Source organism: Manis javanica, chromosome 10 (genome assembly GCF_040802235.1).
Source record: "Manis javanica isolate MJ-LG chromosome 10, MJ_LKY, whole genome shotgun sequence".
In the NCBI taxonomy this organism is placed as follows: Eukaryota; Metazoa; Chordata; class Mammalia; order Pholidota; family Manidae; genus Manis; species Manis javanica.
In genome coordinates, this window is record NC_133165.1 from 32,960,839 (window position 1) to 33,022,491 (window position 61,653).

The 61,653-nt window shown below is 46.4% G+C and overlaps 3 protein-coding genes and 2 long non-coding RNA genes across 12 annotated transcripts; 2 read left to right on the top strand and 3 right to left on the bottom strand.

The window, feature by feature from the left end:
- Nucleotides 1–1,158: 1,158 nt before the first annotated feature.
- On the bottom strand, nt 1,159–20,868 carry LOC140844048 (uncharacterized). Of its 3 annotated transcripts, XR_012122178.1 has the most exons (4): nt 20,232–20,868; nt 6,894–7,164; nt 4,582–4,667; nt 1,159–3,061 (listed from the first exon to the last, which is right to left on the bottom strand). It is a non-coding gene; the product is annotated as an uncharacterized lncRNA (long non-coding RNA). The 3 variants fall into 3 exon arrangements; XR_012122177.1 differs by lacking the exon at nt 4,582–4,667 and having other exon boundaries at nt 20,232–20,852; XR_012122176.1 differs by lacking the exon at nt 4,582–4,667 and having other exon boundaries at nt 1,159–2,534; nt 20,232–20,835.
- On the top strand, nt 7,412–11,222 carry LOC140844049 (uncharacterized). Its single transcript, XR_012122179.1, has 2 exons — nt 7,412–7,543; nt 9,817–11,222. It is a non-coding gene; the product is annotated as an uncharacterized lncRNA (long non-coding RNA).
- Nucleotides 20,869–22,565: 1,697 nt separating the features above from the next.
- On the bottom strand, nt 22,566–45,910 carry ZCWPW1 (zinc finger CW-type and PWWP domain containing 1). Of its 5 annotated transcripts, none has more exons than XM_073215118.1 (17): nt 45,426–45,910; nt 40,819–40,875; nt 39,842–40,092; nt 39,362–39,440; nt 38,435–38,525; nt 37,877–38,034; nt 37,561–37,680; nt 34,086–34,202; nt 33,237–33,357; nt 32,577–32,652; nt 32,067–32,171; nt 31,023–31,106; nt 30,365–30,431; nt 29,878–29,969; nt 24,515–24,575; nt 23,933–24,064; nt 22,566–23,055 (listed from the first exon to the last, which is right to left on the bottom strand). In XM_073215118.1, the coding sequence occupies exons 2-17, from the start codon at nt 40,844–40,846 to the stop codon at nt 22,736–22,738; spliced, it is 1,902 nt and encodes a 633-aa protein (XP_073071219.1). In that variant the 5' UTR covers nt 40,847–40,875; nt 45,426–45,910; the 3' UTR covers nt 22,566–22,735. The 5 variants fall into 5 exon arrangements, with proteins under 5 accessions (XP_073071219.1, XP_073071218.1, XP_073071221.1 ...); XM_073215117.1 differs by lacking the exon at nt 45,426–45,910 and adding an exon at nt 45,211–45,403; XM_073215120.1 differs by lacking the exon at nt 45,426–45,910 and adding an exon at nt 44,757–45,144 and having other exon boundaries at nt 22,566–22,917.
- A 185-nt stretch (nt 45,911–46,095) lies between these two features.
- Nucleotides 46,096–50,717, top strand: MEPCE (methylphosphate capping enzyme). Its single transcript, XM_017644218.3, has 4 exons — nt 46,096–48,318; nt 49,509–49,727; nt 49,902–50,028; nt 50,136–50,717. Exons 1-4 carry the CDS (start codon nt 46,660–46,662, stop codon nt 50,186–50,188), a joined length of 2,058 nt encoding a protein of 685 aa, XP_017499707.1. The 5' UTR covers nt 46,096–46,659; the 3' UTR covers nt 50,189–50,717.
- Nucleotides 50,718–51,511: 794 nt separating this feature from the next.
- Nucleotides 51,512–52,773, bottom strand: PPP1R35 (protein phosphatase 1 regulatory subunit 35). Of its 2 annotated transcripts, XM_017644225.3 has the most exons (4): nt 52,424–52,773; nt 52,103–52,346; nt 51,885–52,021; nt 51,512–51,764 (listed from the first exon to the last, which is right to left on the bottom strand). In XM_017644225.3, exons 1-4 carry the CDS (start codon nt 52,658–52,660, stop codon nt 51,591–51,593), a joined length of 792 nt encoding a protein of 263 aa, XP_017499714.1. In that variant the 5' UTR covers nt 52,661–52,773; the 3' UTR covers nt 51,512–51,590. The 2 variants fall into 2 exon arrangements, with proteins under 2 accessions (XP_017499714.1, XP_017499713.3); XM_017644224.3 differs by having other exon boundaries at nt 51,512–52,021.
- Between the last annotated feature and the right edge of the window lie 8,880 nt (nt 52,774–61,653).

Below are 61,653 nucleotides of genomic sequence, written 5' to 3' on the forward strand. Positions count from 1 at the left end.
TCTCCCATACTGTAGGGTACCTTTTTGTTCTATTGATGGTGTCCTTTGCTGATCAGAAGCTCTTCAGCTTGATATAGTCCCACTGGTTCATTTTTGCTTTTGTTTCCCTTGCCTGGGGAGACATGTTCATGAAGAAGTCACTCATGTTTATGTCCAAGAGATTTTTGCCTATGTTTTTTTTCTAAGAGTTTTATGGTTTCATGACTTACATTCAGGTCTTTGATCCATTTTGAATTTACTTTTGTGTATGGGGTTAGACAGTGATCCAGTTTCATTCTCTTACATGTAGCTGTCCAGTTTTGCCAGCACCATCTGTTGAAGAGACTGTCATTTCCCCATTGTATGTCCATGGCTCCTTTATCATATATTAATTGACCATATATGTTTGGGTTAATGTCTGGAGTCTCTATTCTGTTCCACTGGTCTGTGGCTCTGTTCTTGTGCCAGTACCAAATTGTCTTGATTACTGTGGCTTTGTAGTAGAGCCTGAAGTTGGGGAGCAAGATCCCCCCCCCACTTTATTCTTCCTTCTCAGGATTGCTTTGGCTATTCAGGGTCTTTGGTGTTTTCATATGAATTTTTGAACTATTTGTTCCAGTTCATTGAAGAATGTTGTTGGTAATTTGATAGGGATTGCATCAAATCTGTATATTGCTTTGGGCAGGATGGCCATTTGATGATATTACTTCTTCCTAGCCAAGAGCATGGGATTTCTCTTCAGGTTTTTATGTGAGCCTGTTCTCATTTCTCCTGGGTAAATACCTAGCAATGGATTTGCTGGGTTGTACAGTATGCTTAACTTTGTAAAAAGCTTCCCCAAATCAACAGAGACATCATTAGTTGTTGCCAGGGGGCTGAGAGTTGGGGGAAATGAGGAGTTAACCACTGAAACAGGGTTTCTTTTTGGGGTGATAAAAATTTTCTGAAATTAGACAGTGGTGACAGTTGCATAACCTTGTGAATATATGAAAAACCACTTAACATTTAAAATAGTGAATTATGGTATGATTATGTCAATAAAAGTTGACGGTGCCTGCCATCGAAGTCGAACAGTCTGAAGGGGAGGCATGGAGCTGATTATATGTACAACTCACTCTGAGAGGACGCCCCACGTTTGGGCGCCTGATGAGAGAACAAAAAACACAGACAACACAGATAGACAGACAATGGCTGCAGCCCTGATGTGGCACAGCACCTTTATTTTTATACTGCCTTTCTCGGACCTCAGCCAAGTGCTATACTCATCTTTCCCTTCTCAGGGGGGTAGGCTAGAAGCAGGGGCAGTGTTTTCACACATCCTCAAGGTCTCCCTATTTTCAGAGTGAGGAGTCTTGGCTTGTCTTCAAGGACAAGATATGTTTTTGTGGGCAGATGACTTCCAAGGACTACACCGGTTGCTCTCAAGCTTGTGCTTTCCCATGCTGCGTTCAGACATGGGGGAAGGTGCTTTCCCATTCTGCCTGCAAACATGTGAGAAGACAAAGGCCGTCCCCAACATTTCCCCCTTTTTTCTTTAATAAAACAACCAGCCCAACTCAGACTGGGTCAAGGTATGTGCCTGTCTTAGGTTGTATGGTTGAAGTAAATCCTTACACATCAAGGGGCTATAGTCCTGTCGACCACTCCCTGTCTTAGGTTGGTATTTACAATTCAACCATATCTTACCCGTCATTGGCTACCATACTTGACTTTAGAACTTATGATTTACAAGTGGGTGGGGGGCTTCTTCAATTTCAAATGATGCAGGTCTCTTAAGGCTTGTTGGATGAGTTTCCACATGCTGCGAAGGACACAAGGCCCTAGTAACAGCAATAGAAGACATAAAATGCTTAGGGTTAAGAGAGGTGTGACTGTGCCAGAGACTATTCAGGGGTTCTTTGAACATGTCTTTTATCTGATTTAATATATCAGATGCAGTTTTGGCTGCAAATAAGATATGATTTAAATGGTTCTGGGGTGACCGGGGATATACGTTCCACAATGCCTTGGCCTTGTGGATTATATGGTATCCCAGTTTTGTGGGAAATATGCATTACATGGCTGAGATCGAACATGTCGAAAGACAAACATAACTTGAATATATATATAGGTTTTAACAAACTACTAGTTAAATTGCATACACACATTAACAGAATAGGAATACAGATACATAACAAGGCAGACTTACAATTACTAGTTATAGCTAATGAAATTAAGAAAACTAGTTAGATAGCTTAGGCATTTGTAAAAACTTATTGACAATATGAGGGATATCATCTAATTGATTTTGGGTAGTTTGAGAAATTGAAACAGCACATTCTTGGAAACTGATCACATCTTACATGCTCTTTTAACATCAGTCCACAGCAGCGCGATTCTGAAGCACTGCAGCTCGCAATTCTCTTAGTTTTTGGTTGAGTTCAGATAATATAGAAGCAGTCAAGTTTGTTTTGCTATACGCACACAGGCTAGCTTAGATACCTCCTTTAGCATTCCAATGACAAGTCCAGGAACTGGCAGGGGGAATGCAGCTGTAACTGCAACAGTGGCAGGATCTGAAAGTTTCAAGTTTTCATGACAATCAGATGGCAGAGCTTGGAGAAGCCTCTTGCGCTTATATCCAGGTGGTCTATTAGAGCAGGAAGAATGCGTCCCACCCCACAAACACCTCGATAGTGTGGAGAAAGGGCTTGATATCTTTTCTCATTACATAAAAATACCCAACCATTTGGAAGTCTATATCCAGAAGGCCATTTTACATTGATTGTAAAATTACAGTAAGAGGGTACATGAGTACAATTAATACATACACAGTAATTATAATAGTACTTGAAAGGAAAGGAGCGACACATAGCAGCAATTCACCGGAGAGTTCCGCTTTATTAGGGAAAGGTGCTGGATTATATAGGAAGGGGCATGAATTGATTGAGGTGTCACTTCTACGGGGCTGGTGGCTGTTGGCTAGGTGCTGGGATTGGGAGGGGGGCGAGAGGTGATTGGGCTTCAGGTGGCGCCGGCGGGAACTGAGGACCCCGAAGAGAAGCCGGAAGTTTGCCATCTTACTGGTGGGGACCCTTCAGTACTAACAGGTAAATTTAATTGGGCATCAAGAGTAAGCACTTTAGGGGGAAGAGTGATATTTATGTAACATGAAACATTCAATAATAAAGTTTAGCATTATTCCTTTCGACAGTGCTTTCCAGGTAAATATATATCGGGTAAATAAGCCAAATTAGTCAAATATTTTTCCTGATGAAGAGAAGAAATTCTACTGATATGTTCCAGGGGCCCTCTGGAAAATATCAGAGTTAACTGAGAGGCAAAAATACTTTTTAAATTTGGTCTTGGTAAGTTGTCAAAAGTTTTTAAGGCACTTGCCTAAATAGAATTATAGTTATTAAATGACACTTATTATTTAACCAGAATGATAATAAGAAAGTTTAAAAGCAAATGCAGAAGGTTACATAGTTGTTAACAACACTTAGCTTGCAGTCCTTTTCATATTAAAATCTCATTTTCTTAAATATTCAGACAATTCATTGAGACTTTAAGCATAAGAAACTGTTTTGATAAAACAATTAGAGAACCCTTTGCAGTCTTTCAATATTAAGAGCAGACTAACGGTTAAAGAAAACTTTGTCTTTTTAACTGAAAACAAAATTTTAATTTTGCTGTATACTCGGTATCAAGACTCACTCACTTTAATTTCACATAGCATGACTATATCAACTTTTCCACAAGCTTTCTACAACTTTCTTTTTACGAGTGTTCTCCCCCTTTAAATAAATAGCTGTACTTTAGAACAATTACCTTCTTTTACTCTCAACAAAACGAATTTCCATTCTTTATACTTTCTCTTATTAAAACACACCTCTTTAGCATACCAAAATATTTTCCTTATTATATTAAGTAGTTTTCATTAGAACTTAAAACCATTTGATATTTTAACTTTCAGAGAACACTGAAAACTAGGCCACTGTAAACTGTTACACTAGCATTCTTCAGATTGATACATTTATGAACATTTTATCATTTTTGGCAACTGTCTTACAGCACAATTTCTCATTAAACACAAAATATGTCTATATAACTTAGCAAACTTTAAGAATTTTGGTTACCACAAAAATTCTCAGGCTGTTTGCAGATATATACACTGTTATACATTAATACAGTATTCGTATTAAAAACCTTATTTGCTGCACTTGTTTACTTATTTTTAGCAACCATGCTAGATCATTACAAAACTTTCACTACACATCAAAGTCAAGCTTTTCTTTAAGCATCTTCTTGAAATATTTAATAGGTAACATCAACTTAAATGACTTTAAGTAAACTTTGGCAGCTGATAACTATAAGGACATGTCCATTTCAGTTAAGCTTAAATTAGCATTAATGCTTAATATTTTTTATTAGATTTTCTGGAAGTTTTAGAATGCTCAATTTTCACAAGCGCTTGTTTTTAAATCAATTTTTATTAATACCATCCGGAGGTAGAAAATATTTATTAGTTACACACTTAGACACACAAACATACAGACCAAGACGTAATGACTACAGTTAGCAACACTTTTCATATAAAAACATATACACAGACAAACTTACATGAAGATTTGAGTTTCTAATGTTCAATTGTCTTCTTTCTTCTTAGTTTATTTGATTAAAAGTACTTCAGTTTTCAAGAATACACTCTAAGGGCAAGCAGTTTACATTACTGGGTCAAGGCTTATACAGCCCCAGTCCAGGGGGCTGGAAATAAAATGCATGTGCAATTCTAGCACGAGTTATTTAAAGCCAGGCTGTATTGTAAAAGATAAATTTCTTCTATCTCAGGGACTCTGGTTTAAAATTTCCCAATTTTCAAAGATAATGATGAACCTAGTAAGTGGAATAGATTTTCACTGAAAGAATTTAGAAAACTAGTTCTGTATTGTAGTAGTTCACGGGACTTTTGACTATTTTTCTTGTGGCAAATATATTTAGCTGCATAACATTATATTGCATATCTCTTTCAGGGGCTAAGCCTCTCTAATCAGGGAGTTTGTATTGAGGCCAGGTTTGTGTGCAGAAGACAAGACACTTCTTTTTTAGAGTTGAGGGATTGAATTAGTTCCAGTTAGTTTTCCTAGTTTTTTCTGCCTGAGCTTTAGTCATTCCTTGAGAGGCTCCTGACTGTCTGATAAGTGCAGGAACTGTTTGACTTTTCGCTGCTAGAGCCTTGATTCGGGTTACAAGCTTGTTTCGCTTTCTTGGGGCTGCAGACAAGGATGACTGCCTCTAAGGAAAGGAGTTAATAGAATAGAGCTATTTACATGTTGATATGAGGGTGTAGCTTGATTATTTTGCAGGTTCTATTTACATCGTGTCAGCTGCAGGACTACCTCCTAAACTGTGAAAAACAGCATCTTTTAAATGAGATACCTTCTTCGGGGAACCAAGGACATACTTGTTCTATAAATTCTAAAAATTCTGTTAGTTGTTGTCCTACTTTTGAGTCACGTGTCCGCAGCATATACTTAAGTATCTGTGCAAATAGAACTCAGCTGTTTCTGGCTCCCATGTTACTCTACACCCTTTTCCCAGCAGATTAGTGAATTGCTGGATCTACTCCTGGGAGGCAATGACTTGAGCTTTTAAGGACTCAATTAAATCCTCTCACCGATCAAAGGGCGGCGGAGGGCAAAATCTGAGAGGTGTATCTAGGAGGAGGCATATGAAGGGTCCCCACCAGTAAGATGGCAAACTTCCAGCTTCTCTTCGGGGGTCCTCAGTTCCCACCGGCGCCACCTGAAGCCCAATCACCTCTCGCCCCCCTCCCAATCCCAGCACCTAGCCAACAGCCACCAGCCCCGTAGAAGTAACACCACAATCACCCTATGCCCCTTCCTATATAACCCAGCACCTTTCCCCAATAAAGCGGAATTCTCCGGTGAACTGCTGCTGTGTGTCGCTCCTTTCCTTTCAGCATATTCTCCATGGGCCTTTCCTGAAATGATCTTTTCATAGGTTCATCACTATTTCTGAGCTTTTCCTTGCTTACTTTCACTTCTCCCCGACTAGTTCTCTCAGGCCCTTCTGCATTATCGGAGCTTCCTGTGTCTGAGTCTGATGACTCAGAAAAGGCGGCCCCTTGCTGCCTTTTCTGTCTGTGATGAAGTCTCTACTAAATCGTCTCCAGACTGTGATTCTCTTTCTTGAATTTCCCCTGTCTTAGCACAATCTTGTATGTGCTCTTGAATCACAACTTTGGGGGAGGAGAGGCAATCTTTAACTAAGGCCCAAAGGGAAAGGACATTAGGAGGGACTGAATCTTCTCCATTTTTCCCTCATATATTTAGTAACGTCCAATTGGTACCTCTCCCAGTCTTCTTTGTCAAAACTTCCCACTGTCAGTAACCAAGGACTTATCTCTCTAAGGCATTGATATACTTCTTTGCTGTTTCATCTTTTATTCCAGTTCCTGCTGCTTTAAGCAGCTGTTTGAAGCTGTTTTTGGCCTGATGTTTAGACAGATCTGATCCCATTTTGTAACTTATGAAAAATAGAAAGCAGCTTAGCAATAATATATGACAAGGACAATTAGCAGAACAATAAGGCAAAGAAAGCCTGCTAGGATGAAAATTCTCTCAGAGCTTGCACAGATATAAATTGTCTGCGCACTGCCTCTTCTGAGGGCGAGTTTCCCCAACAGCCCATGAATTTTGTGAGGCCTTTCTCAGAGCTTGAGTTCTACTATTTTTCCTCCCAATTTAATGGGCGACTCTTTCCCAGTTTAGTGGGTAATTCCTTCCCAGTTTAGTGGGTAATTCTCTCCCAGTTTAGTGGGTAATTCCTTCCCAGTTTAGTGGGTAATTCTCTCCCAGTTTAGTGGGTAATTCTCTCCCAGTTTAGTGGGTAACTCTGTTTTCCCCTCTTACCTTTCACTTCAGCCGAAGCTTTTTCTCCCGGGGGTCCTCAGCTGATCCACCGTTTTTGTCCTCAACGAAGGAGCGTCCTCCCAGTACGGGCCACCACTGCTTCATGCACACTGTTATCTCGCGGTGGCTCTCACGTTCTCCTCCATACTTCAAGTCCCTGTTCGGGCACCACTTGACGGTGCCTGCCGTCGAAGTCGAACAGTCTGAAGGGGAGGCGTGGAGCTGATTCTATGTACAACTCACTCTGAGAGGACGCCCCACGTTTGGGCGCCTGATGAGAGAACAAAAAACACAGACAACACAGATAGACAGACAATGGCTGCAGCCCCGATGTGGCACAGCACCTTTATTTTTATACTGCCTTTCTCGGACCTCAGCCAAGTGCTATACTCATCTTTCCCTTCTCAGGGGGGCAGGCCAGAAGCAGGGGCAGTGTTTTCACACATCCTCAAGGTCTCCCTATTTTCAGAGTGAGGAGTCTTGGCTTGTCTTCAAGGACAAGATATGTTTTTGTGGGCAGATGATTTCCAAGGACTGCACCGGTTGCTCTCAAGCTTGTGCTTTCCCATGCTGCGTTCAGACATGGGGGAAGGTGCTTTCCCATTCTGCCTGCAAACATGTGAGAAGACAAAGGCCGTCCCCAACAAAAAGTAAGTAAATAAAAATGGCCAATCTGTATTCCTTAAATGGCCATACCACTTTACACTCCCACCAGCCACCTATGAGAGTCCCAGCCCTGGCCAGTTTTAAAGGTTAGCCCGCCCACAGCTCATTCTGGGGTGGAGGTAGGGAGAAGCAAAGGCCCTGAGGCAGCATTGAGTGAGCCCTGGGCTACAGGTCTCTGGGGCTGAGTGGAAAAATGGCCTCTGCATGGGGAGGGGAATCTGGGTGGCATGGGAGGTGACTGATACTGCTGTCCACAAAGTAGGGTCCCCCAAGCCCCAGAGCAGGGGGCATCTGATGGGCAATGGAGACTCTGAGCTGCAGCAGAATCAGGTGCCCATGATCTAAGTCCCTACCCTACCTGTTGAGGGCTCCACATCCTTCTTCTTGCTCCTGGAGAAGTGAAGATGCCACAGTGGTTTGGGTCATGAGGGGAAAAGAAGGGCAATGCTCACCCTCTAGCAGTCCCAGCCCCCTTCTTCCCTCATAGGCCAGGAAGCTGACACCTCACTTCCTGGTTCCCTGCCATTAGGGAATACTGTATGATATAGGCCTGACCTGTCTGACACTGGAGAAGTCCCTGAGGAGACTGTTCATGAAGGCAAGGCTTTGAGAGTAGATGTTAGTACCCTAACTCCTTCTCTCCATTTGGACCATGGGTGTAAGGGCTGGAGGGGATGTAGCCACCTTGTGACCATGAGGTATAGCATGAAGACAAAATCCAGTAAGCTAAATCAAGATCATATGAGATAATGCTTCACCTATAGCCTACAAGGATGGCTATAACAGAAAGGATGGATGATACCAAGTGCTGACAAAGATGTGGGAAAACCAGAATCCTCACCCCACTGCTGGTGGGAATATAAAACAGTGCATCCACTTTGGAAAGCAGTCTGAAAGTTCCTCAAAATGTTAAACATCGAATTGCCATTATGACACAGCAATCCCACTCCTAGGTAATTTAGCCAAGAGAACTGCTAACATAGTTCACACAAAAACTTGTAGATAGCAGCATTATTCAGTAGCCCAGAAGTAGAAACAAACCAAATTTCCACTAACTCATGAAAAAATTAACAAAATGTGGTATATCCCTAAAATGGAATATAGTTCGGTCACAAAAAGGAATAAAATTCTGACCTACACAACAAGAGATGACCCTTAAAAACAATGCTAAGTCAAAGAAACCAGACACAAAAGCCAGGTTATGTGATTCCATTTGCATGAAATGTCCAGAATAGGCAAATCAGTAGACAGAAAGTAAAACTGTGCTTGCCAGGGGATTGGGGGAGGTGGGAATGTGGTATGTGACTACTTCATGGGGTGATTTTCTTTTTGAAATGCTCTGAAACTAGATAGTGGTGAATATTGCACAATTTTTTTTAACATATGAAAGTACACTTTAAAGAAAATAATTTTAAAAATAAACTTAAGAGGCGGAGCCAAGATGGCGGCGTGAGTAGAGCAGTGGAAATCTCCTCCCAAAAACACATAGAGCTATGAAATTATAACAAACAAAACTCTTCCTAAAATAGAGACCAGAGGACACAGGACAACATCCAGACCACATCCACACATGCAAGAACCCAGCACCTTGCGAAGGGAGTAAGATACAAGCCCCGGCCCGGCGGGTGGAAAGAAGCCAGGGCAGTTTTTTTTTTTGGCGAGTGCTTTTTGGAAGCCTTAAAGGGACAGGGACCCCGTTGCTAGGGAGGCAGGGCGGCGGGACCGGGTGAGCGGTGCCTGGGACCGGCGCCTGAGGACAAAGATCGCGCGTTTTTCCCTACGGGACTGGTGGGCGGATGCCTGAGACCGGCGCCTGAGGATGGAGGAAATCGCGTGCTTCTCCCCTTTTTTTTTTTCTCATTTTGCTAAGCTGATGGACAGTAACCGTAATGTGGTTGTTAGGGGGGACCTGATATAGGGGAGAGCATAGTAAACATAGTACTCTTCATGTAAGTGTAGATTAAAGATTAAAAAAAAAAAAGAAAGAAAGAAAGAAAAGGGGGATTACTCCTTGATAGGATAAAACTATTGGTAAATCAAAGATCAACGCATGCTTTAAATATCCTTAATGTTGATCACTTAAAGGGTGTCAGATGATCAGCTATGGAGGTACTCTTTTCTGATAATATTCCTTTCTCTTAATAAAAAAAAAAAAAAAAAAAAAGCAGTCCCTGTGTGCTGACCTCCAATGAGTTCTGCACACTGGTATAGAGGGCATGTCAAAGTGTGGGCAAAGGGTCTGTTTGTTTCTATGCAGAAGATCAAGGCCTAACTTGGATACCCAGAAAATGAACTAAGATACGATATGAGGAGGAGCTTCCGGCATCAGCACTCTCTGGAGGACTCGTGCTGGGGGATGATCATCAAAAAGTCTCCACAGGGATCCGGGCGATGCTGCGGTCGTGGCTGCGTCCACCCCACCGTTTCCTGGACTTGCCATTGGAATGAGGAGGGAGATGTCTAGGCTGGCATGTGCATACAGTGAGACAACGAATTTGACCGGATCTGTACTGTTGGAACTCAACCAGGAGTTGGGAGGGGTGCAAGGTGTAACACTCCAAAATCTTATGACTATAGACTATCTACGGTTAAAAGGACATATGGGAGGTGAACAGATCCCAGAAATGGGCTGCTTTAATCTGTCTGATTTCTCTCAGACGGTTCAAGTACAGTTGGACAATATCCATCATATCATAGACAAATTTTCACAAGTGCCTAGGGTGCCTAAATGGTTTTCTTGGCTTCACTGGAGATGGATGGTAATTATAGATTTGCTTTGTTTATGTCACCGTATTCCTATTATGTTAATATGTGTGTACAAATTAGTTAGTAGTTTAAAACCTATACATACTTAAGATACTCTACAAGAAGATATGTCAAAGAAATAATCAATCCTCCCATGTTTTCTTCCATATGCTACCTCTATAGCTTTTCTTCTTCCTTCCTAATTACAACCCTTAAATAGAATTCATGCCTCATATCGAAGTTACCAAGTATCATAATTCCTCCAGGTGGTAAAGATACCTCGAGACAAGTGCTGGGCATAGAAGCCACAGGGCATAAATCTGCAAAGAAGTAAAAAGCTAACCTTTTCAAACAATATGGCTTCTCTCTCACTTACCAACTTTACATTTCCCTGTATGGCCCCGGAAGATGACTGGTTAGCCAGAGACGGGTAAGATTCCTCAAGGGAGGAACAACCTAAGACAGGCACAGTCGCAGGGGGGCCATCAGGTGAGAAATTGGGGATCAACAGAGGTGAGACTCAGAACCTCATCCCCCCTGCTTTGAGAGAAATCTTCTGCATCCGTGGATGGTTTATTGCCCTTGTCTAGCTTGGATTAACACATAGTCTACAGGCACACACCTGATCATCTACAATTGCTCTCCTACAACACTAAACTATGTTTTCTACCTTTATCTTGCATCTACCTACCACTTCAGCATTTTATTAAAAATAAAAATAATAGTAATAATAAAGGGAGAAATGTGGGATCAACATATAAATCAAGTATAAAAATCAAATGAATATTCATATTTAACCTGATTGTTTATAGTTCATAATGCGTGATCAAAACCGAAAGTTTCTGTGATGAATGCCCTTGTACTGTTCAAAAAAAAAAAAAAAAAAGCTTGTAAAAAAAAAAAATAAATAAATAAAAATAAACTTAAAAGAAAACATAACCAGGGAGGGAAAGAGCCAAGTCCCTAAAGGCATTGCTGAGCCCCCATCCCAGCTTCCAGCTGCCTACCCACAGGCTTTTTCTTGTAGGAATAAATAAAACCCTCTTTGCGTAAGTCTCTGTGGTCAGGTGTCTATTACCTGGAGCCAAACGCACACCTAACAGAGGACTATGCTTTGCTATCTACTGGGGCTGGGGGGCTCTGTACACTGGGCAGTACTCATCCCAGGCTGGTGGTCAAGACTCAGCTCAATGTGATGTTCTTTGACACAGTCACACTGGTGGCCTCTGGAATGCCACACATAACATGCATGCACACATGCACACACATGCACACACACAAAAGTGTGTGTCTAAATAGCCCAACGGATTAACTGTTCTGAGGCTCCACACTTGTGCACTCTCCACGCACACCAGCTGCCCTTCACCGAGGGGAAACCCCCAAAGTGGGGCTGCACCCAACCCAGGGAGACACATGCCCACCCCCACCATCATCCACCACCCTCTGGGTATCTCTCAGCCACAGCCAGACCAGCAGACGCAGCAACAGGGGAGGATGGGGGTGGCCCCATGAGAGCTGGTACCCAAGAGCAGAGAAAGCTCCCCACCTTCCAGGCCCAATTTCAAAGGTCCCGACACCCAACTTGCTTCCATTCACTCGGCGAGTTTGTATCAGACACTCCCTGTGCCAGGCAGGGTGCCGGGGGTAGGGAGTGGAGGGACAGGCAGCATGGCCCTGACCCACTGGGGGGTGACGGACAAGTACCAGGACATGGAACACAGTATGTGACGAGGGCTATCTGGGAAAGTTCTGGGTTGGTAGGAACAGAAGGGCACCGAACACAGCCTCGGGAGAGAGCATCAGGGAAGGCTTCCCGAGAGAAGTGACATGCATGGTGAGATGTGCAAGTAACAATCAGTCCCATGAAATTAAAGGGAACATTAAAAACTGTTCAAAGGAGAAGCAACAGCACATGGGAGGCAAGATGAAGCACAGTATGTTCCAGAAACTGAGAGAAGCTCATGGTGGCTGGCAGAGAAACAAGCAGGGCCTGGCCATGCCCAGTCTGAGATGGAGGCAATCCATTAAAAGTCTTCATCTGGACCCATCACAATGGCCCAAGCTGGCCCCCATGGAACTCCTTGTCACTGCTAGAGTGTCGTGTTCGCTGGGCCACGTGCACATTGTCATTTCCTATCTCTGGACCCTTACTCACATGGCTGTCCATCCATCCGTTCCCCCACCATGACCACTGAATGCCCACCCAGCCCAGTTCTGGAACCCCTGGGTCTGAAACCCACTCACCCTCCAGGGCCCAGGGAAAGGTCCCCTCCTGCAGGCTGCCCTCAGGGACATCTCACCTTCCTCCCCTATGGAGAGGGCAGGCTCTCTAAAAACCAGCCCCAGGGCCTAGAGCCCTGGGTAACCCAGCCCCAAGGCAGGGCCTGGCATCTGTGATGCCTGATCATGCACTACGAGGGGCTGAGCAGTGATGGGCCAAAGCGACTAACCAGTTGTACCCTTGGGGTTTTCCCAGCTTGCAGAAACAGAAACTGAGGAATGGTAAGAGTAGAGCAGAGAATGATGGCATCCAGTTCCTCTCTGGGCAGGACTGGGGCTCCCAGAGCTGGGAATCCCCCCAGCCCCAAAAACAGAGGGTCAGCCTCTGGGATATCATGTGACAAGTCGAGGAAAGAATCTTAACTGGGGTGATGACCAGCTTCCTGCAGTTGAATGTGCTGAACCCCACAAGGACCCTGCAAAGTAGGAATAACCATCCTTGTTTGTTCAGACAAAGTTCAGAGAGGTAAAGCCACTTGCCTAAAGTTGCACAGCAAGTCAGTGGTAGAACTGAGACTTGAACTCATGTCTATCTGGCTTCAAGGGCCCTGATGGTTCCACAGCACCCCTCTGGGAAGCTGGGAAGCCCTGAGCAGCCCCCAGGAAGGGGTACTGGCCTCCGACCCAGGGAACCAAGAGATCTCTCCCTTGGATATGCTGAGAACAGTGTCTCAGGGAGCAGCTAGCCCTAGGCTGGCAGGCAGGCTGGCAAGTGATGGACCAGGATCAGAGGGAGGATGTGGTTAGCCTACCTGCCCAGGGGGCTGCGCCACCAGCTGGAAGCCATGGTGCACACAGAACAGGGGCAACCACCTCCTTCCCAAAGGCCCTGCCTCCCCCAGCCTGGGCCTCTCTGCTGAAAGCCGTCACACCTGAAAAACCAGCTCCTGGATAAACATGAGAGAGACACCAGACTGGGCCAGTCACAAGACCCCCTGGGAGCCCACCAGGACCACCCTGGCACTGGACGGGAGGGCGGGCAAGGGTCCTGCCCACTCCAGGGAGCCACCTAGGAGCCCCCCAGTGCCCTTCTGCATGAGGCTCTCCTACCACAGTCCTTCTAGGCTTCCCACCAAGTACAGCCAGGGGCGGACCTAGGGGTCCTGCCTTTGAGGACACTGTGTGTGTAGGGGACGGGTGCTGGGGGCAGCCCAGCTCACTGGGAAAAGGAAATGCCTTCCTCACAAAAAAACAAAGTTAAAACCCCCAGATCTCTCAAGATACCCACACAGGCCATGTCATCACCGCGGAAGCGCTCCTGAGGAGCCCACGGGCCCTGGGAGAGCGACAAGCCCTTGCTGGGCCTCCGCGCAGGGCAGCCCTGGCAGCCCCACATGGTACTGCTGCCTCCACTGTCTAGATGGTCAAACTGAGGCTCAGTTGGCCAGGCAGGTGGCAGGGCTGCAGCAGGTCTGACTAGAAGCTTCCGTGACCAGCTGAAAGCTCAGTGCTGCCGACACAAACAATCAGAAGGGCTGCTGCTCTTGTGGAACCAGCTACAGGCAAAGGGGGATCGCAAATGTTCTCTTCAGCCAGCATTGTATTTAGAGCCCAAAGAGGTAACTCAGGTAAAAGTCGCCCAAACTGGCTCACAGTGGGTACAGGTGCCTGGAGACCCACATGTCCCCACCTCCCCCTTAACAGGCCCATGCCCCCCAGGGCTTCGTCGAAGCCCACCGTCTGTGTAACCCCGGCCGAGTCTCACACTGGCCCTGCGCACAGATGCTCTGTTGTCCTGCTCAGATGAACAGACCAAAGCTCAGAGGCATGAAATCAGCGTCCCGAGGTCACGTGGCCCCATCCTGTTTGACCCTAAACTATGCTCCTGACTGCAATGCCGGCCCCACTGCCCTCCTTCCCTTCTCCCAGAGGAAGCCCTGCCCTTGTTTCAGGAGAACACAGAATTTCTACCCCCAGGCTAGAAAGCTGCATGCGTGGAGACCAGGGACCCGACTCCCAGGGGAGTCACACAGAGAGGAGCAAGGGGCACAGGACACAGCAGCTCCCAGGCCTGGGCCACCCCGAGCTGAGCGGGTCCTAGAGCATGGTTGCTCTGGAGCCCAGCTGCACGACAGTGACTGCAGCCCCAGGGCAGCCACAGGCAGGTGTAACTTCATCGGGGACTCGCTGCGTGTGTGAGTTACCAGAAACAGAGGATGAAATTCCAGCTCTGTGGACAGAGGTGTGCAGCTCTCCTGGCTTGGGGTCAGCTCTCAATGGGGGTGGCAGCGGCGGGGGGAGGCAGTGCCTTTGTGAAAATGAGAAAAATGTACCCTCCTCAGGGTGGCTGGCAAGGACAGTGGGCTTGATCTCCACCCCCAGGAGAGTGGGGGCAACTCTGTGATGCACCCATACAATGGAATACTACTCAGCCACCCAAAGGAACGAGCTCCTGATACACCAAGGTGGAGAGATGTGTTATGCCCAGTATAGGAAGCCGGACTCAGGCTGCACACTGTGTGAGCACATTTGTGTGACACTCCAGCAGATGCAAAACTAGAGACACAAAACTGACTGGTGGTTGCCAGAGGCCAAGGAGAGGAGGGGGCTGGCTGCAAACAGGTTGAGGGGACTTTTGGGGGTCGTAGAATGTCTGATGTCTTGCGGGGTCAGGCTATGTGAAATGCGTGCACTTGTCAAGCTCCTTGGCCAGCATACTGAAGACCTGGGCATTTCATTACAGATCCCTCATCCCTTCACAACACATCTAATATCTTGTTGGGTGAGCCCCTCCTATGTGCCAGCCTAGGGCTGGCTGCCAGGACCTGAGACCCTGCAGACAGGGTACCGCTGTACGTTTTTCACTGGCTGGTGGAATGACAGACAGATACAGACCCCCCATGTGGTAGTTCTGCCAGAAAATGAACCTTCATACCCCACTAGACCCCAACCAGCAAACAGGCCTGGCTCTGCCCAAGCTCCCAGGAGAGCAGCAGTATGAAGGGTCTCCTCTGGAAGTGGGCCCAGAAGGGACAAGGTCCCAGCTGCGCCCAGCTCACAGTGGGCCCTCCTTCCCCAACTACACAGCCCAGCTGGGCATCTGCAAGCTGCCTAGGACCCCAAGCCCTCAAGCCAGGACCTCCTACCTCAGGTTTCCAACCCTGTCTCCACCCCGGACCTGAACTGGGGTGACCCAAATACCCACGCTGTGGAGTAACCCCCCAGGAACCACAGTGCCACCCCAGAGCTCGAGGATGACAAGGGGTAGCATCTCCATTTTACATATAAGCATATAAGCACGTGGCCCAGACTGGGGGGAGAGGGAACGTGGATAACAAGACCCTGCCCCTGCCTGGCCCACAGCCCCCCTACATTCGAGGGGCCTCAGCACCGCACAGAGGCCAGGGGCTCCTGCCTCAGATGGCAGGGTGGCAGAGGGGCAGCTATTTCCAGAAACCATGGTGTCACTCACCTAATGCCCCTCCAAGGGAACAGCCCCTCAAAATGTGACCCAGACCAGTGAGGACCCTCCCTTACTAGGGGCCCCATAGGCAGCATCTCTGAGCCTTGAAGGGGGTAATCAGAGGAATGGCCTCCCAGGACTCAAGCCTGGCTCTGCAAATTTTAACTACAAATCCCAATCTGGTTCCTGAAAAGATGCCCCTGGCGACTTACCCCCTCTTCCTTGTCCCAACACTTCTGAATACACCATATTCTCCACAATAGCACAGAAGACCCTGAAAACCTGGGCTACCCAAGTTGGGGATCCCTGAGCCCCCCACACCACCCAGGCCTATAGGAAATCTGGACCCTTCCACCATAAACTAGAGAAAGCCTGACCAAGGAAATCAGAATCAGCACTGATCTGAACTCACTTCAGGGCACCCCAGGAACCTCAGTTTGAGCCCCCAAGCCCAACTCCAGGCTCCAACCACAGCCTGAGCCCCCAACAGCCATAGGGTTGCCAAATAAAATACAAGACCCTGATTCAGTCTGAACTTCAGATAAACAGAAAAGTTTTTAGTGTAAGTTATGTCCCCAATCCTGCATTATTCCTTGCTTATCTGAAATACAAAGTTAACTGGGTAGCCCTATTTTTATTAGCCAAATCTGCCAACCCAAAGCAGGTGGTCCTGAAGGAGGGAGACAGGTGGGCACACAAATAGCTCTGGTCGGCCAGGCCTAGCTCCAAACCAAGAGGGTGTTTGGAATGAGAGTTCTGCTCACTGCCTGAGACACCCCCCAACCCCCTCCCGGTCACCCCAGGCCTGTGTATGGACAGAGTACAGCCTCACCCAGCTCCTTCAGCAAATCTAACTCGCCCCAGAGGGAACAAGGGCTCAGGCTCTTGCACTGCCCTCTCGCTGGCTGTGGCCCCTCTGCTGTCATCAGCCGTCACCCAGAGCACTGAGACTGAAGTATTTCCCTGGGTGAACATTAGGATTGCAAAGGGTCCCAGCCAGATACTGCTGCAAATGAGGGACTGGAGATCCCAGTAAGGGCGCTGGCTCCCCTGGACACCACCTGTTACACTGCCACCAAAGGGGGGGGACATCTGTCTTCAGGTTTGTCCCCTACAGGGCTCCCACATAACCCAATCCTTTCCACCACTCTGTCCTGCTTATGAATTCCCGCCAGGAATTCCCTTCCAGTCTCCTCCAGGGTTCACGTCTCCTGGGTCCCATGTCCTCCCAGAAGGTCCCTAGCCCTGGGTCCTGGGTCCTGGGTCCTGCTCTGCTCCTCAGAGTTTGTCAATCAACCCTGCAGGTCTTGCTTCTGGGGGCCCCTTGAGGCTTCTGCAGACCCATGGAGCTGGGCGCACGTGACTGGCTTGTCCCAGAGAACTTGGCTGTGATATGAGTTATGCCTCCAAATGGCCAAGAGTCCGAGGGCTGAAGGAAGCAGGACAGGTGACATTCAGGGAGCAAAACCCCTGGCTCAGATGTGGGGGAAGACACGGTCTGGGGTGATGGGGAGAGGAAGCCCCAGGGAAATGGAGAGCAGGAAGCTCAGGGAAAAACCCTGGGATTCCTATCATTGTGGGGGACATGCCCCAGAGATGGGACTTGAGGAATAGCGGAGAGTTTGCTTAGCAATGTGGGCCAGGGTTCTGAAGCAGGACTTCATTTATTCATTCCTTCACTGAAGTAGCCATTCGGTGAGTACTGGGTACCAGCCCTGGGGCACCAGGGATTCAAAAGCAAGGCTCTGCTCCTGCCCTGTCCCTTGTGTACCTGGGAAGAGAGACATGTAAATTCTGAGGGAGTTCAATGTTGGGACAATGGAAGGACAGGATGTCATGGGGACACAGAGCTAGCGTGTTGGCCACCCTGAGGATGGAGAAGGCTTCCAGCCCAAGGATAAGACAGCCAGCTAGGTCCTGAAGGAGGAGAGCAAAGAGGCAGGTTCTTCAACCCCTACCCCCACCCCAGCCAGGCAGAGCCATTAAAGGAAGCCCCTCATCCCCCGCAGGGGAAGGGTGGGAAGAACCTTCCAGGTAAGGGGAACAGCATGTGCAAAGGCCTTCCAGGAAAACTGCAGCCTTCCAGGATTGATTGAGGAAGCAGATGAGAGCCAGAGGAAATGAACCAGAAACCAGAATGAGGATGGACCAGGAGATGTGGTCTGTGGTTCCAAGGTCACGCTTAGTACATGAATGCCCCAAGCCATCACCCACCACGTCACCCTGAGACCTTCGCCTGGGGTGTCAGACAACCGGGCCACCACCAGATTGTAGACACCCTTGCTGCTGGAGACAGGCAGGCTGCAAGAACAGCCGCCTCTGAGACCCCTACAATTAGTCTGCCTTTCAGAGCATCTAACACTGACAACCGTCACCGTGTCAGGCTAGCCTGGCTCTGGAAGACTGCCTTATAGGAACATATAAAAAGTATTTGTGATCAGCACATTGCAAATAAACGACCCTTCCTCGAGCTCTAAGAGCAGTCCCCTTAAGTAGGTTAATCATGCCCCCACAAGGCTGTCTTCAAGACCCAGTTTTGCAGCCTTTGGCCCCAAGCTCCCATGTTTTAAATGAGCGGGCCATGAGTGGCTGCATATTTCCAATCCTTGATTGTTTCCTCCACTGGGGTCCTCTGAGTCATATCGCGACTTTCTAGGTCACCCTCAGGGCAGGCTGCAGAATGGGGTGCGGTCTTAAGCCCTGCACATCCCAAAAACAGGTTGGGGGTTCCAACACCTGTCATCTTGGGCCCAAGCATGTCTCTTGGTCCAACAGTCCCTGTTCAGAAGAGGTCAGAGTCCACCTCACACCCTCCTGAGCCCCACACTAGGTGGCTCATCCTGACTCCCCCATCCTTGATGGCCCTGCGCCCAGCCCCTCCCCACCAGCAGCCAGCAGCCTCCCAGCCACAGCCACCTCCTGTTCCAAATAAATAAATCGATGGAAGTGCCCTTTCCCCTTGGGAATGATGCTGCTGAAATAAACGGGCTGTTCCGAGGTACCTCCCAAGCCCTGAGGCACTGGGCCAGGGCAGAGGAGCGAGAAGTCACTAGCCACGAGTAGTCACTAGCCACGGGGCAACCAAACACTCAGAAGGAGATGATGGCCAGAGAGGGTCACAGCCACATCCAGCCACCCCTTCCTCCTGCTGTAAGCAGTAAGAGAAAGCCCCACAAATGCCACTCCTCCAAAAGCTGTACGGGTCTGCCCCTCACCCTGCTACCAGGTCCAGGGCAATCGCAGGGCAGCCCTACACCCCACATCACAGGTACCACCCATCTGAGGCCAGGGTCCCCCAGGAGCCAGGCAGGGAGTCGCTGACATGCTGAGCTGCTTCACTTGGGCTACGATGAGGACACAGGAGCCTCCCACCCCAGGTTTCCTCCCGGGAGGCTGGGTCACAGAGCTGGACATGCACAGCTCAAGCCCACTCCATTAGCCGCATGGTCCCCCCTGCCCTGGGCCCAGGCCAGGGCATCATCCCTCTCCTTGGCTGCAGGCCAGGCTTGGAGCCCAGGAGAGGCATCAAGCCCTTCATTCCGACGGACTCAGGCTGGGGGTTGGGCATCAAGCACCCTGTGGCCCCTCCACCGGCCTCCCACCCAACTGCAGGAATTCAGAGACCACCCACAGATGGGGCACCCCCAACTTGCTCCTCTTGTCGCTTTGTGTTCCTCACTGCCATCCTTTGAGCCTCCTCCCCACAACCAGGGATTCAGCTGCCACTGCTTGGGTCAACCCTGTCCTGAGGGCTCTAACAGGAACCACTGTGCTGGGGCAGTACTCCTGTGTTGGACTCTGCCTGTGCGCGTGGGGAGGCGGTGGGGAGGGAGCCCGGGTCAGGAGGTGGCCCAGCCCGAGGGAGGCACAGATGGGGGGGCGGAGACCCGCGGCCTTCCCAGCCCCCTCTGCTCCCACACTGGCGCCCGCCGCCACGGGCTGCAGAACTGACCTCATTCGCCAACTGCAGCAGCCTGCGGGCGCCCGCTGCCCGCCCAGGACACCCCCCACCTCCGGAAGGCCAGGGGTGACAGCTCCCGGGTCCTAGCACCCCCTGGCAGGTGGGGGCGGCTGTCCCTCCCCTCTCCCGGGCCCGAATTATAATCCCAGTCACGTGCCTCCCAATGAACCCAAAAACCGAACCCAGATTCTGTAACACCTTGAGGGGGCGGCGGGGGCCACGGGGGTCGGAGGAGAAAGCGAGAAGGGCCTCGCGCCCACTCCCCTGCAACAGTTTCTCCTACCTTGGAGGATCCCCAAGCGCTCCTGCCAGCGGCGCCCCCGCCGGGCCCGAGGTTAGGACAGCCTCCAGCCGCTGCCTCCTTAATTACTCCGGGTGAATGAGGGATGGAGAGGCAGAGGGAGGCGGCGGAGGGGCGGGCGGGGGAGCACGGGAAGCGGGGCGCGGGGCGGGGAGGGGCCGCGGCGGGGGCTCTCGGGCCGGCCGGGGGGCTGGCGCTCGGCGGCGGAGGGCGGGGCGCGGAGACGAGAGCGGGAGCGCAGCGAGGTTCTTTGTTTTGTAATTCCAGTAAGATTGCCAGCCATTCGCCGCGGCCCTAATCCCAGCCCCGCGCACCACCACCCTCCATTGGGGGTCATTTACACACGGAATTAGCCCGCCCGGCTGGCCTCTCGCCCCGGCCTGGGCCACGTGGCGCCCGCGCCACCCCAGCGCCCGCCGCCAGGGCGGCCTGCGGGAGGGGCGCCAGCGGCCTGAGCGCCCGCTGGCTGCCTGGCGACTCCCCTCCGCCCCGCCAGCGCCTTCCCTTCTGGATTGGAGAGCCAGCTCAGACCGGGGCGCGGGGCCCGAGGCGGAGGGTCAAGGTCACCCAGCGGGCGCGGGGAGGATCCCAGGAGGAGAGTCCAGGGCCCTGCGCGTTGGCTGGGGAAACTGAAGTCCGCTCGCTGGTCACTCCCACCTTGCCTGGGTTGTCTTCCGGTGGCCCGTCCTAGGTGCCTCTTTCAGCCTTTTTCCCCTGGGATGGGAAGGAAGGCAGTGACATGCCCAAGGTCACAGCTGACCCAGGTGCTCCTTCTGATACCCGGACTCAGGCTTTCCTCCCCTGCCCCACATCCAGCCGACCTAGGGAATCTGGTAGCACTTCTCCCATCCTTTCCAAAGTCATACGTCCTCATCCAGCCCAAGGAGTCCCCTGAGCCTGGCCCTAGGCCCCTGCCACACTGGACACTGCTGAGAGGGACACACGCCAAGCAGTCCCCAACCCCACGGAACTCCTTCCCTCTGTTATATCTGCATTGGCTCTGAGGTATTGGGGGTAAGGCATGGCCTCAGAGGGCCCAGCTAAGGGAAGGTGGTCCGAGGAAGGGCTGGCTGGCTGGCTGGCCTTTTGGTTTATGAGCAGAATGCTTCCTGCACCCCCTAGTCGTGGCAGAGTGCCAGAAGAGCTGATCCTGGTAGTGTAGTACTGGGATGTGTGCTCACACTGCCCTCTGCAGGCGGAATCCAGAGCAGCAATAATACAGGTGGAGGGCTGGGGATGAAGGCTGCTATCCAGCCTTTGGGCTGCTCTGCCAATCCAGAACAGCCAGTCTGACCCCAGCCTCGCCCAGGCAAAGACTGAGGACAATGCGGTCCAACAAAAGGCCTTGGCCTCGCATGTCCAGGCCCTACTCAGCTGGGTATGAACGGCGCATGATGCCTGGCATCACGTTTACTGGCTGTGTGTGCTAGGCCAAGTGGATTGGCCTCCCTGGATCTCAGCTTCCTCATCTGTAAAATGGAGCCAAGATAGTCCTTTCTTCATAAGACTGCTGTGAGGATTCAGTGACACTGATACAGGAAAAATGCTTAGTGTAGTACCTGGCATATAATATAGATGCTTGATAAGAGGTAGGTCTGAATTTATTGGCTTCATCTAGGGGCCAAGTCAGATTCAGAGTCTGCTTGAACTGCTCTTCCTGATGAGGTGGAAATTCTAAAGACAAGGTCATAGGCATTCCATTTTTGTCAAGTTCAATTCATTCTGAGAAGGGCAGCAGCGGCTCCCTCAGCTGAGAGGGGAGTTGGGTTGAGAAGTCCTTGCCAGTGGCCGCTTCCCACCTACAGGAACCTCTCCAGGCTCTATGAAACACATCTGCACTGGCCCTGCTTCATCCACCCCGGGGCCTGGCTGGAAACTGAGGCTCCATTACCAGTAAATCCCCAAACACTGGCAGCTGTCCAGAACCCAAGGTCTGCCCCGTAATCTAACCATTCTACTTCCCTTACTGTAATAGCTAAATGTACTGTGTTAAATACTTTATGTGCATCACCTCATTTAGGCATCGTCAACAACCCTATATGGTACTGGATGTGCTCATTTAAAGCATGAAAAGAAGAACCGGAATGGTTACAGTGCTTTTCCCAAGGCCATGCAAGTAGTAAGTAGCTGGCTGAAGTAGGATTTGAACCCCGATCTGGCCTTCTCAATGTCCTTCTCCCAGGACTCAGGTGGCACTGCCCTCCCAGATTCTTATATTGTGCAGACTCCCACCAGAAACAACAATGTGCCACAGTGACATGGAGCTGAGGGGGCGCAGTCAAAGGGAAGCATGTGGTTAGAGTGGAACCAAACCAATTAACCAGTAACTGTTTTATTAAAACACAATCTGCAAAGCTCTGATTTTAGCCATTAGCCTCAAAGCCAACAAACACCCCAAACTTATCAGCTTCTCAGGGACCCTCTAAGAGGCTCTCCTGCTCCCAAGGCAGGGGCTTGGAGAGTGGGAAGGAAGCAGGAGCACACAGCTATTCCTCGAAGAAGGCCATGGTGAACTCCTCTGCATCATCCCTGAGCTGTGGCTCTTCTTTCTGTTCCAGGTCTTTTCCAACTTCTTCAAGGAGTTGCTCCAGGTCCAGGTCACTGGAGTCTTCATCATCAGGGTGGAAACTTATAGCCTCCTGAGATGGTAGCTCCTGGGGTCCAGGCCCTTCTTTCCCCACCACAGGACAGGCCCCACAATGAACTGTGGGGGTCATGTCCTTTGGCACCATTCTAGATTCTTTTTCCTCAGACAAGTTGGTTAAGGAGGCCTTGATTTGGGGAGCTTTAAATTTTTTTGTAGGGCCTAAGTGACAGTGACACAAGTGAGAATCCTATTAGGTTATCTATCCTTACCTTTTACAAGTCAAACTCCTAAATTCTTTTTTGGGGGAAGTATGTATGTATGTATGTATGTATGTATTTTGGTATTAATATAAAAATCACATGAGCAACACTGTGGTTACTAGACTCCCATTATCAAGTCCCCCCACATACCCCATTACAGTCACTGTCCATCAATGTAGTAAGATGCTATAGAGTCACTACTTGTCTTCTCTGTGCTGTACTGCCCTCCCCGTGCCCCCCTCTACATTATGTGTGCTAATCATAATGCCCCTTATTCCCTTCTCCCTTCCTTTCCACCCACCCTCCCAGTCCCTTTCCCTTTGGTAACCAAACTCCTAAATTCTTATTTCCAAAAAATCTCTGGAAAAGATGACCTTTCTCAGAAGAATGAAAATAGGCTTCAGAGTCAAAAGGACCTGCATTCAAGCCATGGGCCAGCCATATGGTAGACATGGGTCTTGAGCAAATGTTAAATCCTTTGGGCCTCATTCTCCTTACCTTTGAAATGGCACACACCCAGTCACAGAGATATTAAAAGAATTAAAGGGAACAAGCCTGACAGTTTGTATACTGTCAGCTCACACCAATGCTCAAAAAATGCTAGTTCCTACCTCCTCACCATTCTCCCGTCCCTGGATCAAATCAGATCAGTAACCATTATATTTCTATAGTGTGTGCTGCTGTGATCTACAATCTGAGGGGTGTCTTTTTGGCCTAATTTTTGTTCTTTAATTTAAAGTAATGAAAAGCTATAGAATTGTTAGGAAATGATCCAGGGAGGGAAAATGAAGATATGAACCTCATTTCTCATGGTTTTCCCAAGTCTTGAGCCTTACCTGGCTGGTCAGGATCTGAATTCCCATGTCCTTTCCTTCCTATTATGGGTACAGGAAGAGCTGCAGATTCATTTCCCAGAGATCTCTTCACTGTCTTCCTTTGAGGGGTTCCATCTTGTCCATTTGCTATACCTGTATCACCCCCACCCACAACCAGGAAAGACATTTGTCAATTTCTCTCTAAATGACAGCTTGGCAAAGGTCCAGGGACTCCCCACATTCTGTCTCTGTCCTCATTCTCAATCTAGTGAGTTTTCTTGGTTCCTTTTTCCCAATCATTTCTCTTTTTTCCCCCTGGATCATCATCTCTTTATGTTTCTCTGCATAGCCTGCATTTTCTAGGAAGTCATCCTTGGCTAAGAATTTAAAACATCCATTCCACCTATAACCTAAGATTTTATAATTCACTACCTAGAAGTGAGGAGGCCACAGCTTCCTGGATACACTAGCAATAGTCTTGGCCTTTTCTCAGGTTCTGGAGCTGAGACAGTAAAGTTCTGCTACCTGCAGACCCCTCTTACTCTCTGCTTCTGCTCTGCCTTAACTGGAGCACATGTCCTGTTTCCAGGCTGACTTGCTTACCTCTTGCCTTGGATTTTTTGGACTGAATTTTGGCTGGCTTGGGACTGGGCAAAGTTGGGTCCTGAGAATGGGAGAGAAAAATAAGAAAATATAAATTAAGTCACATAATTGTGTTTTTAATAAGAGTGGGATACTACAGAGTGATGGGTAGGGTTAGGGGAGTCATACTAGTTTCTGTGAGCCTAATACTGTTTAAATAAATGACAACAAAGAAAAAAAGCACTCATCAGTCCCACTCTGTTTGACACTAGTCAATGCAAGGCTTTGTGCACAGAGAAGGAAATAAAGCTAGGCCACAAACATGATAAAAATTGGTAAATTAAAAATTAAACTGGTAACTAGACTTTTTATGGTGATCACTTTGTAGTGCATACAGATATCAAATTACAATGTTGTACACCTAAAACTTATGTAATGTTATGTACTAATTTCACTTCAATAAAAAAATTTGGAAGAGAAAGTGAAAAATCTGTATTTTCTAGTGCTACACATAATGGGCTTGGAAATTGCCACTCTGTTCTAACAAAGTAGAATATCCAGGGATTGTGGGACAACTACAAAATGTGTAACATATGCATAATGAGAACACCAGAAGAAGAAGAAAAAGAGAAAGGAACCAAAGAAATAATGAAAAATATAGTGATGACGGAGAATTTCCCCAAATTAATGTCAGGTCCCAAACCACGATCCCAGAAGCTCAAAACCCCAAGAAGGATAAACAACTGCACTTAGAGATATCATTTTCAAACTAGATAAAATCAAAGATAAAAAGTTCTGAAAGATGTCACAGAAAAAAATACCTTACCCAAAGGCAACATATAGAAAATAGTAACAAATATTGTAGCTATGAATCCAGCTATATCAGTAGTTACTTTGAATGTCAACAGTCCAAAGGCACCAATTAAAAGACAGATTGTTAGTTGATCAAAAAACAAGATCCAACTATATGCTGTCTACAAGAAACCCAGTTTAAATATAAAGACATATACAGGTTATGGAAGTAAATGGATGGAGGAAAATATACCACAGTAACACTAATCAAACAAAAAAGTAGGAGTAGCTATATTAGTTTCAGACAAAGCAGTCTTCCAAGCAAGCAAAGTTATTGGGAATAAAGAAGGACATTATGTCATGATAAAGGGGTCGATTCTCCAAGAACACATAACACCCATTAAAGTGTATGTAACCAACAACACAGCACAAAATTACATGATACAAAATGTGACAGAACTGCAAAGAGAATTAGATGAATCCATTATCATAGTTAGAGACTCCAATACCCCTCTATCAGAAATTACTATCCATCAGGCAGAAAATCAGTAAGAAGATAGTTGAACTCAACAACACCATCAGTCAACTGGACATAACGGACATCTACAGGCTATTTCATCCAACAATGGCAGCATATATACATTCTTTTAAAGCTTATGTGGAACAATCATCAAGATTGAACACATTCTGATCCATTAAACACAACAAATTTAAAAGAACAGGAATCATACACTATGCTCTCAGACCACAATGGAATTAAACCAGAAGTCAGTAACAGAAAGCTAACTGGAAAAGTCCATAATACCTGAGATTAAACAATACATTTCTAAACCACAGATGAGTCAAATAAGATATCTAAAGGGAAACTTAAAAATATATACTGAGCTAAATGAAAATGCAAATACAACTTTTCAAAATTTATGGGATGCAGTGGAAGCAATGCTTAGAGGGTAATCTAGGACACTGAATGCATATATTAGAAAAGAAGAAAGATCTAAAATCAATAATCTAAAAGCTTAAATCTTAGGAAACTAGAAAAAGAAAAACAAGTTAAATCTAAAGCAAAAAGAAAATAAATAATAAGAATTGGAATGGAAATCAATGAAACTGAAAACAGGAAATCAGTAGAGAAAGTCAGTGAAACAACAAACTGGTTCTTTGAAAGGATGAACAAAATTTATAAGCAAGGCTAACTATAAGAGAAAAAAAGAGGAAACAAATTACTAATATCAAAAATTAAAAAGAGGATATCTTTACAGATACCATGGACATTAAAAGGATAATAAAGGAAAACCAGGAACAATTCTGTATCTACAAATTTGATAATGAAGATAAAACAGACCAATTCCTTAAAAGGCACAATCTGCCAAAATTCAGACAATCTGAATAGGCCTATATCTCTTAAGAAAATTGAATGAATAATTAATAATCTACCCAAACAGAAAACACCAGGCCCATATGGGTTCACTGGTGAATTCTACCAAACATTTAGGAAAGAAATTATGCCAATTCTCTAGATTCTCTTTCAGAGGGTAGAAGAAGAGAGAATACTTTATTTTTTTAATGAGGCCTGCATTACCCTGATTCCAAAAGCAGACAAAAACATTTCAAAAGAAAACTACAGACCAATCTCTCTTATGAACAGAGATGCAAAAATCCTCAACAAAATATTAGCAAATCCAACAATGTATAAAAAAAGAATTGTACACCATGAACAAGTAGGATTTATCTAAGACATATAAGGTAGATTCAACATTTGAAAATCAATTAATATAACCTATCACATCAAAAGGCTAAAAGAGAAAAATCACAATTATATCAGTAGATGCAGAAAAAGCATCTGACAAAATCCATTCCCATTCATGGAAAAAACTCAGTAAACTAGGAATAGAGAGGAACTTCCTCAACTTGATAAAAAAAAAAAGCTACAAAAAGCCTACAACTAACATCATACTTAATGGTGAGAAACTAGCTTTCCCACTAAGATCAGGAACAAGGCAAGGATGTCCCCTCTCACCATTCCTTTTTAACATCACATTGGAAGTATTAGCTAATGTAATAAGACAGATGGAAATAAAAGATAAAGAGATTGGGAAAGAAAAAACAATATGGTCTTTGTTTGCAGGTGACATGATCATCTATGTAGAAAATTCAAGAGAATAAACAAAAGACTCTAGAAACTAGTAAGTGATTATAGCAAGCTTGCAGGATACAAGCTTAAAAGCTTAATATACGAAAGTCACCTTCCTATATACCAACAGTGAACAAGTGAATTTGATATTAACAGCACAATACCATTTATATTAGTACCCCCAAAATTAAATAACTTATATATAAATCTAAGAAAATATGTACCAGATCTATAAAAAGAAACCTATAAAACTCTGATAGAATGAAATCAAAGAACTAAATAAATGGAGAGATGTTTCATTTTCATGTATAGGAAGACTCAATTTTGTCAAGATGTTAGTTTTTCCCAGCTTGATCTAGAATCAATGCAATTCCAATCAAAATCTCAGCAAGTTATTTTATGACTATCAACAAACTGATTCTAAAGTTATATGGAAAAGCAAAAGACCCAGAATAGTCAATACAATAGTGAAGGAGAAGTGAAAAGTTGGGCACTGACTCTAGGCAACATCAAGACTACTATAAAACTACAATAATCAAGACAGTGTAGTAGTGGAAAAAGAGTAGACAAATAGGTCAAGGGAACAGAATAGAGAGCACAGAAATAGACCTACATAAATCTAGTTAGCTGATCTTTGACAAAGGAGCAAAGATAAGATAATGGAGCAAAGACAGTCTTTCCAACAAATAGTGCTAGAACAAATGGACATCCACATGCAAAAAAATGAACACAGACACAGACCTTATACCCCTCACAAAAATTAACTCAAAATGTATTATAGATCTAAGTATAAACTGTAAAATTATAAAACTCCTAGCAGATAACATAGAAGAAAATCTGGATGACACTGGGTATGACAATTACTTTTTATATACAACACCAAAGGCACAGTCCAAGATAGGAATAACTGATCGGCTGACTTCATTAAAATTAAAAACTTCTGCTCTGTGAAAGACAGTGTCATAAGAATGAGAAGACAAGTCACAGACTCAGAGAAAATATTTATAAAAGACACATCTGATGAAGGACTGTTATCTAAAATAGACAAAGAACTCATAACACACAACATTAAGAAAATTAACAATACAATTAAAAAAATGGACCAAGCACCTTAACAGACATCTCACTGAAGATATCGAGATGACCAATAGGAATATGAAAAGATGCTCCGCATCATATGTCATCATGGATATGCAAATTAAAGTGATGAGATACCACTACACTCGTATGAGAATGGCCAAAATCCAGAACACTGATAACACCAAATGTCAGCAAGCATGCAGAGGAACAGGAACTCTAATTGCTGGTGGGAATGAAAAATGGAGTAACCACTTTGGAAGACAATTTGGTGTCTTGTTAAAAAACTAAACATACTCTTACCATACGCTCCAGCAATAGGGCTGGTTTATTCCCAAAGGAGCTAAACACTTATGTTCCCACAAAAACCTGTACACAGATGTTTATAGCAGCTTTATTCATAACTGCCCAAAATTGGAAGCAACCAAGATATCCTTCAATAAGTACATGGATAAACTGTGGCAAATCCAGAAAATTGAATGCTATTCATCAGGAAAAAAAAGAAATGAGTTATCAAGTCATGAAAAGACTTGGAGAAAACTTAAAATACACATTTCTCAGTGAAATAAGCCAGCCTAAAAAAGCCACATATTGTATGACTACATATGACATTCTGGAGAAAGCAAAAACTATGGAGGCAACAGAAAGATCAGTTGTTGTCAGGGATTCCAGGGGTGCAGGAGAGGAATGAATAAGTAGAGCACACAGGTTTTCAGGGCAGTGAAAATACTCTGTATGATACTGTAATGATGGATACATGTTATTACACATTGGTTGAAACCCATAGAATGCACAATTCCTCGTGAACCCTAATGTAAACTATGGACATTGGATAATTATAATGTGTCCATGTAGATACATCAATTGTAACCAAATGCACCACTCTGGCAGGGGGATGTTGATGGTGGGGGAGGCTATGCATGTGTGGGGGCAGGAGGTATATGGAAACTCTACTTTCCTCTCAATTTTGCTGTGAATCTAAAACCACTCTTAAAAACTACCCTTAAATATGAAAAAATCTGTATTTCATATGCCTGAAAAAAGACTAAGGAAACAAGTGAATGAGAATCCTAAGTTTCCACACAGAGAAGAAGGGAGAATAAAGAGAGGCAACCTGCTATTCTCTGAAATTGTTCCAGTAAGAACCAAAGAGCTACAGTGGGAACTGAGATGATAATCAAGAAAAAGGTTCCTAGAGATGTAAGGTAATAGAAAAACTGAGGAAAGAGGAGGATCTGCTTCCCTGGAGACCCTTAAGAGATAACATCAGCCAGTCAGGGCTACCCTGGGGCAAGGACAGGACTGTTCCTTAGTAAATAGAAATACATGCTAACCAGGTGTCCTACAGGAATCTCCTAAAAGGAATCCCCAAGATCAATCTTACTTTTTTCTCTTCCTCCTCCTCCTCCAACTCTGACTCTTCCTCTTCTTTCTCCAAGCAGGAATCTGGGCTGTTAGGCCCAGAGAGCATTAAGTCTAGAACAGAAATAGGAAAGAAGGCTAAATAATTTTTCCAAGAAAATAGGTGATCCCAGAGAATCATTCTTCTAACTCTGCCTCTCATGCCTAAGTGGTATTTTCTCCATAAAACATGATCCTAGGGTATAATGGTTCCACCTGTTTCAAAACCCATCACTGCTCAACATGCATCCTCCACCCCCTCCTCTGTTTTCCATTCCTCTCTCCACTCATGCTTCCATCCAGCAATCCCACACACTTGGTCAATGGCATTCTGGAAAGCCTCCTATTATAAAATCCAGAACTAGGCTGATGACATTGGATATAAAAATAAGGAAAAGCTTCAGTTGCTGGCCTCATGAAGGAATTCCTCACCTCCTTCTCTATCCTTACCCTCTTCCTATTTATCCTACCTTTTCCTTCCCCACTATCGTCAGATCCATTGAATCGGTTCCGGAAACCAAACAAGTTAACCCGCTCCTAAAGGAACCAAGAAACAAAAGCATCATCCACTACTCTCTGAAGGGTGATGTTTACCTTCTGTCTTCAAGATTTTAGTTATGGAATTTGTTATTTCTATTCCATGCTATTTTCATTTGAAAATTTACATTATGTTTATCTCAATTTTTATGATTAACTATTGTAATATTATAACATTATTATAATCTTTTCCCACTTTATTTATAATTCTGTAAGTAACTGGGAATGGGACATTCACTGTCATTCTCCACTCCACTCCCAAAGGCAGCATTTGAGGGTAAAAACTGCCTTTGCATAAGAGAGGTTAAGGTTCAAGAGACTTAAAGTTCAATACGGAGGTAGGATAGCCCCTACCACAAACTGCCTCTGCCTGGGCTAAGAGAAGATCCCATTTGTCCAAGAGTAGGGAAAAGAATGGGTGGTTTAAGGAGTCAAGGGAATCTTGCCTGGGCAGGAAAGACTAGTTCTAAGGCTAAGAGTGTGTAATGTAAACAGACAAACCAGTTTTTTGTAGTACAGAGTGTATGTATGGATAGATTTGTTTTCCAAGTCCCAAAGAGAAGCAGGTATGTGGTCTGAACACTGTCCCACCTGAATACTGATCTGTTCTGCCTCTCGAGCCATCATCAGGGCTGCCCCTAGTTTCTGGCTGCAGTCCTTGTTCCTGCAGTTTTTCTGAAATGGAAAAAATTAGAGTTAATGATAAATATTAGAGAAGTGACCCCAACATACTGACGCTCATCATACACTATCTTTAACTGCATTTATTTCCAGTACCTGGTATTGATATGATACTCCTATTCTTAATCTTTTGAGCTCAATGACGCAATCCCATTAATCCTCCCAAAACCTTTCACGTGTTCCAAACCATATTTTCAGCCAACATTTTGGTATCCTTTCCAAACTAAATCGCATGGATATTTGAAAAGGTAAGATTAAAGGAGTTCGGGGGATTCCACTTTTAAGATCTTGACAAGTTTCTTTAGATCCAGCTGCTTGATTTAACACTCACTGCCTGATTTTCTAAGGTCCCTGAACTATTATTGGGCCTCTGCTCATTGGTAAGGCTGGTTAAGCCCGAAGTGATTATAATGAGGATATATTATTTAGTTAACTCAGCAATTCCCAACCAGGGGAGATTTTCCCCCCCACAAGATATTTGGCAATGTCCAGAGGCAATTTTTTGGTTGTCACAACTAGGGGCAATAGCTACTACTGGCCTGATGCCAGTAGAGCCCAAGGCTGCTACTAAATAGCCAACAACACATAGGACAGCCCTCCACAACAAAGCAATATCCAGTCCAAAATGTCAACAGTGCCAAGACTGAGAAACCCTGAGTTAATCTGGGGCCACATTTTCTGCCACACCTGCTTTGGCTAAACTCGAAAACTGCAGTCTTCAGAAAGGCCCCCTATCTGCAGGAGGAAATAGACTAAGAAAGACTAAGAAAAATCATTATCCTGCTACAATCCTGGTAGAAAGAAGAGTCCCTCATGACTAACCTCACCTTTTCACACTTGGTCAGACATGAACTTTCTCCTGACACAGCTTCCATTGAGAGAAAATCAGATTTAATAAAGGTGACTTAGTTTTCAAATTCCCTTAATCATAACTGACCCCTGAGGGCTGCTTACCACTCCAGTTAGCTCTAGGGACAGCTCCTGGAAGTTCTTTAGCATGTTGACTGGGATCCAAGCACGAGAGACTCTTTCTCCAAAAAATGTCACATGGTACTTGGACTGAAATAATAAAAGAGGTTCAGCCATGGTCTCTTATCCTTCTTCTTGCTATGGCCCTCTAGCCATAAAAGGCAGAGGAAGAGCTGAGGGTTCACAAGGACAGAGGTGCTGGGCCTCGTGTACTCCCTTAAACCTGACCCACCTACCTGACCTCACACCATTGTTCTCCCATCCTGACCTCAAGAATCCTAACCAAAGCATATTTATCAGAATCATAAGTGTCTTAAGTAATGAATAAATATTTAATTAGATGCTAGTTTATTTCTGAGTTTGTCACTCCAGCTAGGTGTCTGTTCCTGCTCATGTCTGCTGGCTCTATCAATGTTTTTTACTCTGCACCTGTTAGAATGCATGTGTCATTACTTTGGCTTGAGTGCTTCCCCACCCTGAGCCAGGAAAACTCACCGGCAGGGAATCAAGATGAGAAGCAAAAAGAAAATATTCCCCCAGGTCAGGATCGGATTCTACCATGCCTGGCCACCTGTAGAAGACAGATGGGTAGAAGGGACAGAAGAGAAGAAGTTACATGAAGAGAACACAAACTCATCAGTATCCACAGAAAGGGGCACTATGTTTTGCAAACACAGGATCCCAAAGACCTCCCTGTCAGCAGTCACTACCAAATGACTGAAGTGACTTCCACCAATGTACAAAGCTCAGACTTTTCCTAGTAAAAGTATCTTATCCTTATAGCCCTTCCAACAACCCTGATAAAATCTTCTAAGGACATTTCCAAGAAGAAACTATCCTACCCTTCCTTGTTCTTTACTTTGTATATCCTCATATGTCAATGTTTAAAAAATATGTCTCTACCCACTCAGAGCAGAATCACCAGACCCCTTTTTTCCAGAAAGATACAACCTCTACTGTGAAACCCCTAGGAAGCATGTTCTTTCAAAGCCTCCAAGCTCAGCACTTTATCTTTTCCCTCATCCCATGCTCTTGTGCTCTTTCTAAGGCAGGTACCATTTCCATTAACAATGTTTTCCATTTTCTTTCCTCCCTGATTGAGTCTACCACTTGTGAGTTCATGAAGGATTCTCTGACTATGCCATGGTGCCCTACCAGGGGTAACCATATTGCTTGGCCCAGATGATGGATCCTGGGATGTAGGAGGCATAGGCCACGTCACTCTCACGCCCTGTCCAGGTCTCCTCAGGGATATCACAGCAATTATACTCCAAGTCTGCCAAAAGAAGGAATGAAGAGAAGGAAGAGTCACATAAGTTGAAAATCTACATGAGGGTGGGGAAGAGGACAAAAAGAAACTGGTATTTGCCACAGGTGGGATCAAAAGGGCATATGAAAGACAGTTATGGAGGAAGAAGAACAAGGACCTGTGGAGGAAATACAGCTAGAGCCAGGGGGGGTAGGAGTGCTGCCTCCTTACACTCTATAAAAAGAGATTCCAACCTTCTGCTTCTGTCCCTCACTGTCTGACCCTGCTTCCATCTGTGTAATATCATGATAGTAATTTCTCTGAGACTCTGTTATCTCATCTGTAAAGTGACTGGGCTGAACTTGATTGTCATAAGCTCTTCCAAGTAGTTTCACTCTAAGTCACTGGATCTCTTTTATCTGACATTCACCCATATGGCTCATATCCCTTCCTATCCACCAGTCCAGTGCCAACAACCTAAGCAGGACTGACAGGATCAGACCAGTGCTGAAGAAGATGGAATTCACTCAGAATATATGTTTAGATTCCAGGCCCCTCCCCACAACATTACTTTTCAGGGTCTTCTAGCCCCTTATACTACATTCATCCTGATCTGACAGGAAGATCCCTTCCTGTCTCCCAAACACTACAAGGACCCCTGGAAGCTAAAATTGCACCTATTATGTAATTAATTAAATGATATATTCAGGGAGGAATAATAAAAACTGAAAAAAAAACACATTTCCATTCCATACCTGTATTCTGGTCACAGGACCAATTAACTGGAAGGACAGAGGGGTCAATGTTCCCACAAAGCCGCCTCCATTTCTCACAGTTTGGAGAGGAACACTGGACCCAGACTTGACATTGACCTGTGAAAGGAAAAAAACTGAAATAAGAGACTTAAAAATATGCTGTTCTTTCCTCAAGCCAACTAAAATCAATATATAACTCTATTAGCATAATATTAGCCTTGAAGATCAACAAGTCCAATCTTTGACTTATAAATGGGAAAACTAAGCTCAGAGAAGATAACTGACCTACTGAAGATCAGTCTAAATTGGTGGCAGAGCTGAACTCAGAACCCAGGTTCTATCTTTTTCCTATACCACGCTGTATCTTTCCTCCCACCAGCGCAGAAGTGTTTCCTGTACTGACAGTTCTTAAAAAGGTGGCCTAGCTTTTTTCTGGCTAGTACCTCGTTTTCTGCTACTTTGTCACTACTGAAAAATTCTTCTGAAGGGCTAACTAGCATCTCTTTTGTACACAACATCCAGAGCTCCTATCTGAATCTCAGCTGATTTACCAAATCTCCTTTGGGACCAACAGCCCTGAGTTTGCCCTCCTCCAACAGGTCTAAATCTATTGTTTCTCAATCAGCTGTGTACTTCAGGCCCTGCTCAAAGGCCACACATTCCCTTTATCCACTACTTCCCAAACCCTCATTCCCACCTTCTCTATCCCTTTCTCTAATGTCTTCTAAATTGACCCAGTGCCCCACTCAGTCTCAAACCCTTTCACTATGTTCCTTGGAATTCTAGACAAGAGCAACAAAAGTCCACACATCCTCAACCTCTTCTCTAAACCTCCCTCTCCTTTTTGAAACCTGGTAATGCACTAATGACACTGCCCCTACACAACCCCACACCCTCCCTGTAAGTGGAGTCTGCTCCTTCTCACACACCCCAGGCTAGAAAGGGGTGTCAGCATCATCCTTATTCCCTATTTTCCCTTCCAGACTATTATTATTTCTTTCTAAAAACCCTTCCTCCCTTGAAGCCCATGGGATGGGACTATACCACCCTCTCATGTCCCTTGTAAACATGCTGGCATCTGATTCAGCCTTCTCCTCCTCTCCATCTCCTGCCCTCATTCCTGATCCACTATTTCCACAGGGATAACTCACCCCATTCAGAGTTCCTTGACCTTTTCCTCCACGCCACTTCAGTAACCCACTCCCACTCCTGCATGTCCCACCCAGTCATCTGCTAGGACCACACACTCCCCTAAACTGCTTATCCAAATATCCCTCTTTGATAAAAATGCCCCATCCTTCCACCTTACTTGCTCAAGACCCCCAAAGCAACTTTCACTTTATCTAGATCTCCAATCCACAGGCCTCTACCTTCCTCTCAATCTACTAGCAACCTCCATTCTTCACTCTGTTCTTACTCAGTTTGATTCCTTAGATTATCTCAGACATCTTCAACACCCTTTCCCTCCACCCTTCTTCCCATTCAGCTGACAAAACGCAACCCTGAAGAAATCCAGTCTACCTTTTCTGTACCTACACTCACTCAACTCAGTGTTGCCAGAGAAAAATCACATAACCAGGTAAATAGGTATGCTATATATTCATAATTAACAATATCAACTGATAAATTCCTCTAGTAAATTCACTCTCCCACTCTTAAATTTTACCTTAAATGCCTGAACATAATGAATGCATTCTGTTCCACCAAAATCATCCCTCAGAAAAGCAGCTGATTTACATTTGGGACCTTTCAAAATATCTCATACTGTGGGAGAAGAATGGCTTATTTATAGCAAGAAGCTTACACATTCACTACAATCACAATTCAACTCATAAGGAGTGAACTTCCATCCAGTCTAAAATCCAATCCTTGCCCTAATACTGAAAGGTACTGGACATGAAAAACTGCCCAGACCACCTGACTGCCCAGATTGGATGTACACCTCCAGCTCTACATGTTACCAGGTCATTTTAACATGAGGAAAAGTTTTTTGCCTTACACTACCTTGTTGGGTGCCTACATAGTCTTTCTAGAATTTTGTTTCAAGTATGTATTGTGAAATTTGATAAAGGGAAGCCTCAGGAGTGGAAGTGGGAAGCCTGCACTGGGAGCTCCCATGCCCCATTACTCCTAGTCAAGTGCAGACCCCACAGGAAGGAAGAGACAGACACTTTACAACCCATACTATTTTGGCTTCTCTATCACCCAGTAGAAGAGAGAGGTTTCTGCCTCCTCTAGCAATAATCCTGCAACAGCCCAGCCAATGTGAGACTGTTACAACTTGGTCAGTGAACAGTCATAACTTCTCTTGTCCCTGGCCTCTATGATACCACACTCTCCTGGTCTTCCTTCTACATGAATTTTCTCTTAGCTTCTTAGTTTTCTGCCTGGAAAGCAGTTCCTCTGCTCAAACCTAAAGATTAGGTTCCCTCAGGGTTTTTATTCATTTCTCTTCTCTTTTCACTCCACAGCCTCTTGGAAAATTTCATCCATTCTTACTGATGCAAATGATTCCCAAATCTGTATTTCCAGCCCATATCGCTTTATTAAACTCTAAATCTCATCACAGATCCCCTAACTTCTCCAAAGCTGAATTTGTCACCTGAAACTTGCTTTATCTTCTAGATTCTCCATTTCAGATCATGTTCTTTGAGCCACTCAAGAAAACACAATCATCTTAGAGGTCTCGCCCTTCCTTAGCTCTCATATCCAACCGGCAACCATATTGTGTTGATCCTGCCTCCTAAAGATCTCAAATTTGTTTCTTACTCTTCAATGCTACAGTCTACCTTCCTTGCTAGATCTCTATTTCTATGGGCTAGTCTTGCTCCTGCCAATCCATCTTCTATGCTTGTGCAGAATGAGCTTCTAAAATGCATCTTAACAAGTTTTCCCTACTTAATGTCAATGGTTCCTCTTTACCTTTGAAATGAAACCCAAATTCCTTAGCTTGATACATAAGGCACTTTCTGATCTTGCCCTTGCATTTCTCTAGCCTTACCTCCGCCTACAACCTCTTATCCCCCACCCCAACACACCCAAAAACTACAACAATTAGCCCTCCTCCCTAACTCTGCTAGTAATTATCACCCTGACCCCTAGCCCCACCTTAGTTCCCCTGAGAAATTACACTTCAAGATCTGGCTCAAGCTGGACACTTTTCCAGGTCTACTCCCAACTCAGCTTTCTGGTCTGCCTTCCTCACAAGTCTGTCTCCCTTGTAGCAGGCTTATATTCATATCCTCTGTATTTACTCAGCACTTCTTAAAATGCCTGCTCTATAGTAGGCACCGAACAACTATGGGTTATATGACTGGATAAGGAAATGCATGAACTCTTTCTGTCATCCTTGGCAGCATAACCTTAACAAACAATTGTGAGAGAGAAATTATAGTCTTTGCGGAATTCCCAGTAACAACCTTACTCTTTCCAATTTCAATCCCAAGTAGATTTTCTAAACCATGAATGAACTCACCAAAACCACTTTCTTCTCCTTTTTGCTGTTCCCTGATGTGAGAATGATCCCGAACTATTTTCTTTGGTTGGTCTTTTTGCTTATGCTCATGTCCACTTTGGGTTTTCTCCACTTTATCTTCTGTATAAAGTGAAACATTATAGGGCATGGAGATAAAGAGAATATTTGTAGATACTAAAGGCTAGTGAAAGAAGAATCAGAGCCTAATAGTTTCCAGCCTTTGGCTGAAAATTCTCAGCCTGCCCACTGTCCCATTCACTACTTTTGTGGAGTAAGTACCAAAGCCAGATGTCAACGTATAAGAGACTATACTTACGAGCTTCCTTCTTTCTTTTGCTTAAGGAAAGTCTACTGAATTTCTTCTCAGAGGATACAGGATCTGGCTGGCCTGTCTTAGATGTCTTTATCTCAGGGATTACTCCATCTTCCTGAGAGGCTGAAAGCTCTAGAATGTCAGGTCCTGTTATCCTCCCTCTGAAAATAAGATATTTTTTTAATTAAAAGGTAAAAGGGAACAATTTGTAGTACACTTCTTTTGAAAAATCTCAAGGATAAAAGTTAAAAGGACAGAAGAATCTGAGGGGGCATGAGTAGAGCAGCGGAAATCTCCTCCCAAAACCACATATATTTTTGAAAATACAACACATACAACTCTTCCTAAAAGGATAGAAGAATCCTAGAAGATCTCTAAGGCCTCTTGAAGTCATTTTATACATCTACTTGCCTACTTGAATTTTTCCCAATTCAAACAAGGTATCTTTCCTGGGTTGAGAGAAATCTAGAGATATGAAAAATGACTGGTAGAGAGATAGATAACCATTTACCAATGCTAAGTCCACCCTGTGATCAACTCATCTCACTTGGATACACTTACCCATTAGCATGAGCATTATCAGTAGTAGGAGGAGCAATTCCTGGTTCCTTGTCTAACTGGGTAGATCTTATGGGCTGGGCACAGGAAGTCTCTGCAAAATCAAAGCTAGATCCCATCTCTCCCAAAACAAAATACCATAAGTAGAGAAGCAATTATAAAAATAACCACTCCATTATTTCTAAGCCATAACCTTTCATTAACATATGTCCCACCTATTACCTTGAAGAGTCTACCTTTGGATATTTGTCATAGCATAGAACTTTAAGTTTTTTAATTCTCAGGAAAAACAATAAATCTGTATCTTTCTTCAAGCCTTTCCAGATTGATCTGCCTCATTCCAGAATAGCCAGGTAATGTTAATTTCATTTTGTGTGCATAACAGAAATTTTACAGACTGGTTTTGTATCATTTTACCTCAAACTTTCTCTAGGAGAAATACACCTAGGAAAAGCTGAAATGTCAGACCGTTCTCCTTTGCCTCACAACCTATGGAGAAGACCTCAGGGCCTACTGTAGAGTTTTTATTCTAAAAATCAAATCCTTGTTAAAACAGTATTGGAAACAGAAATATACATGTGTAGATGGAAACTAAGTTCCTCAGACCTGGGAAAACCAATTTATCTTTTCCAAGTAGATTGTAAATATATAAAAATGAATCTAAATCACATTTAAAAAATCTAGATGAAACTATATTTATATTCTGAAGTCAATGTAATCTATTTTTCTAAGTCTACCCTTTGCCTAAGTGGTTTAGCTATAGTCCTGTTGATAGACGACGAAGTATTTAAAAATATTTCAAAATTGCTTCTAATATTTCCCTACTTAGGGAAGATAGGAGGAAGGAGAGAAGCTGTCAACTTGCTCTACCCTTCAGATAACAGTTTCTTTCTCTAACTGAAACTCTTTTTCTCTCATTATATGCCATACCCAAGCACTCCTGAAGAGACTTCTGTAGCACAATCTGGACAATCTCCTCAAATTCATCATTGGTAAGACTTGCTTTTTCCTGCAGAGACAAGGGTGGAGGAGGAAAACCACTCATCTTTACCCAGTTCTCCTCTCTAACCTCAGCCAAGTCTCCTTTAGATGAGCAAATTAAATTCACAGGCTGAGAGCATGAAGTCAGTGAACCTAAGAATTCCATAAACTCTATCCCAGATCTCCTGGGAATAAAGAAGTCAAAGAAAAGGAAAGAGTGTATAAAGTCTCTGTCCACTTCTACTCTTACCTCCATCCCAACTGAACCCCAACCTACCCATTATTTCCTGTTAAATGCTTTCATTAAAACATGATGGAATAAAAAACTGAAGTACAGAATGAATTTCCCCAGCATGCAAGATTCTGTTTGTCTAGGCTGGGTGTTTAAGAGAAACGGTCCCCACTAGAGCCCAGCAAGGAAACTAATACCTTTCCTTTCTTCACTGCTCGCTTGTCTTGAACTTTTCCTTTTTTCTCCTGGCCATTGCTTGGACCATTTTCTGAGGTTGCTTTCTCCTTCTTCTTCTCTAACCTGGCCTTTGGCAGGCTTGGTCTGGCCTCTGCCGCTGGGGAATTGATTCCCAGGGTCTCTTCCTTGGGTGAGTTAAGGCTGTAGGACATCAAGCTATGTAATTTCTGTACAGGTGGAGCAAAGATTTTCTTTGGTCCTTTCCCACATTCTGAAAGAGATTTGATTGTCAAACAGAGTTTATGAAACATAGAGTCTAACACAAAAATCGTCAAACACTGTTTACTGACTGGCCATATCATGTGAGAATTATCCTAGTTCTCTCCATCTTCCCTAAGATTCTGATGAAGTATTTGAGAGTGAGGCCCAGGAATATGTAATTCTACAAGGCTGTCTAAATGATTGTGATGCACTGCCAGGTTTAGGAACCACTAATTGAAAGGTGATTAACATAACCATGCAGGAAGCTGAATTATTCAAATGTGAAATTTAAAAAATTTGCTCATTGTAACTATGGACAAAACTGTATGGGAAGTTATAGAAATTGAAAAAAAAATGAGTCAAAAATCTACAAATGATGCAATGAAAATTGTACTGGTCCTGCCAGGTGTAAGTAATACTGTTTTCTTCTGAGCTTCCATATATGTTGTACCTGTCTGGTGGCATTTACCACATTCAAGATTATGTTACAGATATTTAAATGTCTTTTCTCTCCGTACAAGTTTTACATTCCTAAATAAGAAATTTCTAAGTCATATGTATTTCACTCAAAAGTATCTAGAAAAGTAATAAAGTAGTAGCTTTAACCAAGTGGACACAAAATGTAAGTGAACTGAGCTTCCCTTTGGTGAGAAGGGTATGCAGATTTCCAAGGGCTGAGAAAGAAGGGAAAAGTGAGAGAAATGTACAAAGCAAAATTTCCTCACTCTCTGCCTACCTTCTTTACTCTGCAGTGTTGCCATCATTCAGCTCAGAAGGTACACTTTCTTTGTGCCTGTTGGAAAAAAGAAATTAACTGCTATGATTCTGATTGAATATGATTTAAAATTTTCTCCTCTCCCAGTCTTCTTGGGTTCAGGATCTTTGGCTGGGATCCCTGAATTACATTTTCTGCCTTCTTGACTATACTGCTACCTCCTCAGCAGTGCCAATTACATGCCAGTGGATAGTAAGAGTTACTGTTTTAAGGATTAGCAAAATCCTTAGTGTTTTAAATGTCCAGAACCATGTCCCACACAAGGTAGGTACTCATCAGTAGGCAGGTGTTGAAAATAAACAGAAATTCAATTGCACAAATTTTGAAGATTTTATTGGCTCTATTCAATGATTCATGGGGGCTGGACTTAGTGTAACCACAGCATGGCTGAGGAAAGTATTTTTTAATTATCTTTTGGTATGTCTCTGTTCCATTTCTTACTCCTATAAATGTGATAAACACAGATGTACTGTTCTGCAACAACTACTTTTCTTCTATTATTAAAGAGAATACTTTCTCACTGTTTCCATCTTAACTCATCACCACCAACCACCAGGAAAGAAGGCAAATGAGAAATTGGAGGAGAAACACAGCAGCAAATTGGTTTTTTAGTAATAATTCTAAATAGAAGCTAGAAGCCAAATAAAATTAGGCTGTGAGATGCACCCCTATGTTTATTGCAGCACTATTTACAATAGCCAAGAAATGGAAGCAACCTAAATGTCCATCAGTAGATGAATGGATAAAGAAGATGTGGTACACATACACAATGGAATATTATTCAGCCATAAGAAGAAAACAAATCCTACCATTTGCAACAACATGGATGGAGCTAGAGAGTATTTTGCTCAGTGAAATAAGCCAGGCGGAGAAAGACAAGTACCAAATGATTTCACTCATATGTGGAGTATAATAAAGAAAAACTGAAGGAACAAAACAGCAGCAGAATCACAGAACCCACGAATAGACTAACAGTTACCAAAGGGAAAGGGACTGGGGAGGATGGGTGGGAAGGGAGGGATAAGGGTGGGAAAAAGAAAGGGGGCATTACAATTAGCATGTATAATGTGGGGGGTATGGGGCGGGCTCTACAACACAGAGAAGACAAGTAGTGATTTTACAGCATCTTCCTACACTGATGGACAGTGACTGTAAAGGGGTATGTGGGGGGGACTTGGTGAAGGGGGGAGCCTAGTAAACATAATATTCTTCATGTAACTGTAGACTAATGATACCAAAATTTTTTTAAAAGTGTCTGATTAAAAAAAAAATTAGGCTGTGAAAGGAATTAATTTAACAACAAATGACAAACATCTCCCAGACTCCAGGATTCCAAGAAAGATCATAAGTCCCTATGAAGCTAATCTAAATTACAAGAAGAGCTATCTAAATGAGAAAAGCCAAATTAAGAACAGAGTATTTGAGACATTTGATTTTTTAAAATGTACATCTGTATGTTTGTATATCCTCTCTCTAGAAGAATGCACAAGAAACTGACAAAAGTGCCTCTGAGGGGTGATACTGGGTGGCTAGGGGAGAAAGAGAGCTTTTTACTGTACCCTCTTGTGTATCTCTAGTATTTTACAACATACACATATATTTTAATTCTAAAGTCTCTCAATAAATAAGAGTATTTTAATCAACCTAAAATGGCAAAATTTTCTGGTATTTAGGTCCAGATCATCATCCAAACCTATACTGACCTCAATAGGCCAAAGTGTGTTACTGGAGCCCAATCAACTGGATAAAGTTGTGGATCACTATTGAGTTACTTAAGATCTAGAGGCAGCAGTGTATACCAGTTCTCCTAAGTCTAGAATGGGGGTGTGATGAACACTACTTTTAGAGAAAAATCTAAAACCTGATCAATAGAAAAGGGAAAACCAGGAAGTCACGTTCTGACAATTCAAGTCTCAGCTCCTCTGTTTCAGACAAATTATCTTCTTCCACAGTAACAAATATTGAAATCTAGTTCAGAGAGACAAAAAATTTAAAACAGACAGTTACTAAGTACACAAAAGACCACCAACTTTCATCTGACCAGCTACTAAATAACTTTAGGCTCTACACCGAGGAATAACATTCGAGATTTTAACTTCTCTTTTCTTACCTGAGATGAAAAAGAGAGGGAGAAAAAAAAACTAATAAAGCTTTAAATATGAAAATTTTAAAAAGTTCCATAAACCGGATCCTAGCTACTCAACATAGAAAAAAATAGTTAATAAGGATGGAAAAAGAACTTAGAAATAACTAAGGAGAACCAAAGAAAGGTGATTCAGGTGTTCCAAAAAATAGAATGTTTCCCTTCACTTAGAACACTAAAAATCATCAGATTGATTTAAAGATGAAATCGTCTAGTTCAGCAGTCCTCAAAGTATGATCCAAAGCTCCGGGGGTTCCAACTGCTTATCTGTGTTAGGCTGGATTTTCTCATACACGTCAACCAAAACAAGATAACATAACAGACTGAATTCAGAAACAGAAGAAAATCCAGCTGTCTTCTATTAAGCCAGACATGTAACAAGATTTACAAAAATGTAAAACACCATCATTCTTCACACTAAATTTTCTTTCATTTAGAAAAATATACCTTTCATAAAAAACATGTTAATATGTAATACGCTTAGTACTCTTATTTTCAAATTAATAAGTATGTAAAACTTTTCTGTGTATGTGAATATAAATTGATATATAAACAGATATAAACCAATTTTTGGAGTCCTCCAACATTTTTAAGAGTATAAAAGGGTTCTAAGACCAATAACTTTGAGAACTGATCTAGTTAAACAAGTTAATTCAGTCTTGTTAGTATTTTTCAAAAAGCATTAATCCTCTCCTCCCCCCATTCACAAATCTCCCCCTGCTAACTACCCAATTATTCCCACTTCATATTGTTCCTGGAATCCTTGGTCTAAGAGAATAGAATTGTCCTCTAACACAGATTCCATGAGCCTTGGAAAACTGTACGTAAAGACTATATTTAAAATCTCCTTTAAGCTGGAGTCTGATTTCCTTTTGCTATTCGGGTCTAATGGCATGTCGGATGTTTATCAAAACCTTGAAAAATCAGTACCTGAGGGAATTGGGGATGGAAAAAAAATTCCAGCCTCCCTTACTGCCCATACTCTACTACCTAAACACGCCCTAACAAGACATTTCTGCCTTAACAACCTGAACTAAATAAACCTTTCACAGAATCTTAGACATAATGGCAAAATAACTGATTCAGCGGCAAGGAAGCACAAAGATATAGTCACTTATCACCAAAAGCAGACGTTCTCAGGATTGCTGGTCTCGTTGAGATGCCTGCCATCTACTACCTTAACTATTTCCACACGTGCCCTGTACCCACCTCACACTAGCCTTTCTGTGTTGCTGTCGCTTAACGGAGCACATTCCCATGAACCCCAAGATCTCTGTACCATTGCCCCTCAGGGCACCGAGATTTGTAATAGTAATAGACTTAATTCCACCTTCCAAACCAGAGGAAAGAATTTTTGGTAATCTGCATTTTTCCCTTCTTCTCTCACCAATTTTCCCTTCAGCACAGCAATTAAGCTCGAAGGTATCACAGAGACCGAAGTCTCTGACTCTCCTCAAAGAGTAAAATAGTGCTTTCCAGCATCTCTTCGCCATCCAAGAACCCACCAGGAGAGAATCTCCCCTCAGCTGCTCCATCCCCACCCCTGAGGAGGTACCAGGCTCCTCATTCTTACTCTGCCCGTCGTCGCCCTTCGTGATTTTGGGTTACTTTTGTTTGTTGAGGGTGAGTTTGCGCTCAGAGATTCTAAGGAAGTTAAAGAGCTGGTTTTTGCCCTGAAGAGAAAACTTCTCCTCAGGCAACAAGTACCAGGACTGCCGGGCCTAACACTTTCATGTGTAACCGAAGAGCCAACTACCTTCTGGAGCGAGGACGACCTAAGGACGAGGAGCAGAGTGAGCTACTGAAGCGACACTGCAAACCCCCGCCAATCTCTACGCAGTCTTCCCGCCACCGAGAAAAAGCGCGAGGCCACGCATAAGCTCCACCCACTCGGCTCCAACGACTAAGGCGCATGCTCAACTGGAAGGCAATTCTGCGTTTGCGCAGCTTAGTTATTTTCTCCATCTTCGGCCCTGAAGCCCAGTAAAACTACGAGTCCCATAATCCTCGTTGGCCGCAGTTTAGGCAGCGAAAGCGCCAAATTGTTCACGAAGCACATCTTCGTTTTACTGACTCTTCTCTCTGCTCTAAACTGCCGGTTCCTTCCCCTTTTAATCCTCTGATTCCTGTTCCTCCTTTTATCGTCCTTTACGCCCTTATTTTGATATTTTATTTGAGAGTGACCTTAACCCCACTCTCGTCTTTCCCACCTTATTCTACTTCAGGATCCGCACACCAAGCACTGTTGGCAGAGAGGACGGGCCACCTTAGCACCCTGTGAAAAGGGTGTCGAATAGCTTCTTCCCCGTTGGCCAACCCAGGAAGCCCAAAGCAGGCCGAAACCTCTTGCCCGCCCACTCTCATTTTTATGTAAGACACAGCGTTTGCTGAGGAAGGCCAGTGAGCGAGCGGGTGGGGGATGTACTATTTGTTACGGTGGGCGTCAGGTCGCCGTCCGCAGGCTGTTGGTTCGTGCGCAGGCGTCGGGTGGTGGACGAGGCTCTGGGGCCGGGGCTGTGGGTGTGGAGGCGGAGATGAGGGCGTGGTGATCGCGGTTAAGAAAAGGCGGAGGAGCGAGCAACTAACTCGGTCATTTCGGGGAAGAGGAAGTTGGACAATTTTGGTTGTTTTAGTGTTTTGTTTTCAGTTCAGCAGAGACTATTGCCCGGGGGGGTGGTGAGTTAAAATGACCTATCGTATTCTATTGAGAACAGTTCGTAGGAAGACGGTCGCACGCCCCGCTCCTTCCATTCCTGTACTTTTAGGTTCATCCCTCCGCTTCCTCGGAAACCCTTTTAAGTAGATAGGCAAAGGTCGGGGTGGGGGGCATCATGAATAATTCATGAGGCCGCCCCGTTCCTTAAACACGCCTCTCCGAATCGTGTTGACGCACGTTGCGTGTACCAAACCTAAGGAAGCTGCGTAACAGTCCCCGCCCATAGGGCGGGGGGCGGGGCGTCATCTACAGCACGTGCTGTATCTACCCGCGCAAGCCCAAAAGGGTGTGCGCAGGCGCTGCTCGTTTAGGGGGAGGAAGGAGGCGGGGTAGGGAGGTTGCTGGGTTTAGAGCCGGGCGGAGACCGCTGAGACTCATTCCTCAGGAACAAGGGTCGGGTGTCAAGGAGACCTTTTCACACCAGCTCCCCGTCCCCCGCCTACGGTGGGTGGGATCGTGCGACAGAGACAAAGGATATCAGTAGGGAACGGACATAGCAGCGAAGGGAAGTAGGGTGTCAATTTGGGGTGGTGGGCTCTTGGAGGGGGGCGCAGGGGTTCTATATTTAAACTCTCGGAGCCGTTAAGTTGGTTCGTACTCCGATGCGCGCGCAACCAGGGTGGTGGCGGAGTGCGCATGCGTGATTCCGGGGCGAGCCGAACGCGCTCCAGCAGTGCGCGCTCGCGGCGAAGCGGTAGTGGTAGAGAAAAGGGTCGGCGCACGCGCGGTTGATTCCTCGAGTTCGGGTCTCGCGGGCATCTTGTTTTGGTCTCGCGGGCGAGTGGGGCGCGCTTCGGGGGAGGCGCTTGGACGCGAGACTAGGCGAGAAGAGCAGAGCTGCGCGCGCACTCGGGAAAGGGGAAGGGTTCGGGGTCTAGGAAGCGGGGGTTAAGCCCCTGGCACCCCCTTCGTTGCTCTCTCTGGGACGGAATAAGGGGAGGAAATGATCGAGATGGCGGCGGAGAAAGAGCCGTTTCTGGTGCCTGCCCCGCCGCCGCCGCTCAAAGATGAATCGGGCGGAGGGGGCGGCCCCACGGTGCAATCGCACCGAGAGGCCGCCTCCGGAGAGCTCCGCGGCGGTACGCAGCGTGGGCCGGGCCCACGCGCACCCTCGGCGGGGGCACCGGTCTCTAAGGCTCGCAGGGAGAGCCCGAGCGCTACATCCACTCCTCGGGGCGGCCAGTCGCAGCAGCAACGAGGGGGCGGCCCCCAAGCTCAGTCGCACAGCGAGGCCCGCTTGTCGGATCCCCACGGGCGGGCCGCTCCTCTGGACGTGGGGGAGGAGCGACGGGGAGGGGGCGGGACAGACTTGGGCCCCCCTGCCCCTCGACCCCGTAATGGCTATCAGCCTCACCGGCCTCCTGGGGGAGGTGGGGGCAAGAGGAGAAATAGCTGTAATGTTGGGGGAGGTGGCGGAGGCTTCAAACATCCGGCCTTCAAGAGGCGCAGGCGGGTTAATTCGGACTGTGACTCCCTGTTACCTTCCAACTTCCTCTTGGGGGGCAATATCTTTGATCCACTGAACCTGAATAGTCTCCTGGATGAGGAAGTGAGCCGCGCACTCAATGCGGAGACCCCTAAGTCATCCCCACTTCCGGCCAAGGGGCGAGATCCAGTGGAGATCCTCATCCCCAAAGATATTACTGACCCGCTCAGTCTCAATACTTGCACTGATGAAGCCCAAGTAGTTCTTGCTTCGCCACTCAAGACTGGTCGGAAGCGGCATAGACACCGGGGACAGCACCACCAACAGCAGGCAGCTGGAGGGAATGATAGCCACTCTGCGCTGCCCACAGCCCCCCTTACTCCCTCACTCCATGGGGAGGGCGCCACACAGCAGCAGCGGCATAGGGGCCAGAACCGGGACGCCCCCCAGCCCTATGAACTCAACACAGCCATCAACTGTAGGGATGAGGTCGTGTCTCCCCTTCCGTCTGCCCTGCAGGGTCCCTCAGGCTCCCTTTCAGCCCCTCCAGCTGCCTCAGTTACCTCTGCACCCTCGTCTTCCTCCTCACGACATCGAAAACGTCGCAGGACTTCCAGCAAGTCAGAGGCAGGGGCTAGGGGTGGAGGCCAGGGTCCCAAGGAAAAGGGCAGAGGAAGTGGGGGAGGCCGCCACCACCTCCACCCACTACCTGCAGCCGGGTTCAAAAAGCAACAGCGCAAGTTCCAGTATGGGAATTACTGCAAGTACTATGGGTACCGCAATCCTTCCTGTGAGGATGGGCGCCTTCGGGTATTGAAGCCCGAGTGGTTTCGGGGTCGGGACATCCTAGATCTGGGCTGCAATGTGGGCCATTTGACCCTGAGCATTGCGTGTAAGTGGGGCCCATCCCGCATGGTGGGCCTGGATATCGATGCCCGTCTCATCCACTCGGCCCGCCAAAACATCCGACACTACCTGTCTGAGGAGCTGCGTCTGCCACCCCAGGCTTCTGAAGGGGACCCAGAGGCAGAGAATGAGGAAGGGACCACGACCGTCCGAAAGAGAAGCTGCTTCCCAGCCTCACTGACAGCCAGCCGTGGTCCCATCGCTGCACCGCAAGTGCCCTTGGATGGAGCGGACACATCAGTGTTCCCCAACAATGTTGTCTTCGTCACGGTAAGAGGGTCCAAAGGCTCTTGGGATGGGGCCAGGTCTGAAAATGAGATGAAGCAGGAATGTATTAGGCAAGGTTATGACCCAGAGGGATTTCAGTGCATGCACTCCTCTCTAAGAAAACCAGGTCCTCAAGAGAAGGATCGAGATGTGCAACTGATAGTACTGAGTGTCTTCCCCTCTTATCACCTGGAAAGGTGGGGCACTACCTGGGATTTTTTTTTCATGACTACTAGCCCCAAGCTGGGGTCTGACTCGTTTTGCCCTGCTCCTTCCCTTGGGGGTGCTGCTGATCACTAGAGGATATGGTCCAAATGGAAAACTGTACTCCAGCCTGCTGAAGGCACATAAAGGAATTGGCACCAGACATGGAATGTCGTGGGGGTTGGATTTGGGTAGTGGCTAATATTTACAGTTTCTGTCCTTTGAAAGGAACCTTGTTTGCATTCGATGCAGGGTTGCTTGAAGAGTCAGGAACCCAAGTGGCCTGCCTTCAGATCATCTCTACATTGACCCTAGATAGTGGGATGGGGAAGAGAGTCCTCTGCACCGGGGAGGGTGTCCTTTGTTCAGAATGTCTGTCCCGACTGTTCATCTGTCCCTCAAACTGCTTAGTTAGGCCACCTGCAGGAATAGGTGGTAGTGTGTTGGGTCAAGCCTGAAAGAATAGATGTTCCAGAGGGCAGTGGTGAGATTATCATCTAGAACAGGTTTCCTAAGGTATGGGGGCTCTTAATTTCTCTGAGGAAAGGATAGGCCTGAAACTTTTGCCTGCCCCAAGTACAGGGAAGGAACCAGAGGTTTCGCTTTCAAACTTGGGTTAGGTCCCTATGCATAACATTGAGTTCCCCAGCTTAATGTTTCTGGGGTAGGCATAAGTATTAGACAGGGTCTTGGGCAAACCCCAGAATTCTTTCTCTGTAATTTCATTGCAGCTTTGGAGACTTCGTGGATAATTTGCTCAATTTAAAATTATCCAGTCTCCCTTTTTATGTTAGCTACTAATAAAAGCAGAGGCAGGAGGATGTAAAGCAGGAAAAGGGACTCAAAAAGGGTACTGTTTAGGGAGTTAGTTTGAGGAGTACCAGAGAATATCGTAGCCAAGGGCTCTAGTGAGGCTGCAGAGAGTGGGTTGTGGGGACAGTGATTGTTTTAACGCTTCTGTTGACCTCACCCTCAATTCTCATCCTCAGGGTAACTATGTGCTGGAACGAGATGAGCTGGTGGAGGCCCAAACACCTGAGTATGACGTGGTGCTCTGCCTCAGCCTCACCAAGTGGGTGCATCTGAACTGGGGGGATGAGGGGCTGAAGCGCATGTTCCGCCGGATCTACCGGCACCTACGCCCTGGGGGCATCCTGGTCCTGGAGCCCCAACCTTGGTCATCCTATGGCAAGAGAAAGACTCTCACGGTGAGTTGGGGTTTCAGTGGCAGTTGGGGACATCTTTCCTTTAGTTGAGGCAAGAAAGGCCTCAAGGAAGCAGGATGAAAAGACTTCTGAACAAGGTGAACAGGCCCCCTGGGTGAGCATCCTCCACCAGGAGAGAAGGCAGCAGCTGAAGCAGTCTCCTGCCCTTCTCCCTAGGAAACAATCTACAAGAACTACTATCGAATCCAGCTGAAGCCAGAGCAGTTCAGTTCCTACCTGACATCCCCAGAGGTGGGCTTCTCCAGCTATGAGCTTGTGGCCACACCCCACAACACCTCCAAAGGTAAGGCTGGCTTACTGGTTGGGAGGAGGGAGTCCAGCCCTGAAGGACTGCAGACTCTGTAGCGTCTTGACATCCTGTCAGCTTCTAATTGGACTCTCTCCTCTCAGGCTTCCAGCGTCCTGTGTACCTGTTTCACAAGGCCCGATCCCCCAGCCACTAAGTGGCCCCCTGAAGAGAAGTGTGAAGAAGCTACCCACTGCTCCCTGAGAACCTGGGGGAAGAGAAAAGTATCCCGAAGTCTTACCTCTTTGGCTCCAAAAATAGTTTCCTTTCTTGGATCTGCAAAGAAAGCTTTCCTATATTGCTGCCCCAGCCTCCTCCCCACACCTCTGGCACCTAAGCAACAAGCCCAGCTGTGCAGGAGTTCCCATCATCTCCTCTCAGTCAGCCCACTGGGCTTGAAGGCACGGACTGTTTGCTGACCTCTGTTCTCCTAGGGTATGGGAGGTGGGGGTTATCAAGTTCTCTGGCCTCTTCCTCCTTTTCTCCCAACAAGGGATTCCCATTTCTCCTTGGCCAGTGGACCATGGATAGATGGACTGAGGGTTAAGGGGGAAGCACAGCAGGGAGGCATGCAGGTACTGTGAAAATCCTTACCTCTGCTGGACCCTCATTGGAAGAGAGGGTTGGGTTTGGAATGTAAGAACAGCACAATAAATCTGATGTTTAGGGCAGTGGCCCCCTCCCCATGCCTGTGTCTGTCACTTTCTAACTGGTGGGGAAGGTATGGTGCCTCCCCGTAGAACCTGTGTTTCCTTTCTGCCCAAACTAGGCTTGAGGAAGATTGTTGAGCCCTCTACACAAAAGTATACAGAATCCTAGTCAGGAAAAAAGGTGTATGATGCAAATTTTGATGTCAAACTTAAAGAAAAAAATCTCTTTCCCACCCCACCCAAAAAAAACACATTGACAAAATGTTTTAGTGGGAGCTTTGGGTAGAAGGCTAACGTGAGAGTTGAAAATGAACTAGAAAAAGGCACTTTGGACTTGACCACCCACCCACCTTTTTTGTGCTGTGTAACCAGATCAGTAGGCAATTTAACATGAAGCTCTTCAGCAGCTTAAGCATTCATGGACCTTTGAACATTCATTCAAAAAATATTGTGCACTTTAGGGTCAGGTGTAAACAAGACTGGCAAGGCCTTTAAAGGTGAAAAAAAAGCAAGGAGGTAATTTTAGTAAGTGGGTGCTAGTTGCTGCTTTGCAGGCCCTTTGAGCCCAGTAGAGGGAAGGCCTTCCCGAAGTGTAACACGTGTGCTGAAATCTACATAAAGTGATCAGAAATGAGTACTGCAAAGGAACGTACGTGGTGTTATCAAAAACAAAGGTGGTAGCTGTGACTGAAGTCCTGTGAGGGCATCTAAACTCCTGACTTGAACAATTTTTTCAACATGCCATCACTAAAAAGGGCCCAGAACTTGACTTCCAGGCAACTTTCGGCCTGAGGCTTGACCCCCTCTTAAGGCCCCCAGAAAGAGTCCGGTTTTTAGCAAGACCACTTTATTCTGAAAAATAAGTTTTAACAAGGAAATATGAACTAGCAATCCAGGGAGCCTCCAGGTCTACGCTTCCCAGCGCCTCAGCGTCCGATGCATGAGAAAGGTATCCTCTGAGGGCCGGGGACGAGGCTGAAGCCGGAGAGGAGGCAGGCCATCCAGGGTCAGGTGTGGAGATTCATAACACAATGTTTCTGGGTCACACAGTACGGTCATGTCTGGCCTCGGCCCAGGTGGCTCCTGTTCGTAGTTGGGGCCGGAAGCCAATATTACACGTGGGGAGGACGGGAAAAAAATCGAGGCGAGAGAGGGGAAGAGGCACAGAGTGGGGAGGTGTACACTCAAGCCCAGATCCCTCACCTTTGGGCTCGGGGCTCGGGGCTGCGGCAGCAGTTGCGCCAATTTCTCCCTCACCGCAGCGTTCAGAACCTGTTCCTCGGGCACCTGCAGGCTCACCAGGTCCCGGAACAGCCGCTTGGAGCGCGGTACATTTAGCCCTGAGACCACAGGGGGAACGAAGGTGAGCAGTGCCTCTCACCCCGACTCCCGCGCCCGGCCGGTTGGTCTGTCCCCCTCACCCTCGGCCACGCTCTCCTCCAGGCCGCAGCGGGTCTGGAAAGACTTTCTTAGCTGTTCCTCCACGGCCTTCGCGGCATCGAACTGGCACTCGGCTGCGGCTCGCGCGGCCTGCAGTTCGAGCCTCAAGGCCAGGCTGCTCCTCTGCGCTGGGGCCCCTAGGTCCTGCAGCTTCTCGCTCGGTGCGGCGGCGGCCGACGGCGGCTCGGACCGGACTGGGGAGGGCGGCGCCAAGCGGAAGCGGACCTGGGAGCAGAAAGTAGGGCAGCGAGGAGGTGGGCGCGAGGACGTCCGCAGGGTGGCCAGGCCTTCCCCCAGCTCACCTGCCGCCCCTTTCGGGCCCCGCCCCGCCGGTCCACCCGCCCCTTCCGCCGCCCAGGACTGCAGTTCGGCCGCTCGGAGCTGTCAGACCGTGGACTCAGGCTCAGGCTCAGATCCAGGCCAGGTTCAGGAACTGGGGCTCCAGGGTAAGGGGTGCGGGGTTCTGGGGGTGGTCCCGGAGCCGCCACGGCCTCTTCCCCTTCCACCAACTCCAGCTCGGACTCCTCGCTGCCCATCATCTTGGTGTGGCTGCCGGGTACCGAGGGTCATCGGACACGACTTGCGATTCCTCTCCCGCCCCTTCCAGACACCGCTACCGGAAACCGTTAGCACCTACGCAGGGAGCGGGAAACCAGTCCCTAACCCGCCTTATCGGTGCTCCTAAGCGTCATTTCCGTTGCTCCGCCCCCTACCGCCGGCGCGTTTTCGTTCGCACACCTCGGCCCCACTGCTACGCCAGGATTTTATCGGAGCTCTGGACGTCCTACGGGTCTTCATAAGGACCATTTCTCCTTTCTAAACCCTCGGTAATACGTCTTTGCCCTGCCGAATCTTCATCTGGCTTCTGTTGAAGTCGAGTGTGTCAGTCTTCCCTGTCAGAGTGCCATATGGGGCAGCTTTAACTTAACTGTCCAGCACCCTGACATTGGACCTTGCTTGGTGCCACTTCAACTTTTCCCGGGTCTCCGTCTCTTCCGAACTCCCACCGAGTGAACGCGGAGCTCGCTGACCCGAGCCCCCGGCTGCCTCCTGGGACTCCGGGATTGTGATTGCCCGGCCCGTAACTGCCTCATTCAGCTTTGCGGCCTTTTGTACAAGATTTTTTTCTCCTTTCGAGAGTCCCCTAAAATACCCGTTTCTATAATACATGTTTGTATGTTAAGTACAATTGAAAAAAAAAAGGCTTGGGGAATTTATCCTAGACCCCTCGACTGCAGCGCTCGAGACCGGAGCTGTCGTCTCTGCTTGGCGCAGGTCCTCAGTTCTATGAGCCTTTGTTTTTGGGTTTTTTTGGTGTAAAATGTACCAAGTTGGAGGCTCTCCAACTTGGTATAGTTCCATTTATATAATACTTTAGAAACGACATAAATTTAGAAATGGAAGACAGATTAACACACTAGTGGTGTTAGCGACACAGGGGAAGAAGAAGTGGGAAGGAGGAGGGTGTGGTCATAAAAGGGCAACACTAGGGATCCTTTGGTGTTGGAACAGTGCTCATTTCCTTTACTGTGGTAGTGGATACAGGAACCTACACAGGTGATAAAATTGTATAGAACTTAATGCACTCATACACAATAATGAGTAAAAGCTGGGAAATCTGAATAAGATTAGATATGAATGGCAATATCCTGGTTATTATAATAATGGTTCATTGATGGCCATTTCTCACTGTGTTCTCACATGGTAGAAGAGGCAAGGGAGCTCTCTAGGGGTCTCTTTTATAAAGGCGCTAATCACCAAAGCTCTGAGGCTCCACCTTAGAGGTTCTGAGGCTGCAAGAGGGTTGCAAGACCACAGAGAAGGAAACTCAGCCGAGAGTCCACTGGTATCCACTGCTGGGAGGCTCAGGTGGGGCTCTTTTCCCCAAATACCACTGGGAGAGCAGACCCCAGCCTCTCCCTTGTCCAAAGCCTGAGCCGGCCCCCAAACCCTCCCCTTTATCTCAGCCTGTTTCTCTGTCACCACACTATGCCAACCTCCCCTAGGCTGCCCTCAAGAGTTGCCAAGGCCCAGACTGAGCCCTCTCCCAAAATCTGGGGGCTCAAAGCAGAGGGGACCTTAGAGCTTATGAGAAAACTGAGACCAGCTGTTAGATGCAGAGGGCCAGCACCCAGGGCACCTCTCTCTCGTGTTCCATCCTTTACTCTCCCCAACACCTCCTGCCATTTATGCTTAGACAAGGTGGGGAACATGTTCCCCAGAGCCCAGGTCAGTGTCTGCCATGGAGAGAGAAAATAAATGTTTGTCAAATAATGGAGAACTACTTTTTTTCGGATTGTAAATACTATACTCGAGTCTGACAACTTGGAATTTGATTCATGTGGTAAGTAAAAGAAATAACCTAAAATTCTTTGATACTCCATCCATTGAAAGGTGGAATTGATGTCCCCTTCCCTTCTATCTGAGCAGGCTTGTGATTCAGCTGTGCCTTCACTGAAGTAACTTTATTTCTCATAAACCAACCACCCCTCTAACTGAGAGTTGGAGTGGGAGAGAGGGCCAGCCTCCAGATAGCCCTGCTAAGGGCCCCCCAAGTTTCTGGGTCACCTTTTGTTGTGTAAATTAAACAACTCTGATGGTAACCATCAAATTTCATCCTCTGCCCTGGCTGCTACCGAGCTCAATGCTACAGTTGGGGCCAGATTGCAATAACTAACCTCGGCTAGGTTCCTAACATGTTTCTCTCCAACTAGACTTAAAAAAAAAAATGAATCTAATACCTACCTCACAGGATTGCCAAGAGGACTACAGGAAGAGATTTAACATCTTTCAGAACCTACCATATGCTAGGTGTTGTGCTAACTGCTTGAAACAAAACCCTGTGTAGTTACTTTGATTCCCATTTTGCAGTTGAGGGAATACATCTGCATACAAAGAGGCCAACGAGCTTACTCAAGAGTCACACAGTAAATAGGTATAGGAAACAGGACCAGACTCTAGTGCTCTTTTCATAGATCAAAAAGATAATGGGTGTGTGAAAACAATGAAAGCAATAATGCAGTGGTTCCTTCCTTCCATCTTTGGGTGCCCTCAGCCCATCGGAACACCCCTTAGCTGGGGCACCTCTCATCCCACACTGTGACTCCCAGTTGCCCCCCCTTGATTGTGAACTGGCAAGGTGGGGAATCACCTTTAAAACCACTCCAGGCAGGACCTATTACTCAGTAAATGTTGAGTAAATGAAAAACACGCCAACGGGATTCTGTTACTCATTTTAAAGCCCCTTCATTTACCCACAAATATCTATTGAGCACCTACTCTGAAAACCCAGGCACTGCAGGAAGTCTCCTGTGGACTTAACTTGGTTTAATCCTACCAGTAACTATGTGTTCACTGTAGGACCTATTATCCACATTTTTTAAATGAGGTGCCTACACTATTTACAACAGCCAAGAAATGGAAGCAACCTGAGTGCCCACCAGTAGATGAATGGATAAAGAAGATGTGGTACATATACACAATGGAATATTATTCAGCCGTAAGAAGAAAACAAATCCTACCATTAGCAACAATATGGATGGAGCTAGAGGGCATTATGCTCAGTGAAATAAGCCAGACGGAGAAAGACAAGTACCAAATGAATTCACTCATCTGTGGAGCATAAGAACAAAGCAAAAACTGAAGGAACAAAACAGCAGCAGACTCACAGAACCCAAGAATGGACTAACAGTTGCCAAAGGGAAAGGGACTGGGGAGGGAGAATGGGAATAAGGGGCATTACGATTAGCACGCATAATGTGAGAGTGGGCACGGGGAAGACAGTATAACACAGAGAAGACAAGTAGTGACTCTATAGCATCTTACTATGCTGATGAACAGTGACTGCAATGGGGTATGTGGTGGGGACTTGATAATGAGGGGACTCTAGTAACCACAATGTTGCTCATGTGATTTTATATTAATGATACCAAAATTTAAAAAATGAGGTGTCTACATCAGTGGTTGCTCAAATTAGTGTGCATCAGAATTTCCTGGAGGGCTTATTAAACACAGAATGCTGGTATTCACAGGAGAGTTTCTGACTCAGTAGGCCTGGAGTGGGGCCCCAGAAATTGCATTTCTTATCAGCTCCCAGGTGGTGAACCACAGCTGGTAAGTGGTAATGCCTCAGTCTACCCCTGGGTCTGTCTGACTGCCCGGGATCTTACCCACAACCCCTAGCACTTCCTAACCTGCAAGTGGCAAATGGCATGAAAGAGGCCTTTGGACAAATACGTGTTGGTGACAAGCGCTCCCAGCTGGCAGACTTGTGTCCAGTCTAATATCACTGACCATGGGATCTTGGGGGAGTTACTTAAGCCCTCCAAGTCCCAATTTGCTGATTTGGATAACAGGGGTGATAGCCTTAGGGCCTAAGGGTTGGTCTGCCTTTAGGACTAAGTGAGATGATAGAAGCAAAGCTCTGCTGACATTATACGCCGTGATGGTGGACATGGCAACAAGAACCGCAGCCAACAGGAGAAGGTCGAGAGAGAGAGGCCAGCTGTTCCCAGACAGGGCACAGGGTTTCATTAGCTTGCTGAGAAGTTTTTTTGTTTTTTGTTTTTTGTTTTTTAATTTTTTTTTTGGTATCATTAATCTACAATTACATGAAGTACATTATGTTTACTAGGCTCCCCCCTTCACCAAGTCCCCCCGACATACCCCTTCACAGTCACTGTCCATCAGCGTAGTAAGATGCTGTAAAATCACTACTTGTCTTCTCTGTGTTGCACAGCCCTCCCCGTGCCGAGAAGTTGTTTTAACTAGAAATTAACTGTCCCATGGAACCAGTGTCACCAACGGCCCGCTTCACCACGGTAGGCAGAGCCTGAGTGTTTAGGGGTTCCCGGATACCGTCGGGGCTGAGGGGAGGAAGGGCACGACCCGTGGTCGGGGGCTCGGGGGACTCCTTTCTGGTCGCGGACGCCACCACAGGGCCTGCCGCGCCCCCGCCGCCTCCGCACGGCCAAGAGAGGCGGGGCGACAGGGCGATGGCGTCCCGCGGCAGTACCTGCGTCCGCGCTCCGCAGCGCCACCTGGAGCCCAGGGACACGAGGTGACGTGTCGGCCGGGTTCGCTAGCTCGGTGGCCGCCGGGCTGGCCCTCCACAGGTTGCATCCGGCGCTTGGTGCCCTCGGGCTGGGCCTGTCCCCACCCGCACCGGCTCCGAGGAGGGAGGGAGGACTAGACCGGGGGCGGAGACGGAAGAGGCCCTGGCGCTCCAGACAGCGGGCTAATCCCCCTACCCCACTGGTGGGGTTGGGACTGAGCCGGTGTCCAGATCCCGCACGCACTCCCTTCATTGTGTAGCCCTCCTCCCCCTTCCCCAGTGACTTAAAGGTAAAGTCCTAATTCCTTCCCTCTCCAGCGTTAATCCCCTCCCCCACCCAAGGGGAACTCAGCCCCCCACGCTGGAACTTTCAAGGACTCAACGTGCTTTCCGTGACTTTCCTCCAGGGCAGCCTCTGGGGCAGGGGCCCCTCCATCAGACTCCTTTCAGGTCAAAATACACATTTCCTGACCCTACCTCAGTCCCAGGCTTTGAGGCCATGAATCTGTATTTTTAGCAAGCTCCCAGGTGATTCTGTATCCTAAGCTTCAGAATCCGTCAAAATCTCATTCAACGTGGCAGTGGTTCTCAGACTTTAGCGGGCTTGTTAAAGCAGATATCTGGATCCCACCCTCTGAGTTCCTAATTCAATAGGTCTGGGATGGGGCCTGAGAGTTTGCATTCCTACACATCAGGGATGTTGATATTTGTGGTCTGGGACCACACTCTGAGAACTTCTTTAATACATGTAGGAGAAGAGCTATGCACCTGTTCCCAATTCACTGGGCACCAAGCCCTGCGCAAGGCACTTCACATCCATACAGACATATCAAAAAAATATTCACTGTATTTCCCAGAGGAGGAAAGTAAGCGTCAGACAGGTTAACTCACTTATTCAGGAAGAGTAGGATTTGAACCCAGGTCCTTCTGAACCCAAAGGCTGCATTGGCTGTGCCTCCTGTGTCTTGCTAGTTATCCCCTCCCAGAGGCTTAGATTATCTCTAGAAGTCAGCTAGGCAACTCCTTGAAGCCTGAGAAGGTGCAGGGTAGGGCTTTGAAGTCTCCCACATTCCCTGGGTTCAGGTGACTGACTTTGCTAGGTGCCAGCCTCTGTACAGAGGGCTCACGAGGAAGGGACAGAGAGGCCAATTCCTGGCACGGTGCTGATCCCTGGGTCCTTTGCTCCACTAACATTGGGAGTGGAAGGTTCCCTGACTTCTCTCTGATTGGCTCCAGAGTTTCCTGGACCCATTACTGGGAACTAGGAGCCACTTCAGTGCTGCAGGAAGAGCAGGGTGGAGGCAGAACAACCGAGTCCTGAGAGGAGAAAGGAGAGGTGGAGCCTAGGCTCCTCATCAGTGCTGCCTGGAGGAATTGCCCAGACAGGAAGCAGTGGAAGGCTGTCTTTAGGGGCAGGGACACATAGGTCAAGCCACAGCTGCAGACAGGGTGGAGAGTAGAGCCGCAGATCTAAGTGGGGCCCTCAGGTGAAGGACAGTGTGGTGAGGGAAATAACAAATCTAGAGGGATGTTAGGGTAAGGAGGGCTCCTACCTGTGAATTCCTACTTCTGTCTACTTCAGACCCCAGTTTGTCCCTTGTCACCCCCAACCTCCATTTCTGTGGTGTAGGCCTGACACAGGGGTCTGTAGTCCCTGTGGACAGGGCTTATTCTCCTCTGCCTTTTCCTTGCGGCTCCATTTGTGCCTCCCTGCTTGCTCCTGGGTCTTTAAGGTCTTCTCGGGGGAAGGAAGCACAGTTGGGGAGCCAGAGGCAGGACCCCAAAGAGAGTCTGAACCCTGAAATACATGCTGGTCTCACTAGGTGAACAGCCCAGGACCGATTAGTCCATACCCACAGAGTCATCCTCCCCTCTCCCAAACAACCATTGAGCACCTATGCCTGCCAGGCACTGAGCTGAGGTAAGCCCTGGGACCCAGCCAGAACAAAGCCCGCGGGACAAGCTGGGCGGGATTCAGGATAGTTGGAGAGATCTGAAGGAAGACTATCAGCAAGCCCAGCGAAGAATGTGGAGGAGCAACTTTCAAAACAGAAGAATCAGCATTTGCAAAGGCCCAAGGGGAAGAGGAGATAAACTGAAACTAGCCAGCGCAGTGGAAGGGAAACCCTGAGAGATGAGGCCAGGCCAGTGGGCAGGGACCACAGCCAGGAGCTGAGGTAAGGAGTTTGGATTTCATCCTAAATGCTACAGGACGCCCTGAAAATATCTTAAATGGAGAGATGATATGCTCCAAGTTACACTAAAAAAGATCTCACTAGCCCCATAAAAATTCTGGAAAATATATCTGCATGGTAAAAGAAGAATATGAAATAACTCCATTAACTTAAAAGGGATCACAGACTTAAATATGTAAAATGTCAAAGTATAAAATAGAGAACAGAAAGAAAAACATAGGAGAAAATCTTCGAGACTTAGCGGTAGATGAAGGGTTTTCAGCCTTGATACCAAAGGCACAATACATAGAAGGAAAAAGGGATAAATTGGACTGACTCAGAATTAAAAACCTGTACTCTGTGAAAGTCCCTCCTATGAGGATGAAATGACAGCTATAGACCAGCAGGGTATATTTGCAAATGGCATACCCAACAAAGGACTCATACACATCTAGACAATATTTTCTAAAAAGCTCTCCAAACTCAAAAATTAAAATTAAAAACAATCCAATTAGAAAATGGGCAAAACATGACATTTCCCTAGAGGATACATCAATGGCAGTTATATGAACAATCATGAAAAGATGTTCAGCAGCATTAGCCATTTGGGAAATGCAAATTAAAACCAGAATGAGATATCACTACACACCTATCAGAAGGGCTAAAATAAAAAATAGTGATAATGCCAAAGGCCGGAGAGGATGCGGAATAAGTGGATCACTCTATACATTCCTGGTGGGAGTGTAAATGGAAACGAGCGTGGCAGTTTCTTACAAAACTAAACAGGTACTTACAATATGACCCAGAAATGGCACTCTTGTACTCTAACTAATCTCAGTCTTGCCACTGCTGGGAAAATGGGAACAGGATGAAATATAGCTAGACACCCAGAAATACGTACAGGCACATGCATCTGTGTGCATTCAGCTGGACATACACCCTGTCTGCATGTCTGGGAATAACTCTGAGGTCAAGGCCTTCATGCCCGTGCCCAGCCCACCGTAGGCTCAGGGCTGGCTCTCCTCTGCCAGGTCTCAAATACAAAAGTAAATGAGGCTGAAGGGAAGAGGGGCATGGGTGAAAAAAAGATCTGGTATCCAGGACTGGGACTTTGTCACTGGGTTCAAAGGCTTAAACCCTTTGGTTTACGTGGGTCAGCTCTCTCTGTGGCAGCTCTGGACTGTTAGGAAGCAGGGCTGAGGGAAGTTGAAGGTACCAAGTGTCTGGGAACCCTGAAGCCTATGTGGTGGATAAAGGAAGCACAGGACCCACACTGGAACCACTGGAAGCTGGCAGGGAGCAGAGCAATCGGTTGCTTCAACACATCAATGTACCAGAAGAGCCTGAAGCCCAGAGAAGGAAGGGACTTGCCTGAGTCCTGCAGTAAGTAAAGTGCTCTGTCACGTGCTCTTCCATCTAGCTACCTGCTGCACATGGCATTCTTTGTCACGTCCACAATGGCATTCCCTCCATAATACAGCTGATGGGAGCAGGCGTCCCACATCCTAGGTGAAAGTTTACTTCCTGTGGCATTCAGCACTGTTTTAGGGAATAGTCATCATAAACAGTAAGTCTTAACCATTATCATAATACGAACAGCTAACATTTATTGAGTCCTTATGTTGTGCCCAGCATCATTTCCTTGATCCCCATGACAACCCTGTCATACAGGTACCTACTACTGGCCCCATTTTACAGATGAGGAAACTGAGGCTCAGGGAGGTTAACCAATTTACCCAAGGTTACACATCCAGGAAGTGTTAGCTTAAACCACTTCCCATGCTCTTAACTACTGCATTTCACTGTTGCATCCCAAGTACACTGGTAAATAAATATAATTCCAGATACTGTAAAGTACTATGAAAAATGAAGCATGGAGAGACATAGAGGATGACTGAGATAGTGGGTCTCTCATGATCTCTAGATCGGGTGGGCAGGGAAAGAGTTTGTGAACAAGTGTGACATTTGTATAGAATCCAAACTGGCAAGAAGCCCCCATACCAAGATCTGAGAGAAGGGCACTTTAGACCAAGGGAACAGTTTGGATTTTTTCCAAGGCTGATGGAAAGCCATTGGAAGGTTTCAGCAGGGGAGTGACATGTTTTGCTGTGTGGTGGAGCAGGAGAAAATAACTGAGATTTCAGGAAATCACATGATGATGGGGTGGGGGTGTTAGGGCAGGCAGCAGGGGCCTCTGGGACTGGCCTCTCATTTTACTCCCACATTCCCAGGACCCCCTCTCTAACACGGTGGGTGGGTTTTGAAAATAAAGAAGAGCCCTGGTCCCAGCTAAGTGCACCCACAG

What these genes read in the sequence shown, in the direction of transcription:
- ZCWPW1 (XM_073215118.1), bottom strand. Translation starts at nt 40,846, where the DNA reads ATGATGGCAACACTGCAGAGTAAAGAAG. An exon ending in GTCTCTTCAGGAGTGCTTGG is followed by an intron (nt 38,526 to 39,361) that starts GTATGGCATATA and finishes TTGATTTTGCAG; the next exon opens with AGACTTCCTGTGCCCAGCCC. An exon ending in AAGCAATATGGTTACCCCTG is followed by an intron (nt 32,653 to 33,236) that starts GTAGGGCACCAT and finishes TGTCTTCTACAG; the next exon opens with GTGGCCAGGCATGGTAGAAT.
- PPP1R35 (XM_017644224.3), bottom strand. Translation starts at nt 52,660, where the DNA reads ATGATGGGCAGCGAGGAGTCCGAGCTGGAGTTGGTGGAAGGGGAAGAG. An exon ending in GGGCCCGAAAGGGGCGGCAG is followed by an intron (nt 52,347 to 52,423) that starts GTGAGCTGGGGG and finishes TTCTGCTCCCAG; the next exon opens with GTCCGCTTCCGCTTGGCGCC. An exon ending in GGAGGAGAGCGTGGCCGAGG is followed by an intron (nt 52,022 to 52,102) that starts GTGAGGGGGACA and finishes CTGTGGTCTCAG; the next exon opens with GGCTAAATGTACCGCGCTCC.
- MEPCE (XM_017644218.3), top strand. Translation starts at nt 46,660, where the DNA reads ATGATCGAGATGGCGGCGGAGAAAGAGCCGTTTCTGGTGCCTGCCCCG. An exon ending in GCAAGAGAAAGACTCTCACG is followed by an intron (nt 49,728 to 49,901) that starts GTGAGTTGGGGT and finishes CCTTCTCCCTAG; the next exon opens with GAAACAATCTACAAGAACTA. An exon ending in ACCCCACAACACCTCCAAAG is followed by an intron (nt 50,029 to 50,135) that starts GTAAGGCTGGCT and finishes CTCTCCTCTCAG; the next exon opens with GCTTCCAGCGTCCTGTGTAC.